Consider the following 62,059-nt stretch of genomic DNA (forward strand, 5'->3'; position numbering starts at 1 on the left):
TGATCAAACACACACAAATTTACATGATTCGGCAACTTGCCTACTCCACGGAGCTACTGGTTTGTATTAAACACTCAAAGGAAACAATACAAACAAAGGAGGAGGAGAAAAAACTCTCTCAACTCAACTCTACTCTACTCTCTCAAGCTCTCTATATTCTTCTCTACAACTCTTCTTCTCTCTGTGTTTTTACACACTACAACTACAGCTCTTCACAGAGCACATGGATATATAAAATGGGAGTAAGGGGGCATAAATCATGACATGATTTATGCCCACCGATTGTGTCCTCCACCATGTGCAAAGTGGGAGATTAGGTATTCCCACTTGCATATGGTGGAACATTGTTTGTCTCCACTAACTAACAATCTCCCACTTGGAGACAAACAATGAAATTATCTTTTATCCTTGAAGGCCAACTGAAGTTTTACACAACTTCAGTTTATCAAGTGTAACTCCTTTGGTTAACATGTCAGATAGATTCTTGCTTCCACAGACCTTTTCTAGCATTAGTTGCTCGTCGTCTAGCAGTTGTCGGATGAAGTGATATTTGATCTGAATATGCTTAGTCCTGGAGTGAAATGCTGGATTCTTGGCAAGGAAAATTGCACTCTGGCTGTCGTTATACAAAGTACCTTTTCCATTCAACTTGCCCAATTCTTTCAGGAAACTCTGCAACCATACTATCTCTTTTACAGATTCTGAGACTGCAGCATATTCAGCTTCTATTGTTGAAAGAGCAACGATCTTTTGCAAGATAGAACTCCAGGAAATAGCAGTGCCTCCTAGAGTGTATACATATCCTGTAGTACTCTTTCTGCTATCAACATCTCCTGCTAGATCAGCATCTACAAAACCTTCAAGTTTTAAACCACCAGCTATGAAACTCAGACAAGTTTTCAATGAACCTTTTAAGTACCTCATGATCCATTTTACCGCCTCCCAATGCTGCTTTCCAGGATTGCTCATATATCGGCTTACAACTCCCATTGCATGGGCAATGTCTGGTCTGGTACAGACCATAGCATACATCAAAGAGCCGATAGCTGAGGCGTATGGAATCTTATCCATGTATCCACATTCTAGCTCAGTTTTTGGTGACTGATCTTTGCTGAGCTTGAAATGATTCCCCAGTGGTGTACTTACTGATTTAGCATTATCCATACTAAACCTGCTGGGAACCTTCTTGACATACTCTGTTTGTGAAAGCTTGAGTATGCCTTTGTCTTTATCTCTTATGATTCTCATGCCAAATATTTGTTTAGCAGCTCCTAGATCCTTTATTTCAAACTGTTTTGACAATTGATGTTTCAGCTTATCAATCTCCCCAATGCTGGATCCTGCAATCAACATATCATCTACATATAATAGTAGAATGATGTAGGAGTTGTCAAAATGTTTGACATAGCAACAATGATCAGCTTGGCATCTTGTGTACCCCGAACTGCATAAGAAGTTGTCAAACTTCTTCTACCACTGTCTTGGAGCTTGCTTCAGACCGTATAGGCTTTTCTTTAGCTTGCAGACTTGATTCTCCTTTCCTTGTATTGTAAACCCCTCTGGTTGTTGCATGTAAATGCCTTCCTCCAAGTTACCATGAAGAAATGCTATTTTTACATCTAATTGTTCAAGATGTAAATTTTCTGCAGCTATTATTGATTAGTACTTAAAAGTGCATGTTTATCAAGGTTTTATATCATCATTTTGCACTTGAAGTATCAATAACTCCTTAACTAAAGTATGTTTTATAATAACAAGTTTGATATTATAAGATACCTTAATTTATGGTAAATGCTCATTTTAAATGCAGGACTATCACATAAATAAAAGGATTGATTGATGAGTTTAAGCATTGAAAGTTAAAGGACAAAGAGATGGCCAAACTTAGAAAAGAGATGTCGGTGCAGTCCAAACCGGAACAGTGCTCGGTAATTGGATCATATCTAGAGCTCTAGATCTCGGATTTAGGTCCATTTTATATGGATGGAAAGGTAAAACATAGGCCTACAACTTTTATTTGGACACCAAGATCTAAGAAGGCCGTTTTCAAGTCCAAAATATAGGAACAACGAAGAAGTCCGAAGCTGTCCTGCAGCCCAGACACTATTTAGTGTTCAGCCCATATCTTGAGTTCTAGAAGTCCAAATGACCTCATCTTTTTTTTGTTGGAAAGCTGAGAAAATTTCCTAGAACATTCCTCAGGATTCTGAGCAAATTATGATGTTAGCAATGACGTCTTGTTCAGACAAGAAGATAAGGATTGTTATCAAGTCAAGATATGGCCACCCACTCATCAATTAGTCAACAAATCAATAGTTCCAAATTTTGGCCTATAAAAGGAGGCACTTACCATGTATTGAGGCATCTTGGTTTCCAGATCAAGATCATGCTCTTGCTTTCTCTCTTTGTATTGCTTATGTCTTGCTTTCATTAATATCAAGTTTATGCACTTCATTTTCCTTTCTTTTACTTAGTTAACTTCTTTCTCATTTATGTTCTTATCTTGTTTTTATTTATGTTTCTTTCTTTCATTATGTTTAGCTAAGTTAATTATGTCAAGGTGAAAAAGGGCACACTAATGGTGTAAGAATAAGTATAATATAAACTTAACATGGACCTTAACGATGGATACTAACATGTTTTTATATTTGTTATCTTGTTCACTTTTAATACTTTGCTTGTTAAATGGTTAATCTAGATTTATGTTGTATAACACTTGGTACAACAAATACTTGGTACTTTCATAGCCCATACTGTATGGTATATAACCGACACTGAGCTATGAAAAGGGACTTGATTTGTTGTTAACATAAGTTATAATCATGAACGCCTGCCAACATTTACAAGTATTAAGCTTTATTCGAATAAGATAACTAATGTAATCATGTTAACAATTTATAATCTGATTGGAACCTCCTTTATGTGTGGTTTCCAATTGAGTAATAAGAGTTTATATTATACTTGTTTGAAGTACCATTAGTGGATCCTCTAACCTTGACATTCGTTTTTATCATTGTTTAATCCTTACATTAATCTTCCAACTCAAAGTTCTCATTAATTTCTTCATCTTCTTCTATTGCTACTACTACTACTATTATTATTTTTATTATTGTTGTTGTTGTTATTTACATTCTGTAATATATCCCTTTGATCTTTTCATAAACTCAGTATATAGGCTGGAAACCTGTGACCCGATCTTTGGATCATTCTCAGGTGTAACAACGCCACGTACTGAGTATTATAATAATAATTATTGTTATTGTTGTTATTGTTGTTGTTGTATTGTTATTTATAATTTATACAATTAACCTCTCTGTGGTTCGACCCCGATCTTACCGGGTTATTTATTACTTCGACACTCCTGCACTTGGGAAAAGACATCAAGCTTTTGGTCGTGTCAACTATCCCCAGAACAACTCTGATTGTTGTGAGCTTCACAACTGGAGAAAATATCTCAGAGTAGTCAATTCCTTTCTTTTGTTGAAACCCTTTTACAACAAGTCCTGCCTTGAACCGTTTGCTTCCGTGATGCTTAGTCTTTACTCTATAAACCCACTTATTTTGCAAGGCCTTCTTTCCTTCAGGTAATGTGGTTAGCTCCCAAGTCTTATTCTTCATCAACGAACTCATCTCATCCTTCATGGCTAACTCCCACTTGTTTGAGTTTCCATCTTGTAAGGATTCTTTATAAGTTAGCGGTTCACCACCATATGTCAGCAAAATATAATTCAGTAGAAGTGTGAACTGTTGTGGGGGCTTTACAGTCCTCGAAGACCTGTGAACAGTTGGTTCAATTGGCTCTGCATCTTCTTGTGTAATAATGGGTACAGATGTGCTTGAATCTTCTTGTAAAGACTCTTGATTGTTGTTCTGCTCAGTAACATTGGGAAGCCCTTCCAATCTTATGAATTCAGATTTTTGTGGACTTGTATCTGAATTAGCCATCTCTGTTTCTACACTTGATCTGTCTTTGTACAAAACTTTCTCATTGAAGATCACGTTCCTGCTTCTGATAATCTTTTTATTCTGATCATCCCAAAACCAAAATCCAAATTCTTCATCTCCATAGCCAATGAAGAAACATTTCTTGGATTTGGCATCTAACTTGTTGCGAGCATTAAAATCTATGTGCACATAGGAAACACATCCAAAGACCTTCAGATGAGAGAGTTGTACCTCTTTTCCTCTCTATACTTCCTCGAGCAGTCTGAATTCCAAAGGAATTGATGGTCCACGGTTGATCAAGTAAACTGTGGTATGAACTGCATCAGCCCAGAATGTTTGAGGTAACCCTGAATGCAACCTCATGCTTCTAGCTCGTTCATTAATGGTCTCGTTCATCCGTTCAGCAATGCCATTCTGTTGCGGTGTGCTTGGAACGGTCTTTTCCATTCTGATACCATTGGCAGCACAATACTCTTTGAAACCTCCATCAATGTATTCTCCTCCATTATCAGATCTTAAGCATTTCAACTTTAGACCTGATTCAGACTCAACCATAGCCTTCCATTTCTTGAATGTTTCAAACACATCAGATTTATTTTTCAGAAAGTAGACCTATACCTTCCTGCTGAAATCATCAGTGAAAGTCACATAATACCGAGAACCTCCAAGAGATGCTACTAGAGACGGTCCCCATAAATCTGTGTATACCAGTTCTAACTTTCTTGGTCTTAAGGTTCTGCCAACCTTTAAAAAATTGAGCTTCTTCTATTTTCCAAGAACACAGCTTTCACAAATGTCTAGATTGACATTTTTTAACTCTGGCAGCTTTCCCTTCGACTGAAGTATCTTCATCCCCTTTTGACTCATATGGCCAAGTCTACAATGCCATAGTTGTGCTTGATTTTCTGCTTCTGTAGAGGCAATGATGTCTGCAAATCTTGTGGTCATATACAGGGTGCCAGTTTTCTTTCCACGAGCTAAAACCATTGCTCCGTTTGATACTTTCCACATACCTCCAGCAAAAAGTATTGAGTGACAACTTTCGTCAAGTTGTCCGACAGAGATCAACTTTTTCTTTAATCCAGGAACATGCCTTATATTTTGCAAGTTCCATATGGTTCCATTCATTATCTTGATTTGCATGTATCCTATACCCACAATATTCATTGGTTGTCCATCGGCCAGGTAGACTACACCGTGATTTCCACCAACATAATTTTGCAACATTTCATGGTGTGGCGTACAGTGGAATGAAGCACCAGAATCAAGAATCCAATCATCAATTTGACTTTGTACAACAAGAATTAAAGCATCTTGTACCTCATCTGTGGTAGCATTTGCAGAATCAGCTTCAAGTTTTTTCGGTTTTGTGCAATTCCTCATGAAATGACCAAGTTTGCCACAATTCCAACATTCAACCTGCTTCCTAGGTCCAAACTTGCTTTTACTTCTGTATCTTGATTTTGATTTGCCTCTGGATAAGTCTCTATCCTATCTCCCCCCTCGAGTGTTGATGTTGAGAGCTAATCCCGAGCTTAAACTTTCACCTGAGTCTTTCCTTCGCACTTCTTCAGCTAAAATCAAGTCTCGGATGTCATCATATTTCAGTTTGGATTTTCCAGCTGAGTTGCTCACGGCTGTCCTCATGCCTTCCCAACTGCTTGGAAGTGAAGATAGCAAGATGAGTGCATGAATCTCATCATCAAACTCAATCTCAATAGATGATAATTGATTTGTGATGGTATTAAAGTTGTTGAGGTGTTGTGTAACAGAAGTGTTTTCGATCATCTTCAAGTTGAACAACTTTTTCATCAGGTGCACTTTATTATTTGCTGATGGCTTCTCATACGTCCCAGACAAGGCTTCCATTAACCTTGCAGTGGATTTTTCCTTCGTAACATTGTGAGCAACTTTTCTTGATAAGGATAGCCGGATAATACCCAGAACTTGTCTATCAAGAAGTAGCCAATCTTCTTCTTGCATATTTCCTGGTTTGCTCCCCAACAAAGGAAGATGAAGTTTCTTCCCATATAGATAATTCTCGATTTGCATTTTCCAGTATCCAAAATCTGTTCCGTCAAATTTTTCAATTCCAACAGCCTTTATTTCATCTGCCATTTTTAATACTTCTCCGATTTGAATTTTCCAAATCTAACCATACATATGTGTTTGAAATGGCCAAAAATGTTGGAAACGACACTGAGATCACCCAAATCAGACTTCGGATGGCTCAGATTTTAGCAATCAAAATTTTGGATTAACGGACAGTGTAGATGCAACCGCGTGTCAGCCAGAGTACCGCTTGCGTCGCACCGGATCAAAACTCAACAGCGGTGCAGATTAAGCCACGTGTCAGCAGATTAGCATCTGCGTCGCACCGGATTAGAACTCAGGATGATGATGTGGCAAGATGACATAGTCGCTGACTGTACGGACAGATGACGTGGCGGGTCAGCCTGACCCGTTTTGCAGGCAGCCTGGCAAAGAAAGAGCGTGAGGCGCGTCGGTGAGCGTGGGCAGTCCTGATGTCAGCGCATTCGGGCATGCAGGACATCGATTCTTCATCGGGTTCTCACCAGTGGATTCGTCCAGTCATCCTCTACACGATGGTATGTTCAAAAACATGTTTTGAGAACTTTGATTTTTGAGTTTGAATCAAACACCCTCTTTTTCAAGAACCACACTTTGATACCAGTTGTTGGGTGATTCCAGTGATCAAACACACATAAATTTACATGGTTCGGCAACTTACCTACTCTACGGAGCTACTGGTTTGTATTAAACACTCAAAGGAAACAATACAAACAAAGGAGGAGGAGAAAAAACTCTCTCAACTCAACTCTACTCTCTCAAGCTCTCTATATTCTTCTCTGTAACTCTTCTTCTCTCTGTGTTTTTACACACTACAACTACAGCTCTTCACAAAGCACATGGATATATAAAATGGGAGTAAGGGGGCATAAATCATGCCATGATTTATGCCCACCGATTGTGTCCTCCACCATGTGCAAAGTGGGAGATTAGGTATTCCTACTTGCATATGGTGGGACATTGTTTGTCTCCACTAACTAACACCAATCCCATGCTTTTTCTTTTTCAAATTCAACATCCCTACTAATCACCATCTTTTCTTCATTTGGGTTGTAAATCTTGTATCATTTGGATTTTTTATCATAACCTATAAAGATTATCCTTTTGCTCTTGTCATCAAATTTGGTATTTCTATATGTATATACCCAATGCTTTTAAATATCTTCTAGTGAGTAGCACTTGACTTTCTTCCATTTTATTCTTATCATGAAGTCATGTTATTTAAACATTTCTAGGACACCTATTTGACAAGTAGACAACACAATCTACAACTTCATCCTTGTTTTGAGCATATTTCTCATTATGCTGAGGATGCTTCTATTCTTTCTCTTCATCACGCTATTTTGTTATGGTGATCTAGGCATTGTTAGGAGTCTTTTTATATAATGATCTTTAAAAAACTCATTAAACTCATTTGAAAAAAATCCACCCATCTTATTTGTCTTAGGTGATTCTATAGAATAACTATTTTTCTTTTCACCTAATACCTTAAACTTCTTAAAACAATTAAATAGATTAGACTTTTCTTTTAAAAACTATACACATGTTCTTATACTATAATCATTAATAAAAAGTTAAAAATATAGATTTTTATAAAATGAGCATGGTTGAATAGGATCACATATGTCTCTATGTATTTCTTGTAGGGGTTGATTTACTCTTAATGTATACTCCTTTGGACAACTCTTGCGAAATCGTTTGCCCACTAAACATCATTCACACAACTGATTTAGATGGTAAACCCTTTAACAACTCCTTCCATGTCATCATTTTCAAGTTATCAAAGTTTACATGTCCAAATATCACATGCCAAAGCCAAGTCTTAGCTTTCACACTTGTTTTTTTGCATTTAGGTACATTTGTCTCTATGTTTGTATTGGCCATGTCAAATAATAAAAAACAAGTTTTGATACCACTTATTGGAAGAAAATTAGTGTGGTAGGAGTTTATGAACAAAAATGTAATAAGAAAAACTAAAGAACAAGAAGAAAGTTTAAAAGGAAGGAATGTTTCATTAAGTGTTTTCTTTTCTGTACATATTTTCTCTCTATTACACTTATGTTCAATGCTTCTGATTACAATGCAATTTATAGGCCTGAAGTCCTCGATAATCAATGAATTGAACTAATCAAAGAAAAACTTATTCTGAACAGGAAAAATGATTCTGCTAACTTAATTGATTGATCATTTATGAATCGATCGACTAATTCATTTGATTTAACCAATCAATGGATTCCTAACCGATAGGCCGATTCCTTTGTTTTTCAAAAAAAAAATCTAATTTACTTCAATAGTGTTTCAAATATCTCTATAACTAGAGGGGTATGACTTGATCTCATATTGCATTAGGTTCATTTGTCATTTCAATTTTCATTTGGTGTTTGATCATACTTCTACTATTCAGTTTCTATTCTTAATTTTTTCAAATGCTCTTCCTCTAACAACTCCATTGAAAGTTGGCTCATAAATAGTGGTTGCATAAACTACATGACCTTTGATTAAAAGCTCTTTAAAAAGCTTGATAAAATTGTTGTTTCTAAAATGAGGAATGGAAATGGAGCAATAATTATAGTAAAGGGCAAAGGAACAATGGCAATTATTTTCCTAAAATTAATTTATGATGTTTTAATTAGTCAAAACTTATTCAGTGTCACTCAGTTGCTTGAAAAAGGCTATAAAAAGTGTTATTTGAAGGAAAAAATATATGATTAAAGATGTGAGAGATAAAAAAGTGTTTAGAGTCTAAATGAAATGAAATGGCTTTGCTTTGGATTTGTAGAAAAAAAAAAAAAAACAAGTTATAGTACATAAAAAAGAAAACAATCTAGTGCTTTAGCATAAGAGAATGGGGGTATTTCCATCATCTTGCTATACACTTCATGAAGAAAAACAAACTGGTTAAAATCTTGCCTAAATTAGAGGAGGAGCTTCCTACATGTGTTGTTTGTCAATACGGTAAACTATCAAGCTTTTCTTTTCAATAAAACAATGCTTATGAAGCTAGACTAAAGCTACAATTAATACACGCAGATGTTGGGGGACCTATGAACACATCATCACTCAATGGCAATAAGTTTTATATTTTTTCATTGATGATTGATTATATAAGAATATGCTAGATTTATTTTATGAAGCTTTAATCTAAGGTTGCTGACATCTCAAGGAAGTTTAAAGCTTGGGTTGAAAGTTAAAATGTATTTAAAATACAGGTAATAGGGTCTAACAATGGAACTGAATACTACTTTGGAAAATTTAACAAGTTTTATGAAGTTCTAGGCATTGAACACCAATTGACTGCACCTTACACTCCTTAGCAAAATGGTGTTGTGGAGAGGAAAAATAGGACAATAATAGAGATGAAAAGGTGTTTGATCCATGATAAAGGGTTGCCAAAGAAATTTTAAGTTGACATAGTAACACTATAATATTTCTATTAAACAGGTTGTCAACGAAAGCATTGCAAAAAAAAAACCCATTTGAAGCATGATTTAACTACAAACCAAAGTTTTTTTAATCTGAAAACATTTACTCATGTGTGTTTCTCTTACATTCCTCATGTTAAGAGTTATACATTGGACAAGAAAGCAGAATCTGAGATCTTTGTAGGCTATAACTCAAATTCAAAAGCCTACAAGATCTACTTGTCATAAATCAACAAAATAATTATCAATAGAGATGTTAAATTCTTAAAGTTAGATAACTGGCGTTGGGAAAATGACATGAAGCTTAAATATTAGGAAAAAAAATGAGGATATGGATGACGAACCTATGAGAGAAACTAGATCACTCTTTGATATTTATTAGAGTTGTAATGAATAATAGAGCCTATATGATATAATAAACTCGTAACAAATGAAAAATTGATAGCTGCAATAAAGGTGGAGCTAAAAATAATTAAAAAGTACCAGATACAGGAATTGGTGGATAGACCTAAACACAAGAAAGCTATAGGAGTCAAGTGGGTTTATAGGACCATTCTAAATCTTGATGATTCCTTAAAAAAAAAAAAAAAAAAAGGCTCGTTGTCAAGAGATATACACAAATATTTGAGGTATATTTTTCAAAAACTTTTGCCTAATTGCTAGTTGGATACCATAAGAAGTTGTTAGCTCTTACTATGCAAAAGGGTTGGGTTGTACATCAATTTTTTTATGCATGAAAGGTTGAACTATCTATTTTTTAGAAAATCATTCATGTAGAAACTGCAAAGGAAGCTTAAGATATCTTAGATAAATCTTACAAATGTCAAGGTAAAGTTACAAACTTTACGGACATAGTTTGAGCTTCTCTTAATGAAAGACAATGAGGCTATTGAAGAGTATTTTTCGTGAACATCAAAATTAGTTAATCAAGCAAAAGCTAATGGAGAAAAGATGAGAGATTTCCTAGTTATGAAGAAAATTCTTCAAAACCGAACACTTCAATTTGATTACGTGGTATTAGCTATTGAAGATTCAAAAGATTTAAATGAGATGTTAATTGATGAATTACAATGCTCATTAGCAGTTCATGAATATCACTTGAATTCAAAGAAGTCTACAGTAGCCATTGAAAATGCATTACAATTTCAATTGAAAATGATGACCAAAACGAAAATCTTAAACAAAGTTGAGTATAATTAACGTGGTTAAAGTAGTAGAGGCAAAGGTGGAAGAAATAAAAAATTTGATAAGTAAAAATGATACAATAAAAACACAAATAATAGAGGCTGGTGAGATTTAAATCAGCATTATAAGTCTCACATCTCAAATTTAATGCTATAAATGTAAAAAATATGGTTATTATAAGAAATATTATAAGTCTCATATTTAATGTCATAACTAGAAAAAATTTGGTCATTATCAGTATGAGTGCTGATTTAAAAACATAAATAATGGAAAGGTGCATGCAAAATTTATAGAGACTAATAAAGATGCTCCAGAGAATTTATTTTTTTGGCAAGCCATGATATTTCTTATAATGATGATGATGCAGTGCATTTTGCCTTATTTGTTGATTGTGATCCTATTTCATACTAAGAAGCCACAACTAATAATTGTTGGGTTTGTGCAATGAATGAAGAAATTCAAGTCATTAAGAAAAGCAACCCTAGGAACTTGTAATTGTTCCTCCAAATAAAAAGACAATTGAAGTCAAGTGGGTGTACAAAACAAAGTACAAGCCCAATGGAATGATGGATCACTTTAAAGCAAGGTTGGTGTCACAAAGACTACAAGCAAAAACCAAGTATTGATTATATTGAGGTTTTTGCTCTTGTTTCTAGACTTAATATTGTTTATATGATTATCTCCTCGTGCAATTTTCGCTCTTGTTTCTAGACTTATTATTGTTCATATGATTATATCCCTTGTGCAAAATCATTGGTGTATATGTCAAATATGTGAAATGTGCTTTTTTTTTTAATGATGTAGGAAGAGGTTTATGCTGAACAACCTCTAGGCTTTATAAAGAGAGGGGAAGAGAATGACATCGCGACATTGTTGGTAGATTTATGGAGACTCCACGTTAATCTCATTTGCAAGTAGCAAAATGTTTTTTGAGATATGTCAAAGATACGCAAAATGATGGCATCTTTTATTTTTGTTGTGGGGTGTGTGCGTGCCGCGATGTCATCTGGCGATAGTGGAGACTCTTGTCCTGCCTCCTATGTGAGGTGTTATATGGTGGGAAGGGTTTTTGGATTTAATCATAAAAATATGATTAATGTTTACGAGTTGCCATCTAGTATTATGGTCACTAGAAACCTATGGTCTGCGAGAGTCTGGGTAAGGGACTGGTTGTGCAAGGGGAAGACGCATCACCCCTAATGCACCCTATCTAAGGTAAGTTGCATTGTTGTTTGGTTTTTTTTTCTAAGTCGGGTTTTTATTCGTTGGTCTTTTCTAAGGTTCAAGGCAGATCTCTCTTCATAAAATAGTTTCTACCTTATTGGGTTAAATCCTAACCATTCTAAACTCTGAATTTTAGCATCGCATTTATTTACACCTTGTATCTTTAATACCTAAAGGTTTACTTTATCGTGTAATTTTACAACCTACAGATATTAAAGTCTACATTTGAATCCTATAAAAAAATATTAGAACAAGGTTTTTGGTATTTTGGCCAAACCTCAATGGATGATCATAAATCAGTTACAATATCTATTTTTGGATTTTTTTTTAAAAAAAAACATGAAAAAAAATGCAATTTTTGTTTTATATGAAATATATGCTTGGAAAAATTTTAGGATTTGGTCATATGCAACAAAAATTATTTTTTTTTTGAAAATGTTTTTAAATTTGTTTTTTGAAAAATTTTAGAGAAAACCAGGTATTTTAATACCAAATTTGTATTTTACAGTGTAAATATAAAACCTGATATTAGCAAAATTGATAGAAAAACATGTGAGAAAATAACAATTTTTTTCAAAGGATTTTTGGAATTTTTTTTTGTTTTTTTTTACATATAATATATAATATATATTATTAAATATGTGGCCTTGAATGCAGAAAATTATGATTGTGTGCATGTTCTTGAATAGTGTAAATTAATCAATAAAGCTTGAGCTGTTCAAATACTTGTGTGTGTGTTTTATTTCAAACAGTTGGCCCTTCAAAATACACACGACAGCTTGGTGCGACACAAGCAGTCCTGAGCTTTATAAGCATCTGCAACAAATAAAAAAAGATCCGCCATAGCTCGGAAAAAAGTGAAGAATCTGCAGCCCCTCCTCCAACAGTTGGCAACCAAGAATATAAATAATGGATCAACAAAAAGTGCCATTATATTCTTGCCGAGAAAAGGAAAATCTTGTTCCATCGCTGAACAATATCACTTCCAGGGGTCAAGTATTCTTTGAGAAAAGGAACACCTTAGACCTTCCAATTTTGGAGTTTTCAATGAGTTTTTTTCTACCACCCATAGTCGCATTTTCTGCTCTTAGCAACGAGGATGAGACGTTGACAGAATATGACTTTTCTAAGCGTATTGGGTCAATTTTCTACCCCACACGGTTTCTTTCATCTTTTCCATCAGAATAAGACCTCCAAGTTAATTGAACCAAATTGGGAATACAAACCCATACACGTTTTACCTTGGAATAAAATTATACTTGTCAAGGAATGAAGTGTTGATTTCAATTGTTATTTCAGCTTCTAGAATATAGAATATTAGTTCTCCAAGTTTAAGACTCTTGCCATTTTAGGTCTTATTTATCGTTGTGGTAGTGAATGTTTTTTAAATTATTTTTTACTTGAAAATGCATTGAAATAATATTTTTTAAAATTTATTTTTAATATCAGTACATTATAGCAATCTAAAATTATAAAAAAATAATTTAAAACAAAAAAAAATTTAAATTTTTACAGATACACTTTTCAACCACACAGACAAACAAGCAGTCACGTATTAGTTTACATATGATCAACAATAAACACCCGCCAAAAATTCGATTATCCCAGTTTGCCTATTTCATGACATTTTCATTCACAGCAACCATTTGAAAAAATAAAAAAATCCTTGCCTTTCACAGCAACCAATTAATGAAAAATCCAAGCTTTGCCACTTTTATCAACACTTGACAATTAAGAAAACTTGCATCACAAGCTTTTCCTTCTTCAACTTCATGAGCAAGAAAGAAGAAAAATCTGAATATATTATTTGTATTGTTTTCTAGAACACTAGCAAACCCATAAAAGCTTTTGTTGTACAGTGATAAATCTGAACTCCTGGGTCTAAAAAGAGAATGCTAGCTGGAGATTGGTGAGTGATAAATTTGGTTCAGTGGTTGGTTTTGTCCAGAAAAACACTTGTTGGCCTGCTTCAAGCAAGAATCCCATAACATTTATTGCAATAACCATGTCCATTATACTCTCATTATTTGAGCAAATTGCCATGGTGTATGTTGCGAAATTTTGAACAGGGGAGAAGAGAGGGATTTTTTTTTTTTTACGGATATTTTCAAGTGTGTTTTTAAAAAACATTTAGAAAAGAATTTAATAGTACAAGATAACCCCAAAATATCTTTAACATAGATTAAAAAAAAATGGCTAGTTTTATAATTGATTTGGATTTATCCAAAACAAATATAGATCTCAAAAGATCTTCATTTGTGGAGCTTATAAAATGTTGGTTGAATCAATTTCAATATAGTTTTTTTTTTTTGGAAAGTAATTTTTTTAGAAAATAAATTCTTGAAAAGTGAATTTTTAAGTGTGTTTTTAAAAATCATTTAGAAAGTGTATTTTTTTAGAAAATACATAAAACATAAGGTGGATGGCAGCTGAAGGAGGTGGATCAATTCTATATGCATAAATCACTAATAATAGTAGCTGGTAACTCATGCAACTTATAGACTTAGTCCATGTAGGTTCTAGCCACAATAGCAGTAATATATGGGTGCATTAAGGCAACAAAGTGTGCATATTTATTGAATCTATCCTCTATTATTAGGATCACTTCCTTCCCTGTAGGTGCTTAAAGCCCTGGAAGTTTTTGAAAAATGACATAGTTAGGATAAAATTTTAGGGGAATGACATTATTTGAAAAGGTACTGGGAACATGACATAATTTAATAAAACAATCATTTATTCAAAATCACAGTCTTGAAATGAATCGTTTTTTTTAATATAAACTACGATTTAGAATGATAGTTTTAATAAAAATAGCTATTCAGAATAGCAGTTACATATATAACCATGATTCTGAATCGTGATTATAATACATATATAATCACCCCTCTATTTTTCATGGTCATTGCTTATTTGAAAGAAAAAAAACTCTGAAAATAAAAAAAAAAATCACCACAAAAATAGCTTCTAATCACCCAAAACAACCTTTAATCCTCTACTAAGACACCGAAATCATCTTCCCCTCCTCTCCACGAATCTTTCTACTATTTTTTTTCTTACAAACCAAATGCCCAAGCTTGTGTTAACAACCTCCTCACTGTGACAACTGGTGCAACCACCACCTAGCCATCAAAAAACTCAAGGAAAAAAAGATGTATTATCTCTTAGTTTTATGGGTTTCATTATTAAATTGAGAAATTTTGAGTTTTGATTTATAATTATGGATATTGTGTTTGATAATTGGGTATTTTGTTGAGGTTGATATAATTTTGGGTTTTGAGTGTTGCAATTATGTGTTTTTAATACAATTGATGTTATTTATGGAATCAATTAGGTTTAAATTAGAGAAATTAGGGTTTAAATTGATTATTGAGATACTTGTTGTATTTAATAATATTGTTTAAGTTGAGATAAAGTTTGTTTTCATTGATGCAATTAGATAGTTTTTCGATCAATTGATGTTATTAATAAAGTTATGGTCAAAATCATACCAACTAGAGTTTGTGTTGGATTTTGGTAAAAATTATCATAATTGGAGATTTTGTTCAATTGAGATCATTTAGGTTTTAATTGATGTAATTCAATATGTTTCCATTGATATTACTAAGGTCAAAGTAATAGCAATTAGAGTTTGCACTCAAATAATTGCATTGTTGTTGTTGAATTTTTTTTATATTGAAAAATATTGAGAAATGATTGTATATCATCTTTTGGTAAATGATGAGAAATAATTGATTGTATTGATTATGGTAAATAATGAGAAGTAATTGCATTGTTGTTGTTGAAAATTTCTTTTATTAAAAAATATTGAAAAATAATTGCATAGGTTGATGTTGATAAATGATGAGAAATAATTGCATTGTTGATGTTAAAAATCTTTTATATTGAAAAATATTAGGAAATAGTTGTATATGTTGATGTTAGTAAATGATGAGAAATAACTATATTGTTGAAGTTTAAAAAACATTTACATTGAAAACAGTTGGGAAATAATTACATAGATTGATGTTAATAAATGATGAGAACTAATTCCATTATTGATGTTGAAATCTTTTGTTATTAGAAAATATTGGGAAGTAATTGCATGGGTTGTTGTTGGTAAATGATGAAAAATAATTGCATTGTTGATGTTTCAATAGATTGTGTGGGATCTTTATTTAGAAGATTATATATTAGCTGCTCCTATTATATGCACATTGCTCATAAACTTATAGATAGATGTTGTCCAACTTATATTTTTTTAACTTGTCGAAATGTATTGCTCATACCGTGTAATGAGATAATTTAACTTTAAGCAACACATCCTATATGACATACATGCTAGTAATTAGTTGCATTCATTAATCGTTCGGGTAAGCAAGTTGATTATAATTGGATGATGCACCATCTTCAATATATATCGATATAGGATGCATGAAGAAATTTTATTTTTAAAAATGTGTATCTTGTAATTTTTGAGAAGTAATACATGGGCTAATACCTAAGTATATTATAACAAATATTATAACATGTTGAATCATTATACCAAACTCATCGCAAATTCCTCTATGCGATGAGATGGGGTCTAAGCCACATGCATCAATTATCTTTATAATTAATAAATAAAATCAATTTTAAAACTAACACATATTAATTTGGGATTATAATTAACAAATAAAAATGATGTTGAAATATTGCACCCTCAGTTATAGGTTTTGATAATTTATGGTTTGGTTTGGACTTGGGTTGTGGTTGTTTCGACTTTGTTTCATGTAAAATTTTGGGTTGTATTTAAGGTAAAATCATGTTGTGATAACACAATTGCTATTCACATTAGTGTTTGTTTATAAAACTACAACTATTGTCATTAGCAGTTGTTTAATACAGATATTAATTATAATAGTGGTTGTTTAATAAAACTGTTATTTTTATTAGTGGTTTATTAATAAAACCGTGATTTTCATTAGTGGTCGAATGAAAATGTATTATTTTCTCAACTTTTTTTTATCATTTTATCTTGTGTCATTCTGAAATCTTTTACCAAACTGTGTTGATTTGGTATATAACCTAACTGGAAGGCAGCATAGGGAGGAAGAGGCATTAAGACTCTTTCTTCTTTTACGGGTCGAGCACCCTTCCTTCTCGGTCAAGCGGCGTTCCTCTTCCTCCAGTTCCAGTCGCATCTTCGGACGTCTTCCTTAAGGTCGAGCCAGTCATTCCTGCTCCTTGGCAAAAGACCCGAAGCCCCGCTGCAAGACTAGTCAACGAAACAAAGCCAAAACCAATGAGAAGAAAGACTCATCAGAAGAAACGAAAAAAATAAAAATGATTATTCAATTTATAACTTTAATATTTACTGATACATTTTTATTCATGGAAAGCCAGGAATAATTTCTCAGCTCAGTCCCGGCGAAGCCTACAGAAACAGTTGTGCTAGAAAGCAAGCTGGAAAAAGGGTGTCAACTTAATTTCGTAGCTTCTTAAATTTTGCAAGATTTTCTTTCCTTCCGATCTTGCTGGTTTGCTATATCCATCTCTCTCGTTGATTGTGTAAGCTTTATCTCTGTGCGTTGTGTGGCGGAATCAGCCGCCCACTTTCTTTTGGTTTTCAAACCCATTCATTTATCCGAGGGAGCTAACCCTTTTAAGGTGTTTTGTGGTGTTTCAATCAGAGTTTTTAAAAATTTTAATTTTTTTTAATATTTTTATATTATTTTAATGTGATAATGTTAAAATAAATTTTAAAAATAAAAAATATTATTTTAATATATTTATAAGCAAAATAACACTTTAAAAATAAATTGTTAGTACTATCTCAAAACACTCCCGAAAACTCATCATGTAAAGCATAAGGCATTTTAAATTGATATTTATAGTTGATAGAGTATATCTTTTTTATTTTTTTAGGATTCTAGTAATGAAAAGAATTTTATAAAACAACATTGTGCAAATGTTTTTAGAAAAATAGTATAATTTAGAGCCGTAAATGACATCTGCAATTCACATGTCACAAGGACTTTTAAAATAAAAAATTGTTGGATACAAGATTCAATAAAAAGAGATGAGAAGGAAAAGAAAGAAAGAAAAAGATGTCGGAGACACAAGAAACTCCTATGAAGACATCATTAGTATCGTTGGAAAGATTTCAATGAGATGAATCCAATGATATCAAGAAAGGTCACCAACGATGATTGGAGTGAGCCACACAAGCAACCCAAAAGCGAGTAAGCCCTAATACATTATAACGACTTTTGTGGCCCACTTCATTCACAGTTTATGATATTTTTGTATCATTATATTCGTCTTGTTGAGATCTTTTTAGTAGTATCAGTGATGTCATCATTAAAGTTTTGATGCGCCTCTAATGTAATTTTCTTTGTTTGTCTCTCTCTTCTTTACTTTGGCATTTTTTTTTTGTTGAATTAAATGTCCAATAAATTTTCAATTTGAGAGTCTCTCTCTCAGCTATAGTCTCTTTTTCCTTTTTATTTTTTTTTTATTGAATTTTATGTCCAATATCATAAATGCAGATTCTCTAAACTATATCATTTTTTAAAATATTTTTTTTACTATTATTTTATCATTTTTTTTTACTATTCTAGAATCCCAAAATACTCAAATCTTTTTTCTTGTCATATAATAGTTACATCTATCAAACAATAAAGTTGGATTAAAATAAATACATGCTGTCATGAAATGAAATTTGGCCTCAAATTGAGGAAAGAACATGAATCTCTGTCATCTTGTAAATTTCAGCTAGTGAATTTTTAGATTATGGATGACTGGTTACGGAGGGAACATGTGGTTGTAAAAGAAAAAAGAAAAACTATCTGCTATACAAGCCTTGCTGTATCATTTGAGTAGCCCTAAACCAACACCTCTTCCCCCTCCTAACATGGATGAGATAATGAAGCAATTCCAGAGACTCCAAACTCATGATGGCCCATGTTTTCCTATTTATCTGTTTCCCTATGGTCAATTTTAGACATCTTCATCTTCGAGAGTATGTGCATTCTTTGACCCTACTGATGCTGTAGCAAGGCCTTGAAGCAACTTGATGACCTCAGGCGTATCATCAAGATAGTATTTAGCCTTGCTTGGCTTATGACCAACAGTGCAGGCAAACACTTCTGCAATGGGTGGTATTGATGGATTGTCAACAAGTCTTGCAATGCTCTCAAACATGTCCTCATCGGACCTATCATCCCCGACGCAGAACAGGAAATCCGGTGACTTGCCCTGACTTCGCATAGTTGAAATAAGGTTTTCTACAACTATACCTTTGCTCACTCCCTGAAATTCACCAAAAAAGATAGGTCAGGAATAAATAACCCTACTTCTCCAGATTTATAGGTGAAGTCAAGAATCATAACCCAACTTCCCATTCTTGAAACAACCAAATCCTACACAACATTAATTAGCAGTGCACATGCCTCTTGAATTACAAAAGGCATGCAAAGATACAAAGACAACCAACAATAACTTCTTTCATTTTGCAATAGACATAGTATCATGTTGTATCGCTGGACAAACTGCAGTTATACCAAAATAACCACAGCCCATATAATTTCACGTTCATAAAGCAAATTTGTTTCCTCATTTGGACTTCAATGTGCGCAATGTAATTCAGAAATTATCTTGATGGACCTTAAACAAATCTTTCCGTCCTTTTTTCAGAACATCAAACCACCAGTGGCTGCACATAACTACCCAGTTGAAAACAGTTCAATATGTTTCATACCTGTGGTTTCACCTCAACAATCTGCTGGCCTCTTCTAACCACCACAGGCTCGTTAGCGAGGACACTCTCCAAGTGATCAAGAAGCTCTTTAGCCTGGCAGCTGCCGAAATCAGGGTCTGCGTCTTGATGGTGCCACACCAGTGCGCTTTCTTTTGGCTCTATGAAAGACCCATCGGTTGTCTCTGTATAACGCTCCATGACAGGTTGTACGATCTTTTTCCAATCACAATCCATTGCCACCAAGCAAGTCTCCCATGGAGAATTCTTCGTCCACCTAAAGCAGGGTAAACAAGATTATCAAGGGCTAAAATAGAAAGCACCAAATCCATGCATCACATAAGCTAATGAAATGTGCAAGACAGTACCTGGTAAAGTAACCATGCTCGGCTGATATACCCAATTTCTCACATGGGGAGAACCACTTGCTTAGAGGATCCCTTCCTCTGCCACTCACAATGAAAACAACGTTTTTGGGATCACTGCATAAGCAATTCAGGATTGAAATAACTTCACTTCTGGGTGTTTTGTCAACAGCACACTGTGGCATCATAGTGCCATCATAGTCTAAAAGGATTAAGCGGCTGTTTGTATTGTTATAGGCAGCAACAACTCTTTCAGTCGTGAGCATCCTGAAATTTGTTCCCACAGCAGCAACTCTGAAATTCAAACCAAACCCGACATTGTAATACCTCTTGAGATAATGCTCTTTGCAAGCCCTCTCAAGGTCCAGATCAAAACTCCTTGCCCAAAAAGCAACATCGTGAGAGCTAATGTACTTATAGTGCTTCTCGTGGCGCAAATGTTTCTCCTCATCCTTCATATGGATACCCACATACATGGCATCGGCCACAGCACCTACGTCCCAAGGATTAACACGATGTGCCCCACTGAGAGACGGTGAGCATCCAATGAATTCTGACACAATTAGGAAACTTCTCCTTGGATACGATTCATCAATCCCCAATGCCTCGTCTAAAACAGGGCTGCTTTGCCTACAAACAGTGTATTTGTATGAAATCAAATTCATCCCATCCCTTAAAGCATTAACCACGCAACATTCAGATATCGCATAGTATGCTGCTTTCTCCAGAGTGCTAACTGGACCATTAATGAAAACGATTGGCTGATAACCTTCGTAACCATACTTTTGATTGATCTGTTGAGCGATAAGAGTAGTCTCTTTTTGGACTTCTTGCACATCCTTACCCTGACTTCTAGCCGGATTAGCAATCTGGACCAACACCACTTTCCCTATCAGTTCCGGACGCATTTCCAAAAGTCTCTCCATCGCTGAGAACTTCAAGCTAATACCTTTAAGCAAATCCAAATCATCCACACCAACCATTACAATTTTCCCTTCAAATTTCTCCTTCAATTGTTTGGCCAAAGTGGCTGTCTGCTCCATATTCAAAACCGACTCAAGCTGTCCCATATGAATTCCCATATGTAAGATCTTGATACTGATAGTCTTACCACAGTAATCCAGGCCAATGTAACCCCTTTTGCACTGATAATCAATACCCAACATCTTACTACAACAAGACAAGAAATGCCTCGCATAATCAAAAGTATGAAACCCAATAAGATCACAATTCAAAAGAGACCTCAAAATCTCCTCCCTGACAGGTATAGTCATGAATATCTCAGATGATGGGAACGGACTATGCAAGAAGAAGCCAAGTTTAACTCTGTTAAACCTCTTCCTCAAGAAAGCAGGCAGCACCATAAGATGATAATCATGCACCCAAACAGAATCCTCATGATGCCTCAAAATCTCAGTAACCTTGTTTGCAAATAACCTATTAGCTACTATATACCCCTCCCAGAGCGACCTGTCAAAACGTACACCACCACGACTAGGAGACAAAGGCAGCATATAATGAAACAAAGGCCATAAATAGTGCTTACAGAAGCCATGATAATACTTGTTCTTCTGATCATCAGTCAAGAAAACAGGAACACATCTAAACATAGAAAACAACAACCGCGCAACCTCTTCCTGATCTTTCGTTTCAACATCAACCTTCAACAACCCCACGTACCAAACTTCTGAATTTGCAGGAAATCCATCCTTTAACTGCAAAACAAGACTCTCTTTATCAAGTTCAAAAGACCAACCTTTTGTTTCTTCATTACGGTGCCCTCTTATCGGTAGCTGATTGGCCACAATGATTCGGCGCGGCTTGGACACGACAGGACTGGTTACGCCTTCATCATCATGCTCACCAACCTCGATTTCCGAGAGAGCTCCCAGCACATTCATGATACGAGGGATTCGGTCCACGACACGAAAATCGTTGACCGAAATCATATCCAAATTGTCCTTGCAAGATTGTGTTATCATAATTCTCAGTTTTTTTAAAAAATCTTAAATCAAGAAACCAAACAAATTAAATCAAAGAAAAGGGACGAGAAGATATACTATTTCTTTTGAAGCTGATTAACAATGAAGAGAAAAGGGAGAAGGGGCATTTATTTAACAAAACATAGAGAGAAGATATACAATGGCTGATTTATTTCCCTTATCGCGAGAGAGAGAGAGAGAGAGCGGAGAGAAAATATATTAGGAAGGAAGGAAGGAAGGGCGGATAAGAACGAAATGGAGGCCGACTTGAAGCAGAAGTAGTATTTATATGTGTGTAATTAATTGATGACTGGATTTGGACGGTCGAGATTGTACTTTGAGGTTGGCATCGGCATTGCGTGGGGTCTACGCACTACTGTTCAGTTACTCTTTGGCTTTGGATGTTACTGGATTGGGCAATAAATATAAAGAGGCCACGTTATATATATTTATAGTTAGGTAAAATCTTGAGATATGATCTTCTTTTTATATGTAATTAATATTTCCAGCATCACCTTGTCTTATTTTCCCTCCTCTGAATCTCCAGAGTCCAGCAGCATTGTATTCTTTTTTTTTTTTAATAAAAAAAAAAAATTTGTTTAAAAAGAGAAATATTTGTCAAAGTAAGGAAATAAAGAGGAAGACACGTGTGTGGTTAAGCTTTAATAATAGGCTTACTCGGTCAGAAACTGTGAACTACTAGGGAGCAGATAGGCGTCCACGGCCTCTACACGGTAGGCACGTGTAGAGATAGCAACTTATAACGCTGACAAATTATCTTGGATAGACATTAACACTGTGTGTGCGTGTGTGTGTAATGATATTTTTTGTAGCAGGGGCTGGTCGTTCCGAACCGTGTCTCTAAAAATTTTAAAAAGAATTTTATTTAATATTAAAATTTTTATATTTTTTAAATTTTTTAATATATTAATAGAAAAAATAAAAAATCATATATTTGGCTGGCCAAATATATTGTTTTTGAGTCTTTAGGAGCTAAAACATAGTTTACTCGATGAAATATCTCTGCAAAGATGAGTTCTCACAAAAGAAACGTGGCGTGTGCGGGTGGTCCAAAGTCCAAGAAAAATCTAATCCAAAAGAGCACCCAAAAGTCACGGATGCTTCCCTTCATCTCCTTAACAGTATCAACGGCTGTTAAGGCTCCCAGGTCGCTCATTGCTCGACACGTCTGCCGTACATCAATAGCTTTGTCTCGTCCAGATTAATATAAAAACATTTGTCTTTTTATTTATTTTTTAAACAATTAGGTATCATATAATATAACCAGTCTTCATACGTGAAGATTATCTATATATCATCTTAATTAGCTGGATGTCGCAATCTTTTTTAATGTTTAGACATTGGATAAAGATATACAAACGCATTAGACCGGTCCTAATTCTACTTGTATAGTTGGGATTTATTGTTGAATAAAGAAAAGAAGACTTTTTTTATTTTATGAAATAGAAGAACACGGTTGATCTTAAGCATTGACATGATCAAATGTAATTTGTATGTGATTGGAATAAATGAATAGGTTGTTGTTGTATGACAAAAAAAAAATAATTAATAATGGATAAGGTCATTGTTGCTTAAAGAAAAAGAAAAAGGATAAGAGATTTGTTATTTATTATTATTTTTTTTTTATTCGGGTATCCTTACACCCTTTTAAATGATAAGACTAGTCTTGTTTCGAGTTCGTAGCTAGCCCTTTCAATAAATATGTTTTCTAGGAATCGAATTTTTTGTTTTTATCCTTGTAAAGATATAACAATGTTTTAACTGCATACCAATATTTTATTGGTAAAAATTTGTTATTTAAGTAGGAGAAATATATAAGATTTCCATTTTGCTTAAAAAGTGTGTGTGTGTGTGTATAAATTTTAATTACACGGCAATTAACCTAAAAAAGAAAGCAGAAGAGGTTGTTAAAGAAAGAAAAAAACACTACTAATATGTCTTTTTAAAAATAAAATAATAATTGTTTTTTTAAAGTATTTTTAAACTTGAAAAATTATTAAAATTATTTTTTATTTTTTATAAATTATTTTTTATTTTTTTATAAAATTATTAAAATAAAAAATATTTTCAAAATAAAAAAATATATTTTTATAAAATACCATTAAAAACACAATTTCGAATAACTACAGGAAATATCAACAGTCAGGCATCCTTTCCTTGCGTTTTACACGCTTTTCTTCCGATAAAACTAATTCTAAAATTTGTACACAAGAATGGTACAAAGCTAGGAAATGGAATCGATGACGTGATTGGGTCTATAATCCTACGTGGCATCTTAGGGGTAGACCCTGACCGTTTGTGTCAGGATCACCACCTTTCCCAAGTCTATCTAAGAATGATGTCTCTCATGGGGGCCCCCCTCCTCAGCCACGTGGGATCATGAATTGTGGGGCCCGCGTTATCTACAAAGACTACAGAGAGAGAGAGAGAGAGAGAGAGAGAGAGAGAGAGAGAGGGCGGGGTTTTTTATTTTATTTTTGTCAAAACGTGAACGTGGGCGGCATCTTGTCTTTGAGGTTTGGTTGTATCTGCGCTTGAGAAAGCACCCACTTCACGATTTCTTTCTTCTTCTTTTTTTCCTTCCCAGAAAAAATATATATATATATATATATATATATATAATTTTGTTGCATAATTTGGTGTTGTGTGCTTTGGATATTATTAGTTTTTTCCAAGGGGTGACACGAAGCCATGTTAATAATTTACTTTTATTTAATCTTTTAATTTCTCAATTAAATAAAATATATTCTTTAATCAAAATTCACTTTTTTTCTCTCTTTCTCAATGATAATATGTATCAGAAGAAAAGTTTAAAAAAACAATTATCATACTTTAAAAAACTTAATAAATAAATCAAAAAAATCATAATGAAAAAAAAATAATAATTAGTTTAAAATTATAATTAAAAAATAAAAATGTATATTTTATTTTAATTCAATATTTATAAACATTTTTTTTTAAACAGTATTCACACTATTATTGAAAAGCAGTAATTTTACTAGATAATATTTTTAAATATAATCTTAATAATTTTATTTCAAGAAAGTTATATTTAAAAAAAACTAATTAAAATAAATAATGGACTTAATAAAATCAAGGCCAAGCTAGTGTGCTTGGCATAAAAGTTAAAAACTCAAACGTGCTTGGCTTTTTTATGCAAGAGGTTTTTTTTAATGCTCAATCTTAAGTTATTGGGCATAATTTTTTACTCAACTTGTGAATCGAGGTAGAATTTTCCTAATAGATTTTATAGGTCATGTTTTTTATAGAATTAAATTTTTGCATCAATTAAAGATTGGGAAAGTCTTCTGTGAATCCCATAAGTTGTTATTCAAATTTTGCTTATTTTTCTTGGTTTACCTATTTGGTTTTAGATTTTTTATTTATTTTTTCAGATTTTATATAATTTTTTTTGTTTAGAATTTGTTTTTTTAGTATAAATAAAGTTGTTTAGCTTGTTTTTAAGAAAACTACTTGAAGATAAAATATATAATAATAAAATTTTGAAATAGAATTTTTATGTAATCTCTATTCAGTATAATTTTGCATTCTTGTTCTTATCTTTTTTTTTTCTATTGTTTTTATTGTATTAATTGCTATCAAAAACCCAACAATTCTAGGTTATTTGTTTGTGATGTGTTGTAAATATTTTTTTTTTTTTTGTGTGTTGTTAATTTTAGGTTATAACTCAATGGTAGAATAATCATGGCTTGAAGAGATCGCAGAGCATAACATATTTTTGAAAAGTGATTTTTTTAAAATTATTTTTAATTATTTTTATATTTATTTATGATTAAAAATTTTAATCAGTGAAAAATATTTTCCAATCAAGTAAAAATCTAGGTTGGTTCTTAAAAAAATATTTTATTTTTATTTTTAGAGGAATATACTTTTCAGAATGTGTAAATAAAAATGAAGTTAAAATTTTAAATTATCATTAAAAGCAAATTTTATTAAATCGGTGTCTAGGGGATTCTTCATCATTTTATCTTTTTTTTTTTTGTGATTATCAAGTAAACTTATGTATAATTAGTATTTTGATAAATATAAATATTTTTTTAAAAAAAAAAAAAGATAATTGGAGTGTGCAAGGTGGGGGGTTTCTGTGTTTATCACCAAAATAAAAGTAGCCGGGGTAGTGTTTTATACATTTATTATTAATTATATAAATAGACTGCATTATCCCTTTATTTATATATATATATATATATATATATATATATATATATATGAAGTAGCTTACTTTCTCTGAATCAAACTTGATTGAGATATTACTTAAAATATCAAATTAATTCATATATATAAATTGAATTTCATAAAATCTCAAGTGGCCAGTTATGTTTCTTAAAACAAATATTTTGAAAACACGAAAAAAAATACTCTTTAACAAGAAAAAAGTTTAGTATGATCAACACTTTTTAAAAAAAAAACTAAATTTGATATTTTTAAAAAGTAGTTTAATTGGTTAGATATTAAGTTTGTTTTCTAATAATCACAAGTTCGAGTTTGCTCATGGTCATTAGAGACTTATATAATCGTTAACTTTAGAACTTGTAGTATTAGTCGAGGTACGTGTAAGCATGTTCAAACACCCATGTTAATAATAATAATAATAATAAACTAAATTTGATGATAGATAATGATAATATAATTGTAAAATTTATATATCGTAATCACAGAAAAAAAGGTTTCTCTACTTTTAGTTATAAAATTTATATATAAACTCCCACACCAGCATTTAATATTATCATATTTCTAATTTAATGTAAATCACAGTTTTTTTAGGCTGGTAGTTTTTGTTCCTTGCTTGCATGGCTTTGGTTCTTTCTAAAGATAAGGATAGTTTGGGAACCACGTTCCATAAAAAGTTGGGTTTTTTTTATTATTAAAAATTAATATTTTTAATATAGTTTGGATTGTTTTGAGGTGATAATTTTAAAAATAATTTTTTTAAAAAATAAAAAATATTATTATAATACATTTTAATACAAAAAATACTTAAAAAAACAATTAATTACACTCTTAAACATGCTTACATATAATGCTCATTCAAATAAAGAAGAGTCTTAACATGGAATTAAGTTTGCTTTCGTCATTAATTACAAGACCCAAGTCCTCGTCCTCGTCCTCGTCCTCGTCGTCCTCAATATTTGATCATCTATGAAAATAAAATTGTAGAAAAATCAGATTCGAGAAAGGCCAGATTCATGGGAAGAGCAGTTCTCCAGGTTTGCAAAAACCTTTTGGAGGCCGTGATGTTTTTTTCTTTTTCAATGCAAGTAATTTGAGGGAAGTTTGCGTGTACGAACCAGTAAAAGAGACAGCTCATTCTAAGTAAGTGGTATAGCTAGCCACGACTGCGTATGGCCAGTCAAATGCATGTGCGTAACGTAAATTCGTTCTCAATCAGCGAAGTCTATCTTATTTATTACAACATCAATTCTGTGGAACCGTATTTATTACATCAGCCTAGTTTTTAAGGGCCTGCTGCCGAGGTAGGTAAGAATCCGACGTATATTTAAAATTCTAATAATGGTTATGGTTTAAAGTATTTTTTATTTAAAAATACATTAAGATGATTTTTTTTTTATTTTTAAAAATTATTTTTAATATTAGTGTATTAAAATGATCTAAAATAATTAAAAAAATTAATTTAAAATAAAAAAATTTAAATTTTTTTAAAAACACAAATTAAACCTTAGTACCAAACATGTTTGAAAAATACTAGAGTTGAATGGGAACTAAAGCCAACTCAGTCCAAGTTGTCTTCCAGCTGATATTTCCATCATAGATCCGTGTGAACAAAAAAAAAAATAAAAAAAAAAAAAAAAACGAGATGTTGAATGTTCTTTGAATCCAAACCACACGCGACAAAAAAAAAAAAAATCAATCCTTTCCTTGATCCTTCACGAATCAACAGAGGATTAGTACAAGAGCTCTTTGGTCAATTTGCAAAGCCAATGGTTAGATGACACATGTGTCGTGACTTTTAGTTAGGCACAGTTGGGTTTTAGTCCTCCATTAAATAAATAATGGAAGTCTTTTTTTGTGTGTGTGGATATTTTAGTTAATAAATATTATAATATAGTTTTAAATGAAATGAAACAATTGATAGGAGCCCCCACCAAGAAAGGATAAGGGTGGGCGCACGCGTCTGCTTTTATAGTTTATTTACTGCTGCGGTCACCGTTTGGATTTACTGCCCCCATCATTTTTTTTTTATTAAACATTAAAAAAAAATTATATATTTTAAATCATTTTAATATACTAATTTTAAAAATAATTTTTTTTAAAACATTTTAGAACTAAAAATATTTTAAAAAATAACTATAACCACATTCCTAAACAGATTATCATTTAAAAATATTTAAAATAAATCATTTAGATTTTTTTTGTTTTTTATATTTGGGCATTAAAATCAATAAAAAATACTAAAAAATCCATTAATTTAATATTTAATCAAGTTAAAAATATTTTTGAAAAGTATTTAAAAGGGAAATTAATCAGGCGTGTCCTTTGATAAATTTGAATGGGAGAAGTTGTGGCCATAAGGTCCAACTTTGACACGAAATTTCTAAGTTGCTAATTCATTCGCATATGATGGTGGTATTTGTTTGTCCATGTCCATATCTTTGTTTTTTCGAGTGTTGAATGTTTGATTGAACAAGAGAGGTTCCTTCCAAGGTAGCTGTTTCCATCGGTGTTCCACAGCTTCAAAACACCCCTTCCCTTTCTTTTTTTTTTTCGTAATAAATAGCCAAATTTGACTTTGATTAAAAGTTCAAATAAAATATTTAAAAAAAAGGGAGAAAAATTAAGTCATTGTAAAATGTTCCCATTCCATAAGATAACAACTCTTTTTCTAGTCTCCAAAAAGGTTTTTTATATCAAAATTAAGGTTTTTTTTTTTTTCAAATTTCATTATAAGATTTTAATGTATTATTATCTATCTGAATCGGGATGATAATTATAATTTAAAATATTTTTTATTTAAAAATATATTAAAATAATTTTTTTAAAAATTATTTTTAATATTGAAAAATCAATTTGAAAATATATAAAAAATAATTTTAAACAAAAATATAATTTTAACCACATTTCCAAATATATATACACATGTGTTTCTTAAGCTTATATTTTGGATGGAGACCTAATCTAGTAAATGTGGCTACTAGAAGCTTAATTTCCTAGAGGGTTGGATGGGCATAGCATCAGACACCACCTAGTTTGGTACCAATCCTATTTATAGACCGGTAGGAGAGTGCTTGAAAGATCAATCTTCAACAAGATCAATGATCTTTTTCTACCATTATTGCCAATATTACCGTATTGCTTGAAAGATCAATCTTCAACAAGATCAATGATCTTTTTCTGCCATTATTGCCAATATTACCGTGTTGCTCCTGTTCTCGGCAATTATGTGCCTCAAGGTTGAGCTAATCCTTTTTTTTTTTTTTTTTTTTATAACTTGTAATGTTTAGGTCAGTTTATACACACTATAACTAATTTTTAAAGTTTATTAAATATTCTGCAAGTCTAGTAAATATATAATGTACCACAAGAATAAAATTTGAACCTATATATAATAAAAGAGAACAAATCTTTTTCACCACTGGACCACAATTAAGTTGAGCCAATCCTTTTTTTCTGCATGAAGAGGAAGTTGGTCTGAATTTACAGGCTACATGATTGGAAATTTCAAGTCTCTTTCTAGCAAAACACACGGCTACCAAATTTGATTTTATAATGTAGGTTACATGTGAGTTTATAATGAACAAGAATTAAATAAATTCTCTCGGTATATTGAAAATATAATTTTGTTTCTTGGCCCCTGATGGAGAGTAAGCGCAGCACGCATTGGATAAGACTTTAGGCTTCGAATCTAGATTGCGTTCCCCGCAATATTCACCCTCTACAGATGCTAAAAACCTATAATAATACAGCTGCTACTAGGATTGCGATTTGCTCGCAATAAATAATAGAAAAAGAGGCTTGACGTTGCTTGAAACCTCAAAATTATCTTATCGTGATCATTTCAGCTTCTGCGCGATCATGTTATTGAATATTTGTCGTCCACTAGCAGGAGTTGGAGCGTCTGATGTCCATGATAAATTAAGCTGCATGGATAGAGGAGATTGAAACTTAGGGTTTGATTCCAGTCTCCTAGATAGGCTTTGCTTGCTAAGCCTGCAAAATCCTGAACGTGCTTTAATACAAGGAAACGTAGAAGAAGGGGCAGTGAAAGCCTAGAAATATACAGCTTTAAGCTTTGCAGACAGAGAGACGAGTGGTTTCATGGGCCATCGATATTAATCCCATTGTCAACCCATAACGATGGAAGATCGCCAGAAAATCACAAACTGTGCATCGTTATTGTTGCTATGTTGGTTCCTGTATCAACAGATTACTTTTGGTGCATGAACTGGTTTTATCCGGGAACATCCCAAGTCCAGAAGAGTGACAGCAAATTGACTAGGAGCAAGCATTCTGCAGAGCAACTTGCCATTTTCCCCAGGGCCTGAAGGCTTTAAAAAGCTCCAAGTTGGAGAGTTTGGGACTGCGTACGCAAACTGTAACGATGCCATTGGTGAGTTGTGGACAGGAACGACGTCGAGAAAACTTTTCACTGAAGCTTCCATTATTGAGACGACAAAAATGATGTTCACAATTGAGGATATCTTTGGGCTGAATTGGAAATACAAGTTTTTAAGAGGAGGCCGGTTTGAGGATATCACGGGCCTCACTAAAATATGTTACGCTGTAATCTGCAAGAAAAATCGACTGTCTAGACAATCTTAAAGACAAAATCCTTTAAATTAATCTGATATATTCAGAGAAACTTCATGAATTTATCTAAATTCTGACTCCATGATTTGAATCCAACAAGTAATATCAGCTTTTTTTCCAAGAAAGGATTAAAAGCTTATCAAGGATGTAGTCATAACCAAATAACCAGTCGAATACTTGGTTACAGGACAGGACCCCTCAAGAAGGAAAATAAAAGAATGTTGCCGCACATTACCAGGTCATTTTAAACTGAGGAAGTCCGTACGAACTAAATGGTACAGCATTTGTCACTTGAAGCAACAATTTTCATATAATTTTACAAAGTTAAATTCGAAAGAATATTTAGGTGAAGAATCTCCATGTTTTCACCGTTCCTCGATCATGTTACCGCACAAAAAAATGGACAATGGCAAACCAGTATCCAGCCAACTGAGAAAAAAAAGAGGTCATTTAATCAAAACTAATAGTAATAGGCAATAACATTCAGTCACTGAAAGGATAAATGTCCATATACTTAACGAAATGACCACTACACAGACCTTCTGAATTGAATGCAATCAATGGGAGCAGACTTTACCTGTTCCAGTATGCTTTTACCAGTGTGACCTTCAATGACCAAGCCTGCCGTGAGGCCAATCATTGCCCATGCTCCGTTAATTGCTTCAATTTGGCGTCGTCTCTGCAGTAGCAGCATTATTAGCATCAAAATTGTAACTTGCCAAGATTGAAGATAGACATTAAGGTTGGTTTGATCAATGCAAAATTAAAACTAATGAGATGAGACGCCCCTTTGGAAAGATGAGCATCAGAAATTTCAGGATACGCTAGCAAGGAAAGCTTGGACATCCATGCAAACCCAAATACTGGCCCAAGTGGTTTGGTATAAAGAATATCATCTACGTATTTTTACAGGAAAGGAAAGCATATCAGCTTCCTCAGTATTTTATTACTAATTTTAACAGTAATGGGTGCCTATGCTGGAAGAGATGAGCACTGGCAACATTGTAGCTCAAACCTAAGAACAGAGAGATGTGATACATGAAACTTGCTCTTAATTGGGCAAACATAATTCCCCTTCGGAAAAATAACCACACATGCAACCCTAAAACCTAAATCGGAAAGCCAAGAAAGTTTTAAGAGATCCAGGGAGATTTTTAGACTAGTTCCAGTTTTAAATGAAAATGTCATCACTTAATTGTCTGTCATCAATATCCTGTCATAACATGGATTTTTTTAGACAAGTGGATATGAAATCTTAAAAGCACATGAAATGTCTTTCACCTTGAATCTCTCTCTTCTTTGAATTTCTTTCATTTGTATGGCTGCTAATCGTTTGGCTTCCAGAGGATCAACCATGATGACCTCCTTCATTGGGTTGCTGTTCCCTGACACCTGGATCATTGGGTAAAAGAGAAAATAAAGAATTATTCAGTTTAGCATGATCAAAGATAAAACATGTCAAGCAAGAATAAATTAAATAGCAAGGTAATCAAACAATAATAAAGAAAATAAAAAAGAACTGCAATTTGCAACTCCATTAAATAGGAATGATGGAAGGGAATTAAAAAAAAGAAAGGGGGGGAAATTAACGAAAAAAACTTAACAGGTAAACATTTTAAGCACTGACTTCATGGTTAAGCTGGGAATTTTCTTTCCTAAGAAGAGAGATCATCGTCCTTTCTCCATGTATTTAATACCCGGAAATGAGCAATGCTTGAATAACTGAGATTAGGAGATGAACAGACATTATTGCAATTGACAGCATCCAAAACTCAAGGCTGTCACTAACTCATAACATCATAGTTTAGTTTCCCTGACAGTTTAGCTCTTGAATTGCTGGGGCGACTCTAAATGTTCCTATACTTACCTCAGTATTCCCAGCAAACGAATAGAGGGGAGATTTGCATCATCTTGCAACTTATTTGGCAAAGCAATTCCATGAGATTTCAAGCACAGGTAGGCCACAGCTACAGCATTGTAGACTCCAATTTAAACAAGTCATTTCCAGGCTTCTAACAAATTTAGAAATGAACAGGTTGAACAGAGAAAATTTATGCAACCAGACACATCCCTTGAATGCTTTCTATCAACCAACTCACAATCAATCTTAAAACTTTAATGTCTAAATGAAAACGCCTAGATGACATCTTGACTGTAAGATGTCACTATAGCTTTGCTTTAAGGTCAATTCCTACATCATTACTAGATAAATAGTCAACCCCTTATGAAACCTTCACTATGTCAAGTGCAATACTTTAATAGATGCCAACTTCCCTGAAATTCAACTAAATGGAATCACGTTAAACAATCATGGCATGAGCAATTTTCTATGAATAAAAAAGCCTGTTGTCTACAAATCATAATAGAAAACCCAAGAAATCACATTCATTGACATTAAATAAAAATCCTATTAACCTTTGTTACAAAATTATGGTTGGAAAACATGGATTGGGCTACAAATATATCAACAAGATAAAATTATTTATCACATCCTCCATAGATGTGGATTTCCTGTGTTTCATAACACACAAGAGCAAAATTCCCCCTTGTGCAAAGCAGCTAAGAAAATAATGCATATAAATCAAATGCTTGCCATAAAAGCGGAAGAAATCTACATGAACGTACTCCAATAATATTAGGAATGCTATTGGCAGTAAAATTAGGAAACTGAATAAGTTCCGAGCTACAGTTAGGAAAGCAAATTACAGAAATTTTGCTCAGTATTAAAATAGATTTCCAGAAGCATCCATTACATCATAGACAGAGAGGGTGGCAAGGGCTCCAGGATAATGGATTATGGCCTGAATAAGTTCTTGGTACTAAAACCTCAGAGTCACAGATAATCAATCAAGTACTCATTGGAGGTGGTCTTGAAGGCATGCTTTTGGGAAAAACAAAAACATGCGGGAAAGTTTTCTTCTCCAAGTTTTAGAAAGGGTTGGAATGCGGTTCTCCCATGAAACCATGAACCCTCTATGTGAATGGCTGCTGAGAAGATTTTTGAACAGGCTATAAGATATGGCTAAAGGGACTTGACTGCATTAAGCTTTAGGGTTCTTTTTCGGAAGCTTTGCCACATATGGAAAATTATGTTATGGACATGTATTATTCATTTCTATATAGGTGGCCAAGAATTCCATGTTCTGGATACACAGATTAGTTGTGTTATTCTTTACAGGTTAGAATGGTGAGAGTCAAGAGGAATAATTTTTAGGATGCTTTCACTATGTGATATGCTCCTAAACTATTCCTCATGAAGAAGGAAAAACAAATCTTTGTTCTCAAATGTCTCAAGTGAACATTTGAAGTAATGTGTTCATTCATTTCAATGCTTTTTAATTCCATTATGCACAGTGAACTTCAACAGTAAACAAGAGAGCTAAGCTAAAAAAAAGCATATCGACCACAATAAGAGATCTAGAGTCATCGTCAATTTTTTTCCCAGGATTATTGAAATCAAGCAATCAATTCGATGCTTTGTTTTCATCTTAGCAGACGTGTTTTTATTTTTGTTCTTAATTTGATAGCAATCCAACTATATCAAATGATACAAACCCCAAAACACCAAAATTTTCACTACCAAGAGTCATTTAGCATAAAATCACCAATCACATACCTAAGAAAACGTTTGATAATATTCAAACCAAATTTATTGGCATTACTCAAGAGGAAGCCTTGGTCAATTCATACATTAGGATTTGCCAAGATTCGAAATGCTTGGCTCTTGATTCGCTTCGTAACTGAGCTTCCATCCTGATCCATCCTAAATCCCCATCTGAAAATGATCATTTTTTATGAACATAAAATTAACAACAGAATATATATATATATATATATATATATAAACAAATAGAGAGCAACTCAACCAGCTACTGAATAGAAAAACAAAGTTCATTCGCTGTTAGCATGATTATTACAATCATCTGGTGTTAAAATCTCTACTCTCCCCAGCATGAAAACAAAAGCCCAGATATACAATAACCATAATTTATAGAAGGACATGGAAAAGAAGAGGGCTTTCTTTGTTTTAAAGTTTAAACATCCTGTTTAACATAGAGTGTTTCCTACTTATTTCAAGATTAACATGGCAATTCATATTTAACATTCAAAGAACATAGAGAATGAATATAAAAAAAAAAAAGAAGAAGAAAAATGATCACAGAAATGAAAGAAGAGAGGGAGATTGGGTTGTGTGAGTTTTAACTTACTTGACAAGTGTGGGCGGGCGAGACGGGTATTGAGAAGAAAGAAGGAAGTTTCCATTGATGGATAGCAGACAGGAAGACATGTACACCATCTCCATAGCTTTTGCTGTGTGTGGGTGTATGTATCTGTTTTTTTTTTGCTACTTTATCTGTATTCTCAAAATTCTTTCATTTTCAGTGTTTTTATTTAATTATTTATACTTCTATGCCCACGCGCCTAGCACCTAAGATACAAATTAATAATAAGTAAAGTTGAGGTATGCGCAAGTTTATCCGTAAACTAAAAAAATAATAATAAGTAATTATCAAATTGTTTTTTTTTTAAACAATATATTATTACTGCTACTAATGCACTGAAACAGGATGACGTTCACTGTTCATTGACGGCTGAGCATCGGAAGGCCTTGATGTTGCATCCCTTTCTTTAACTTTTTCATTACTTGGTCCCTATTGTTTCATTGGAAGTTCATTTTAGCCTTATAATTTTTCATTATTTTTGTAATTGATCCCTGTATTTTCTGTATACTTACGTTTCAGTAATTCAACAGAACGGCCTTTCACAAAATGGTTGTTAAACTGTTCATTGAAAAGTTGAGGGACATTTTGGTCCTTTAATTTTTATTCCTTTTCATATTTGGTCCATGTTGTTTCATTAAGAGTTTATTTTAGTCTTTTAGTTTTTTGTATTTGGTCCCAATAGTTCTGTGTATTTATGTTTCAGCAATGACCATTCATTGTTCATTGAATAGTTGAAGGCCATTTTGGTACCTTAGTTTTTTTTATTTTTCCATATGTGGTCCCTATTATTCCATTGAAGATTTATTTTGATCTGTTATTTTTTTATATTGTTTTATTCTATCCTTCTAGTTTGTGTATTTATGCTTCAGTGATATACTAGAACAACATGGCCTCTTACTATTCATTGAACAGTTGAAGGCCATTTTGGTCCCTCAATCTTTTTTATCTTTTATATTTGGTCCATATTGTTCCATTCAAAGTTCATTTTGGTTTTTTTGGATTTTTTTTTTTATATTTTATATTTGGTCTTTATAGTTTTGTGTATTCTAAATCTTACTTTCCTCATGTTTCATTCCCTTAGTTTTTTAACTTTTCCATTTTATTTGGTCCTTGTGGTTTCATTGAAAGTTCATTTTGATCCTTAATCTTTTATATTTTAGCTAGCTATTGTCAGGAATGATTCACGTCAAGGGATTCGTGTGGTACCAATGTCTTTCAAAGTCCTAGTTTAAATAATAAATAATTTAAACACCAAGAAGAAGCGTGCTTAACAGTTTTTTTTTTTATTTGTACACTTATTACAGTCAATTTTTTTTTTTTTTGAAGAAATGGAGTAATATTAGTAATATTAAATTGATACAAAATAAATTATTTCTTTATATATATATATATATATATATATATATATATATATATGTTATATTAGAGAATAATATAAATTATATTTTAGAACCTTATTTGATAGTTTAAACTTTTTGAGTTGAGATTGTTCTTTAACATGATATCAAAACTTTGACAACTAAGTAGTCACGAGTTTAAATTTCACCATTTTTATTTATTTGATAAAAAATTAAGTATAAGGTCACGTGAACTTATGTAAATTTCAAGTTTAAATGACTTTTTATTTGATAGTGTGTTAGAAAATAATATAAATTATATTTAAAACTTGATCTAACAACTTAAATTTTTAGATTGATATGATTTTTTGATAACGTCGAAGAAAAAATAAATATAATAAAATCCTTGGTGAGTTATGGTTTTTTCATAGATGGCAAATAGATTTCTTTGAACTTTCCTTACTGTAGTTTCTTAAAACACTTCTCTTCATCAAACAATATCAATGGAAGATTTCAATTTAATCCCTATCAAATAATATTTAAAAATATAAAAATTTTATTTAAAGAGAATTATATATCTACTAATCAGATCTGAAAAAATCAAGCTTTAATAGTAAGATATAAATAAAATTATTAGAGAAATCTCATTCATAAAAAGAAAAAAAAAATATTTGTTTATCATGGCTATGCTTAATTTATATTTTAGGATTAATTAAATAAGAGGTCTTGATACAATATTTATTACAATGTCAATTGAACTCTGTTACCTGTCTCGTACAAAAGAATTTTATTACTTTTTACACACATTAAGAAAATGTTTTACATATTGTATCATATTATTACATTGTTTTTTTTAAATTAAATATAGTTAAAAAAATGTGAATTTAATTTTTAAAGAGGGATAAAGTGGTAGGTTTTAATACTTAATTTTTTAACATTTCATAAATTTTTATGTTTCTAAAATTTAAACAAATAGTATTAATTTACAATTATGTAACAAATTTAAAATTTATGAATGGGATAAAATTGTAAATCTTATATTAATTTTTAATTTTATCCTTTAACTATTACTTTATTATCAGTTAAGTTTCAAATATTTTGATTTGATCTCATTTACTCTAAATATAATCAACATTATACAATATCACATCTCCATTAATTCAATTTCACGATGGATTATCATAGCGTAAACCTTGGTGATGGATCCAAACTTAATGCCCAACCCCCTAAAAAAGAGCTTAAAAAATATATATATATAAACATACTCAATAAATATAGGCTCGGGTATAGTAGTCTGAGCCTAACTTTTAAAAAACATGGTGTGACATGCCGAGCCTTGGTTGGTATGACGTGCTCAACTGGTGTTAGGCATGCACCCCAACATCTTTTGGGCTCGGGCGTGACCCTACTTTGACCCAAACATGTTGGGCTTGAGATGCGCACCCAGTTCAAAAATGATGGTCTCAGGGAAATGTCTAAGCCTAGTATGCCCAGGTTGGGGCAAGTATCTCAAGCCTAACATGCTTGGGTCCAAGTAGTTTGTTTGAACTCATTTTCCACCTCTAATAGGTTTAGATGCTTTGTCTGAGCCCGACACTTCTTTGAGATTTTTTCCAAGACTCCACACAAGTCTCTCAGTATTCTTCATTGTTCTTACACGTATTATTTTTGAGTAAAATATAACTCAAAATATCACAAGGATGAAATTACATTTCAGCCCCTTCTCTTTATAAAAGGACAAAACTCATGAGCTATAAACACATTGTAAATCTTTAAATTTAGGGTTTATAGTCCCTTTATTTTTATCATTTTCAGCATACATATTTTCAAAATCTATCTCTCTAAATTATCATTGCATTTTCTCTTTTTTTATAAGGTTACTAACTTTACTATCGTAGAGTCTCTATGTCTATCAAATGGGTTTTTTTTACAGGTATCGACTACCAATAACATCAGCTTAATCAACACCACCTGATACTACCACAATTATTAGTCACATCGGCTTACCAAATATCAATTGAAACTATCAATTATTTGAGCTTTTTATATTAAGTACTTAGATATATTGGTTAAAAAAAATAAATTAAATTGTTTGAATCAAAAAATTAACTGGTAATGCAAAATATTAGCTTATTCCTAAACATCTTACATTATTAGAGTCATCACTTGGTTTGTCGTAATAAACAGTTTTAAAATCACTAACAAAGCAGGGGCGAGGGTGACATTGTCTAGTATTGATAACATTTGAAACAAAATTGATAAAAATTAAAAGATTTGTAACTCAATTGATAAGGGCTAATATGTTAGGGGCTAAATTGAGGTTTCTCTATTTCTAAAATCGTAAAGTAGTTTTTAGAGAAACGGTGACCACGTGCCTGTTTGGTAACGTGGCTGCGGGTGAGGTTCACCCGCAGCCACGCAAAATACCGTTTGGTTAACAAAAGGAAACAGATTTTTGATGGTGGGACCCGTCCAATTTTCAGCCGCGCCTCAGGTTTGGGAGAAGCAGCAAAATGCTGCTTCTCGTAGGGTAGAAAAGTTGCAACAGTGCGAGTGAATTAATTCACTCGCACGGTTACAGTTTTAGTTTTTTTTTTTTTTTTGAAAAACATTGCAAGAATTTATTTTTTTAAAAAAATTAGTGCAATTAATTGATTTTACTCGCATTGTTCACGTGAACATGAACAATATTATTTTTTAAAAAAATTAGTTTAAGGTGAATTAAATTTACTCGTATTGTAATCTTAATTTTATTCCTGATAATATTTTACTTAATTTTATTGCACACTCAAAAAATTATTTTTTCTATAGTTCTTGTCGAATGAATTTTGTACATAATAAAATTGTAAATTTTTTTTAAAAAATATGTTTTACTTGAAAAACTAGTATTTAATATTATTTAATAACACTACATAAAAAAAAATTCAGTTTTTATTTTTATTTTAATTGTGTTTTATTCAAAAACTTAAAAGGAGATCGCTTAATGACGTAATAAAAAATTCAGTTTTTGTTGTTCGCGCTTAAGAAACCATGAAAAATATAGTCCTTGTCGGATAGATTTTGTATGTAATGACATTGTACATAGTTTAATGGAAGAATAAAAAATATTTGATATCAATATTATTTATTTCATGATATAATAACAGTGATTAAATCTAAAATATTTAAATTAAAAATCATTAATATATATATATATATATATATATATATATATATTTTAATTATTTTATAACCTCAATTTGAAAATCATTTTTTTACCAAACACATTAAACTACTTTTTGTTCAACCTCAATTTCAACCACAGTTTTAACCAACATATATTTTTTCAAACCAATCTCAACTAAAAGTACTTTTTATAAAACAACTTTTTTAAAACTACAACCACAACAGCAACCTCAATACCAAACAGACCCCACATCTCTTTAAATTCCGTGTCTCGGAACTTGTGGCTCACATCTCTTTAAATATTGACCACGTCTCTTAAATTCCACTGCCAACGCAACCTTTATCATTCATAGTAACGTGTTTTTTGTTTTTTTTTTTTAAAAAAAGTTAAATTGTTTTTACAGTTTTAAATTATTTTAATATACTAATATAAAAAATTAATTTAAAAAATAAAAAAATATTTTAATATATTTTAAAATAAAAAATATTTTAAAAAATAATATACAACGTAGTTTGTAATTATATCGGGCTAATATTAATTACTTTTAGTGTTTTTTTATCTATACAACGTAGTTTGTAATTATGTCGGGCTAATATTAATTACTTTTAGTGTTTTTTATCCCTTAAAATTAATTAAATTTTAAAAAATCAAAAATATTTTGATGAAAATTAACTTTTGATTTAAATAAAAAACTGTCATATAAAATATATTTTAATGAAGAGTTAAGATTTTTATTTTTTAAACTTATTAATTCTAGCTTATATTACTTAATTTTTTTTTATTAATCTTACTTCTTACTTGGTTTATTTTCAGCATAAGTTATTGATAAAAAAATAAATTTTAAATTATGATAATAAAATAAAATAAAAATTTCTTTCGCAAATAAAAACAAATAGACTTTAATAGTTGCTTCCCTAACAACTCCTTACATTCCATATTAGTTTGACTTCCATTGTTATGACTTGAGATTCAGGATGGATTATTTTTTTTTTTTAACACAAAAACTTATACTGGTGTTGTTAAACTTTTTTTACCATCAAGAAAGCTTTTATTACAAACCGACTCTTAAATAATTAAAAAAATAAAAATAAAAAAAGAAAAAGATTAGGGTTTTATTGATACTTCATGATCTTATTACAATAATTTAAAGGAATAGGTTTAACCTAAATACAAAGAGATTATATATAGGCTAAACTTAAAAAAAATAAAAATATTATTCTACCCTTAATAAATAAAACAAAATAACTCTATATTTTTTAACATCTCCCCTCAAACTCACGATACAACAATTACAAGTATCGAAAGTTTGCCAACTAGCAAATGAAAATGAGAAATAAAATGTAATTTGATAAAGAAATCTGCAATCTATAAAAAAGAAGAAACAAAAGACAAAGTAATGTTGTCATGCTTGAGATGATGATGAGTAAGATGACAACCAATCTCAATGTGCTTAGTTTGTTCATGAAAAATTAAGTTGTGAGCAATCTGAATAGAATTATAATTATCATAATAGATAAGAGTGGGATGAGAAAGGGAAACTCTCATATCTACAAGTAACCAACGTAATCAAACAATCTCTTTGGTAGTAAATGTTATAGCATGATATTCTGCTTCGGTTGAAAAATTTGAAACAATATATTTTTTTTTACTCTTCTAAGAAATAAAAGAATCACCTAAAAAGATATAGAAACTAATAATAGATTTGCGATATATGGGATCATTGTCATAATCAACATTAGAGTATGCATGCATTTTTAAGGAAGAAATGGATGAAAGTAAAAGAATTTGAAAGACTGTATCCCGAAGATATCGCAAAATACGAATAATAGTTGCCCAATGAACATTGGTAGGAGAAACAATAAACTAATTAACAAGATGAACATCATATGTAATATATGGATGAGTAATAGTGAAATATATCAAGCTCTCAATAATAGTATAGTATAAAATATGATCTGACAAAGGTAAACCATCAGAAGAAGAATACTTTGCGTTAACCTCAATGAGAGTATTTACAGTCTTATTATTAGTACATCTAGGCTACCTCTGTAAAACCCCGGATAATATTATTGATATTAAAAAAAAGTTAGGATTATAAAAAAATAAGGAAAATGGATAAATTAAATTATAAGAATGATGATATATTTGAGAATTTGAATTAAAATGTTTTGTTCAAGTGTTAATATATATAAATAAATAAATATACAGGAAAATGTCAATGAGATTTTTTTTTTTAGAAATGAATTTCATGAAACTAAAAGTACCAACGAGTAACTTAGTGAAATTCAATATAACCCGAGCAAGATTTGGTATAAACAGGTATCAGGATTCAGGAAATTTTACCAAAATCTTAAAATTTACTGTTGAGGGATATAGAAGGTATTAAAAAAAAAGTGAAAGAAATAATATGGGCTAAAGTATGTGCACGGAAGGAAAGAAAAAAAAAAATTAGGGACATGGATGGTATATTTAAATAGTTATATATATAAGTGCAAGTGTGTGCTGGAAGGAGAAAGAAAAATAAAACCAAACTTACCTTTCAAAGAGGAAGAAGAAGCATTCGGCCAGGAGAGGCGTAAAATAATTCAAGCAAGGAAAAGTTTAATACAAAAGTGTTAAAGCTTTGGCTATTATTTGGTAAAGTGCCTTTACACTTTTAAATAAGATTTTTGATGGATAAATACTTTAAATTGATTGAACTTTGTGAAATGAGGAATTAGGGTTCATGATAAATTTTGGGGGAAATTATAATTGATTGTGAAATTGTGTTAAGATTGTTGAAGTGAGTAGAGAAAGTAGGAAATTATGGAAATTGAAGCAAAATTTTAGGTGTTCTTGAAGAAGAGATTGTTTTGGAAAAATAATAATAAGAAGAATAAAATTTAGGAATTTGAATAAGATGATGAGATTGTGTAGGAAAGAGATGATATTAATGTTAAAGAGAGAATGGATCATGAATTTTTTTTTTATGTTTACCTTTAATTTAAATTTTGGTAAAATAAATTTAAATAAATACATTTAAAGAATATAATATATTGTTTTGAATGATGAAATGTTATGTGTTACAATGCGGAAATTTAAGAATATGAAGGAATTTCTTCATGTTTCTCTCTAAAGTTTATTTTGGCAAATGAAAGGATAATTGGAAGTATTTTATTTATTGAGTGTTTCGATATGGAAAGTAGATTAATGATGTGATATACATGTCAATTCAGGAGAGGCTGCCAGGCCGACACCACAACAGGGAACTACGGCTCGAGCTCAGTCGTCAGGTAATTACACGATACCTGAATTTAACATTAGACAATATGTATATTTTTTTATCGGATTGATTGTGGTTGATATATTAGAAATTATTATGTTGTTTACTTGAGAAAATAAGATATGCGATATTATGAATTAAATTCCTGAATGAATGGGATTAGTGCCCTGGTGAATGGACGTTGTAAGAAATTGAGTCCCTGGTTAATGGGATTAATACCCTGGTGAATGGGTAAGTTGTTGAACTAATTCATGATTTAATGGAATTAGTGCCCTGGCAAATGGGCGAGATGAATAATTAATTCCCTGGTTAATGGGATTTGTACCCTGATGAATGGGTGAAATGTTGAACTAGTTTTGGACTGATGACAACCATGCTTGTTGAATGGACTAGTAGATTATTCTGAAATTTAATTGATATATAATAATACTAGATGAGCAAGTTAATTTAATGATCTTTTGACTAAATTAAAAAAAAAAAGGGAAGAAAGAAAGAAAGTAGAAATAATTTTATAAATGTCTTTTTATTTTTATTTGTCTAATTGATTTATTGTATTAAATCTATTTTCAGGTACATCCCCCTACAGGACTGAACAATAGATTTAGTTCCTTATATTTTGCTGAATATCATGTTGTAATGAATGAATTTATCCTTTTTTTATGTAATATAATGCGTCTACAATTTATCAAACGCTTTTCGTGTAGTATAATCTATATTATGAATTTCCTCTTTAATTATGAACTTATTTCGATTACAATTTCATTAACGATCCTTATTTATAAATCTTTGAATTATGTAATGCGCTCCAGTTACCGTTTTTAGAATAATTCTTTAGATTGCATCCATGTAAGTATGGGATATTGAATTGTTTAGACATATGTGAATTTAATTATTGAGAAGTTGTGATGTAATGAGAGGATGATGTCCTGGATGATAGGACAGGTAAGAGATTTGTTAATTGGGGATTGTGGAAGAAGAGTCGATAACTTGGTACCTAATAATATAGAGGAAACTCTGCCGAAATTTTTATTGATTACAGAAAAAATAAAATAAAAATCCCTTATCTTAATTGAATTATCATGTCTTTACTATCTATTTTGAATACAAATTTTGGGGTTGTTACAACGTCAATGCCTAAGAAATATTGTAGAGAACTCAAATCCTTTATTTTAAATTGTATAGCTAACTTTGCCTTCAAAACTGAAATATCATTAATGTCATCACCAATAACAATCATGTCATCAATATATAAAAACAGAATGATATGACCTGTATCAGTACACTTAACAAAAAAAAAAAAAAAACAGAATCATGACTATTAAAATCAAATTCAAGAGAAGAGATTAAAATAGAAAAATTTCTCAAACTAAGCACGAGGTGCTTGTTTGAGATCATATAATGCTTTTTTTTTTTAGATTGTAAACATATCCAAAGTCATATGAAACATTAGTAGGGGGTGCCATATAAACTTTTTTTTAAAAATCTCCATTCAAGAAGGCACTTTTAACATCAGGTTGAGAGATATTCCAATAACGAACCGAAACAACTACAATAAGAGTACGAATAATAGTTATTTTTGCAACAAGAGCAAATATCTCTTTATAATCCATACCATATTGTTAAGAGTATTCTTTGGCAACCATCTTAGCTTTGTATTGCTTAATAAATTCATCATAATTAGTCTTAATCTTATACACCCAATGATAACCAACAACAATCTTACTAATAGGTAGAGAAACCAAATCTCAAGTATTTATCTTATGTAAAGCAGAAAGTTTCTTATCCATAGCCTGCTGTTAAATAAGATTAAAAAATTACCTCTTTATAGAAAGAGGGCTCAAAGAGACAATAAATAAAAGCTAAAAAAGAAGTAAAAGATGAAAAATAACAAGAATAGGCAAAATCTAGTAACTTTGTGGACTTACGAATACACATGGATTGACGTAGAGATGGATCCATAATCTTAAACAGAGCTTGATGGACTATGAAAAAAAAAAAAAGGAGCTTCAGGTATACCAGAGAGTAAAGTATTAGTACTTACATAATGATTAGCATGAATTAGTCGAACATAAGAAGAGGTATTTAAAGTAATAGGAACCTGAGATGATAAACTATTGGAATCCTAAAGAAAAAAGATCTATACGAATAAGATCAAATGATAAACAATATGAGTAGTGGATGGAATAATAAAAGGTATATGCTCGAGAAAGATAATATGACGAGACACATAATGTTTCTGAGCTATTGGATTAAAACAATGATACCTCTTTTTATCTTCACCACAACCAAGAAAGACACAAATAGTAGATCGATAGGACATCTTACTACGTTCCACATGAGGACAAAGAATGAAACAACTATAACAAAATACTCTAAAAAAGACTTTTTAAAAGGAGAAAAACCTAAAATATGAGAAAATAAAATTGTATTAATCAAACCTACAACAATAAGAACAATTTATTCAAAAAACACACCAGGAACATAAAAAGATAACACGAGAGAATGAGTAGTTTCAACAATATGCCTATATTTTCTTTTAGCAACATCATTTTGCTTAGGAGTATTTGTACATGAATTTTTGTGAATGGTTCCATCTAAGGCAAACAATTTATAAAATTTATTAGAGGTGTATTCTCCAGTTAAATCACACTTAAAACATTTGACAACAGCAAAAATCGAGTTTTGACAAGATTTCGAAATGATGTATATATCTCAAAATATTTAAAACAATGTTTCATTAAATAAATCCAATAATAATGAGTATGATCATCAATAAAACAAACATAATATCGAGACCCTTATTTTATAGAAATAAAAAAAGATCCCTGTACATTAAAATGAATCAAATCAAATAGAGAAGAAGAAATAGAAATACTTTGATTAAAAGGTAAAGAGAAAAATTTTGTTAGTTTACATCAGAAATGTCATAAGTTTGCAAATTTTTTAAAGCTCATGTGGATGTCAAAAATCTCAAACAAAAAGACAAAACATGACATAGATGAGAATGCCATAAATAAAAACTAGAAGAAGAAGGACTCCAATGAAAAGAACATAAATCAATACTAGTAGCAGCAGTAACAACAACAACAATAGTAGTAACTAACACTTTTAACTCATCCTAAATATATAGTCCTGTCTTCCTATGACATGTCTCAATCAGCTTTTGAGATTGCAGATCCTATACACAACAAAAAAAGAGAGGAAAAAAAATGACTAAATAATAAGTAGAATCACATAATTGACCAATATAAGTAAGGTTCAATATGAGTTTCAGAATAAGATAAACATTAAGGAGAGAAAAATGAGGTGTGATAACAGAACCAACACTTGCTAAGGGTATGAGTGTGATAACAGAGCCAACACTTGCTAAGGGTATGAGAGTGTCATCAGCAGTTATGACAAGAATAGAAGGTAAATGGGTCATATAAGAAAAATATAAAGAATCTAAAGACATATGATGTGAAGCACCAAAATCCAAGACATATTCAGAATATGACATACCTGAAGAACTATAAGGCAACTGACTTACGGAAGAAGAAACTGATATAGCTTATGGTTGTAAAGAGAGAAACTTTTAAAATTGCTCATCCAGAGTACTAGGATCGGTGAAAGGATCTGATAAAACTATTGTTGCAGTATTGTCATATAATGGTTTTTAGCCCTGAGTGGTTTATAAGCGATAAATTATGATTGGTTGTTAGGCTTTCAAGTTTTATTCTGTTGTCTCAACTTGGGACACTAAGCTTTCCAATGAATTTTTTACTTATAGAAACTACACTTATTAAAGGTAGTCTTTGTGTAAGGTTTATTCTGATTATTAGAGAATGACTTAAAAGGTACTAATAGCATATAAGGATTAGAAGTAGAAGAATTCCCCTTTTATAATAAGACTATTTCTTCAACCAATAACTAACTAACAATTAAGTCAATAGAAGACAGTAGAGAACGATGCAGAATTGAACCTCTAAGTCCTTTAAAATTACGGTAAAATGCCATTAAAAACTACTTTAATCATTGTTGCTCTCTACGAGCAATATAGGCATCACATGCCTTTAATTCTGTCTATTTTGTAAGAGCCATTTGATCTTAAAGATCTATCATAGTAGAATAAAAGTCTTGAATAGTCATATTTTTCTGGTGAAGAGCTTATATTTCATTCTCCAATTGATACTATTTTGCAAAATTAGATTGCGTGAATAACCTTTGCAGATAATCCCAAACCTCCTTTGTTGTCTCATACTTCACCAACTGTGTTCCAATGAAATGCTCAACAAAATTGTTAATCTAAGTAATAATTTTTGTATTGTTTGTTTCACAGGTATCTATCAAAGCAACATGACCCTCATCAATATTTCTAGGTATCACAGAAGTTCCATTAACATATCCCTACATCTTTTTACCCTTAAGAAAATTTCTCATCACATAAATCTAATAAGAATAATTCTTTTCATCAAACCTCACACTTACAGATTGAAGCAGACCATCTTTTTCAGTAGCCATAATCAACATACAAAGAAAACCAAAACGCAAAAGAAAGGAAAACAAAATACTAGATTGTAGAAATTGAACAAATATCTTCTCGAAGTTGGATATGTGAAAGTTTTATTTAAAATTAAACCTCGTTTCATAATACCATGCTTTGATACCATGCTAAACAATCCAAAGAAATAAAAGACAAATACAAAAATAAGAGAGAAGGAGGCTAGGGTTTCATTAATACTTCATGATGTGATCACAATAATATATAGGAATAGGTTTAACCTAAATACAAAGATATTATTTATATGATAAACTGAAATGAAAATAAAATACTATTCTACTCTTAATAAATAAAATTAAATAAAATAACCCTATATTTCTTTACACTGACAACATATATATTGATTATAATCAAAGATTAAATAAAAAAGGTAAGATAAAAATGTTATTTTTTATGAAAAAAAAAGTGGATGAATATTTTTTATAGTTTGAAATTGGGCCCTAAAAGTTTAAATTGGTTTGAATAAATAAATTAGATTTTATTTTGCCAAATTGAGCATTAACTCAACGTCAAAACTTATTCTTAACATTGTGAGAGTCTTATATATATAAAGCCAAAAAAAACAAAACAAAAAACACAATCCCAAGTAAACTTAATGTGAAATGATTAAATTGGTAGTGAAAAAAAGTCAAGTGATAAAAAAATTAAAAAGAATGAATAAATAAATATTGTGGATAACTATTGTAACTCTTAGTGGGTTGTGCCTTTTTCCTATGTTGTATTTCTATTTTTTAAAAATATTTCTTCAATCTTGCATTGTCTCACATGTTCATGATTCCAAACATCATTTTATGATTTATAGAGTATCGATTTTGCGAAACTACACTATAATTGTTAAATGGAAAGTAAAAGGATTTAATAAAAAAAATTTATGAAAAAAGGGTTGAGATTTGTTAAATGGGAAGTAAAAGAAACAAATTAAAAAAAAATTAATTGAAAGAAAAAAAATAAAGTTGAGGTGGAAAAAAAAGGTTGAGGTTTGTTAAATGGGAAGCAAAAGTACCTAGTTTTTTTTTTTTAAAGAACTTTAATGTGAAAAAAGAACCCTATAAAAAAAGACTTGAATGAAAAATATAGAGTTGAGGTAATTGATATGAATTGTGTTTTTCACCTCAAATTAATTGTATTGATAATATTAGAAATTACAAATATGAACAAGTAATATTTTATCAAAGAAAAAGATATATAAATATGGAATGTAGATACAATACCAATATAATATCTAAATACGAGGCTTTTATCCAATGATCACAGTGGTGGCTGAAATCTGGGTTGGAAAACATACATCATCTGTTTAATTTTATTTTTTTAAATTGTTGTCTATCCATTTAAAAAATAAGAAATAATAATTAAACAAGCCCATATATGCTTTCCTGGGCTTGAAGGCCCACCCATGTGTCCAGGCTTTTCCTTGCAATGGCCCAGATACACTGCCAAATATATATGTTAAGTATAAATTTAAAAGAAAAAAAGTATTTAACCTAGTTAAGTTCATAGCCCGAATTACAAGTTTGATAAGTTAAGCCACAACCCTTGGACTATTATTTGTTTTTTTTTTAATTGATATTGTTTTTAATATGTCTTATTTTAAATAATTTTAAATGTATATTTCATTTAATATTGCTCATTGTGATTTTTTTTCTTATTTAACCTTTTTTGGATATAGATTTTTTAAAAAAATTATTTTGTGAAAATTTAATTTTTAAAGATATGTTTCTAATTCATATTTAATTATTTTTTTAATCTTTTGTACATATGAACTTTATTTTTAAAAATAAGAAGATATTTATTTTCAGATAATATATTTAATATGTGTAGCCTTGCATAATAGTTTTTTTTTTATTGAATCAATTTAATGTGTGTATCTATTTTTTTTTTATTGTTTGATTGAATACAAAAATTATTTTAATAAATAAATTTAGCAAATACAACCTGATAAATATTTCATCTTGCCATATAAAATATGTTGATCTATATTTATCTCTTAATTTTTTTTAATTTTATTTTTAGTTATCATTAATGATTTTATTTATTTATTTATGAACATACATAGTTCTCGATTTATTTAATTGCATGTTTGTATAAATATTTTTATTCATACTTAAGATTTTTTTTAATTAAAAAAACACGTCAGAAAAACTTGTATAAACACTACAGAACACGAGACAATTAGATAATAAATTACTAAAATTATAAGGACTAAAATGTACTTGGTGTATAATAAAACATTCATGTCTAGTATTAAAAATAATAACTAATGTGAGTTATATCCACTTAACAATTTTTTTGTTGTTTAACATAAAGTAACGAAAATGATTCTGATATCAAATTATTTCATTTTAAATGTCCTTTAAATTGTTTAAAAATTTAGTTTAATATATTAGTTAAATTTTTATTTATTTACACTTTTATTGTTTTTAATCAAGCCATTTCTAAGAGTATCAAATCACATTATAGAATTTGTAGTAATTTAATGTGTGCATGTATGCGTGTTTTGAAATACTTTATATTTATTTATAATGATCTTTTTTTTTTTTCCAATTCAATTTGAGTTGATAAAAAAAACAATATAAATAGTCCAGAAGTTAGAATGTTAATTGCATTGAGATGCAATAAATCATTTTTCATTGGTGTTGGACACAATATAGTTTTCTCTATACACACCAAGAACAAATTAAATTTATAAACAAATGGGTGATTGAAATCATGTCATATCAAAATGTGAATGCAGACAATTTGGTCTTTAATAATAATTTCTATTAGTTGTGTCAAGTCATTATAATGACATTTAGAATGTTAATTGCATTGAGATGCAATAAATCATTTTTCATTGGTGTTGGACACAATATAGTTTTCTCTATACACACCAAGAGCAACATAAATAAAGTTAATTACATTAATTATAGCATTATAAATGTTTTGTTCTAAAATATTATTATAATCAAATTAAATTTATAAACAAATGGGTGATTGAAATCATGTCATATCAAAATGTGAACGCAGACAATTAGGTCTTTAATAATAATTTCTTTTAGTTGTGTCAATTAAGTCATTATAATGACATTTAGAATGTTAATTGCATTGAGATGCAATAAATCATTTTTCATTGGTGTTGGACACAATATAGTTTTCTCTATACACACCAAGAACAACATAAATAAAGTTAATTACATTAATTATTACCATTATAAATGTTTTGTTCTAAAATATTATTATAATCAAATTAAATTTATAAACAAACGGGTGATTGAAATCATGTCATATCAAAATGTGAATGCAGACAATTAGGTCTTTAATAATAATTTCTTTTAGTTGTGTCAAGTCATTATAATGACATTAAAAATCATTTTCTTGTGAATGATTTGAACATGTGAGCATCCTCGGCCGCAGGCCACAAGTAGAAATTAATAACATCACCATGCCTGCTTGTAGCCGAAGGCTCTCATCGACTTACTCCCATGGATTTCACTAAAACTTTTGGCTTTTGCGTCAGTTAATGTTAACAATTCTTTCTTATATGTAGCAGCCTCAAGGACTTGTTCATCCTTAGTTTTCTAATTATGTCTGCAAATTACACTAAGATTAAGATTGTTTTTAGTATTGCGGTAACTGTCATGGTTATAATTTGAAAAAAATTATTTTATATAAAATAATTTTAATTGAGATTGGTTTGAAAAAATAGATATTTAGTTAAAACTTTAATTGAAATTAAGGTTGAAGAAAAAAGTAGTTTAATGTGTTTGGTTAAGAATGCTTTAAAAATTGAGATTATAAAATAATTTTAAAAAATATATATTAATATTGATAATTTTTAATTTAAATATTGTGGATTTAACTATTGCTATTATATTTATGAAATAAATCATACTTTATATAAAATATTTTTTTATTATTATTCCATGAAACCATCTACAATTCCATTATGTACGAAATACATCCGACAAGAATTATAGTTTTCATAATTTTTTGAGCATGTAATAAAATTAGATAAAATATTATCAGGTATAAAATTGATATTACAATGCGGGTGAATTTAATTCACTCTGAACTTTTTTTCTTTTAATGTTAAAAAAAACTAACACACTAAAAAAATAAAAAAAAAGGTTCATGCAGTGCAATTCATTCGTGAACAGTGCAAATAAATTACACTGTTTATTATTTTTTAAGTGAACAGTGCAATTCTCTTTCACTGTTCACTTAAACAGTGTATCAATGTACATTATTCATGTTAATTGCACTGTTCATCGAACAATGCAATTAACATAAACAGTGTAAAAAAAAATAAAATTCCTTGCTTTTCTTTACCTGTGTTTCCAACGCAAAAAAACATGTGGGATTTATAAACAACAAATCACTTTTTTTTTTTTTTATTACTAAACGGCTGCAAACTACGTTGTAATTAAAATACAGCCGCAGCCGCCATATGTGGTCAATGTCAAGCACCACAAGCCTGTTCTACCGAGCTCTGTGCTTTTCTTCTTGACAATGGCTTCCCCAACTCAAAGTGTGACACTTCCTTGTTTATTCAACATGCATTTCCTAAGAGACTTTATCTCCTTGTCTGTGTAGATGAAATCATTGCATGAACAATGATCATTCTAATCAGGTGTTTTGTAGAGAAACTTGTACATCGATTCTTCTTAAGGGATTTCTCTTCATTATTTTTTTGGAATTGAATCCTGTCAAACTACAAATAACCTCTTTCTATCGTAAGCTTTCTCAGTGCATGCATAAACCATCTACATCTATCTACATCTCCCCGTGCCTTTACAGATGTAGATTGGGCTGGTAATGTTGATGATAAACGTCAACCTCTACTTATGTCATCTTTCTTGGTGCCAATCCGTTTAGCTGGAGTTGAAAGAAACAACCTGCCATTGCTTAGTCTGCAATGGAAGCTGGATATCATGTCATTGCATCTGTTACTACCAAAGTTACTCATCTAACCCGACTTGTTAGAGAATTTGGTGATACATTATCCTCAACCCCAACAGTATACTGTGACAACGTTGGGGCTACGTATCTCTATCCTAATTTAGTTTTCCACTCTCGTATGAAAAACTTTGCTACTTTATTCATGATCCAGTTCCTAAATGTCTTATACGAGTTTCTCATGTTTACTTGGTTGATCAGTTGACAGACTCTCTTACAAGACCCCTTTCCAAGAAACTGTTTCAAATCCATCGTTCCAAGCGTAGCGTTCTGCCGAATTGCTTGCGCTTCCGGGGCATGGTAGAATGGATGAAGGAGTGATTGATGTATCTAGAACAACGGAACCACTTTGGAAACCAGAATCCGCCCTCGGTCACCTGAAAATTGAAACAAACACCCATCACTCTGGCATAAATATGAAATTATATTTTAATATCTTATAAATAATAGGATACAATTCCAAGAATAGGCTTCAGGCTTGAACGGTTCCTTAATTCGACCTAATTTTTTGTCTAGGTTTTATACTCGAGTACCTCTCATAAATGATCCTATTTAACCAGATTTCTCTTTAATGACAACCTCAAAAGAAAACAAACTGCGTCAGCTAGTAATCAATACGCTAAGCAAACAAGACAAATGAAACATCATTGAGAGGATTGTTCCCTTCATCATTGAGAGTTAAATGATGATTCTTATAATTTAGCTCTCATCGTAAGGCGCAGAACTTGACCTTGATGTGAACATTGACACATACGATGTAATCCCGACTCATAAAACTGATTGTCAATTAGGTTGGCTAGAGTTGACAATTCCTTGTCATGATTTCTTGCAGATTATCAAGTGGAAATCCCCACAATAAGCAGATAGTTAGTGCTTAGAACTTGACAGAATTCATACTGCTGATAGGTTCTTGAGATCATTGTTGAAACAAAATTTTGTATATAGAGCACAATGGGAGTTCATCTCTTGGCACTGTCCATGAGTGCAGGGCAACAACTAAATACACAGCTTGTCATGGAAGAAGAGGATGTAAATTGAAAAAGGTTTGAAGGTGATGTGCTAAACTGACGATAGAAAGAGAATTTGAGACGAGAATGGAAGAGGGAGGCACCAGAAGATGAACCTGAATTCTGTTATGCTAGTGAGACACTGCAGGAAGGACTTAGTCTTTTAATTTATCAGTAAAACTGATAAAAGTCAATGGATACTTATCAGAAAATCAGAATAGTCCGCTCAAACCAACCCCGCCAGCCTTCCAAAAGTAACATTTTTTTATCAAATTTAATTTCACAGCAAATCTTTTAGCTATCGGGCCACATCACCAGTCATGATTCGAAATCCATGCAAATTATAGGTGGATATAATGACTGCAGATATTCTGAAAAATCCTCGATATGCAATCAGATTATAGAGGTTCATGTAACCAAGAAACATTCTTGTCCGATCCAAAAGGGTCCAAAACAACTCAACATAATGTCTGAATAAAAATTTAAGAACTAGAACACCACATTGCCTGTCAATAACGGGAGGAGAGCAAATGAAACTATCAGTCAATGGATAAATTTCAGAATAGTCAGCTTAGTTCAACCACCAGCGTACCCTGTTCTTTCTGAAAATCCAGCTTCATCTTAGCAAGAATCACATTTTAACATTAAACTACATTCTGTCCTGTAGATGAAAAATCAAGTATGATGTCCAATGGTTCAAGAATCAAATTCCAAAGTCTTTATTTTAACAAATCATGTTGCATACTGGGAAAAACTAAACCTAGTAAACATCTTCCTTAAGAGCTGTAATAGAAGCTCATGAGTTCATATGAAGTGAATCTGTGTTTGGGAATTCAAGAAAGGTGCAGTTTCCTGACAGGATCATAGTTGTTTCTTATTTTGGCAAGTATAATTGTTGAAAAAGCATGAAAAAATCTCTATCCAATGAAGTAGCATGCCAAGCACCAAAGTTCTAAGATTTTAATTTCACTATAGGGAGAAGGAACCACAAAGGTTCGTTGCTTAAGAACCAAGAAAATATATATCCAAGTTATGCAATGACAAAAAAAGGAAGGATTCAACATTCCAATAATTAACTCTGGTATACATTCTTAGAACTGAAATGCATGATTAACAGTCACAAGAACATGCATAACAAAGCAAGGAGAATCATTCCCGTAGCACCAATACATTAAAGCCTAAAAACTAAAAATAACATACTGCAGCATGTGTTTTCCCTACCCAGCCACAGCATTGAATTGTACCCACTTCCCAACAATCATTTTCCCTGCTGGCCGAAACATTAGATCATGACCAAAAAAACAAGAATACAATAAGTGGCAACAATGATAAGATTAAGATTTTGTTGAAACTTTAGATAGGATATGAATTAAAAATACACTGGGAAAAAACATTTAGCTTATCCATATCAATTTGCAAAATGCCTTTCAATCAGCCAGTAAGTTCTTTTTAATTCATTTGATACATAAACCCATATATAAAAAAAAAAAATCCTTTATAATGAAGTCTGATCAGCAAATTCAGAATGGATCAACATTTCTGTGGGTACCACGCACCACAGACAATTTAAAGTAGTCGCATTTAAACTATATTATTAGGAGCTAAATCAAGAATCCAACAACCAAAATCAGATTTCATAATCAACAAAGCATATGTAATGAAGAGAATTATAGGCCAAAACAAGAATGCTGCAAGTCATATCAAATGGATGTCAAACCATTCGTTCATTTATTACCCAAAAATCTAATAACGTACATACAAAAGAAAAAAATAGACTCAAAATTTAGCAAGAACTTACAATTAGAAAAGGATGAGGAAAAATCTACCAAACCCTCAATTCATTTGTCTAATCAAAGTCCCATAATGGACTATCTTTTACTCCATGAACCAATTCAACTTGTGTCCTGCAAATAGGGCACGCAGAAACCTTGACAAGCCAAGCATCCACACATTTCCTGTGAAACACATGACCACACCCAACAAGGTTTCTACACCACTGTCCTTGCCTTATCTCTTCAAGACAAACCACACATGAAGTTTGATTAGCACCCGTTTCAGGTCTTGTCTGAGTCGAAAATCTGAATATCGGGAGCTTCTTTAAATCTTTGAGAGACAACCCATTTGAGGAATTGGAGGATGGAGTCGAGTGGCGGTGGAGTGCGGCGGTGGCAATGAGGAGGAGGATGGCAGCAATACCAAGGAATAGGAAAAAAAAGGTGGTTATTGCAGTCATTATTATGGTTTTGAGGATTAAGGAAAGAAGCTTTTGGTTTGGTTTGGGTGGTGTTGCACCACCGTGTGTACGGTGGTGATCATGGTGGCGGTGATGAGGAGGCATGGTTACAGATGGAAGTGAATGAATATGGGCAAAGGATTTGTCAAATGGAGAAGTTTTTTCTTAACTAAAAGTAGCGCTTGCTTGCTGTTACAAGATAAAGGACCGGAAACAAGACAGTCATAGATGCATTTATTATGCGGAGAAAAAAAAAAGTTGCTAAAAATAATTTTTTTTATTACAAAACTATATATTTAGAAACATGGAATATCCTTCATAATAAATAAATAAAAATAATAGACATTAAATGAACAAAAATATCATTTTTTATTTTATAAAATCTTGTAAATATAATTATATTTTAATATTATCTTAACAATGCTCATATTTATAGTATAATGCACATTAATATTTATAAGCCCAAAATTTTTAAAAAGATATAGAGTTCAAATATAGAAGATGAAAATAAAAAGGTGGAAAAAGACAAATAAACATTTGTTTATAATGTATGATTTCATAATACTCTTCCTTGGATATCTTTTGTACAACTTTATGTATTGAAAAATGTCTCATTAAAAACCTTAATAAGAGACAACTCAATGGGAAAAACAAACTTGGTTAAAGAAAAAAGAGTACAGTGTGTATTAACTCTTCCTCATGAAAGTATCATTTTAAATTTTTAGGGTGTTGTATTCCAATATTACATCATAATTTTTCAAACATTGTAGTTGGTAATATTTTAATGAACAAATCTACTAGATTATCTTCCGATCGAATTTGTTGAACATCAATATCACCACACTTATCAAGTTCATGTATGAAAAAGAATTTCTATAATATGTAAGTTTTCCTATCTCTTTTAATTTATCCTCTGTAATTAAAATATGCATGCAATATTGTCTTCATATAGTATGGTTGGAGTTCCTCTACTAGAGAATAAACAACATGTTCTATAAATATATTGAGTCATTGATCTAAATCACACACATTCTCAACTGGCTTTATAGATTGCAAGTATTTCATCATGATTAGATGAAGTGACAATTAATGTTTGCCTTGTAGATCTCTAAAATATAACAATATTACCACATGCAAAGAGGTAACCTGTTTAAGATTGACCTTTATGTGGATCGAATAATATCTTACATCAACATACCCAACTAATTCATGATTCGCATTATTTGAATAAAATAAACCTATATAGTAATTCCTCGTAGGTAACTAAAAATATGTTGAACTCCATCCCAATATCTTTAGGTAGGAGAGGAACAATATATCGGTAGTAGATTCATAGAGAATGTTATATAAGTTTGTGTATTATTAGCAAGATACATTAGCGCACCAATTGCACTGAGGTGTAATTCTTCATTATCATTTTGAGGTCTAAAAGGGTTCTTTTTCACAACAAGTGATCAAATAACTATTTGTGTACTCAATGAATATGCTTTATCCATATAAATTCTTTTAAGGACATTCTATGTGTAAGTTCATTGATGAATGAGAATTTCATTTACTAAATGCTCGATTTGTTGGCTAAGAAATTTTTTTGTTTTTTCCCAAATCTTTAATCTCAAACTCTTTTTTTTATAATAATTTATTGTCTTTGGTATTGTTTTAGGAGTTTCAATAATATTTAAATCATCATCATACACATAAATAATAGCAAAATTAGATTCTGGTTTCTTTATAAACACATATGCATATAGGATCATTATTATACCTTTATTTCAATAAATATTCACTAAGATAATTATATCACATGTGTTGTGATTACTTTAATCTATATGAAAACCTTTGCAACTTGATTGAGTAAATTTTTTAAGGATTTAAATTATATGTTAAGTATTTTAAATCCTTAAGGTATTTTCATATTATTATTATTATTATTATTATTATTAGTTGTAGTAGTAGTAGTAGTATGACCACCATCACCATTACGGTTACCATTATAATTACAATTACTATTATTATTATTATTATTATCATTGTTGTTATTGTTACTACTACTACTTATTATTATTATTATTATTATTATTAGTAGTAGTAGTAGTATGATCACCATTACTATTACAATTATCATTACTATTATCATTGTTGTTATTATTATTGTTGTTGTTGTTGTCAATACTATTACATATACAAATATTATCATCATTTTTATTATTGTTACCATTATCATAACTATTATTACTATTATCACTACTACTACTACTATAACAAACTATTATAACTAATATAATTATCATTAGTAGTTTTTTTTTATCATCATCATCATCATTATTAAGAGATTTGTGTAGAAATATGTTGATTAGATAAATTAAATATGTAAAAGGTGAGAAATTGAAAGAGAAAGAGGTCACCCGATTAAGAACTTGATTTCGAAAAAAAGAGAGTAACAAATGAATCAATGGATTTAAATTGTTAAACTTAGATAGAGTTAAGCCAAATGAATTCAAAATGAAAGAAGATGTATTAATTGTGAGAAGAGAATATTAAAAAGATATACACATATATTATGAAATGAAGTTTTATTTTTAGAAAAAGATACAATGTAAAGAATTGAATTAATTCAAAAAAGAAATCATTATGGATGTGTTAATTAAGGAATTTGGAGTAGAGAGTATATAGATGGGAATAATTTAAATTGAAAAGGAAAGAAGAAGAAAAAATTTCCTAGAAGAAGAGATTTCATGAATCTAAAACATACAAAAGCTTGACACAACACCGACGGATTGTGGCCTGTCGGTATTTTACCGAGAGTTGCAAAAACATTACAGCATTTTGCCATAATCATCGACGGATAGACTAATGAACTATGACCCGTTGATATTTTACCGAGATTTGCAAAAATATTACAGCATTTTGCTATAATCACCGATGGAATATGTCTCGTCGGTATTTTATTGAGAATTGCAAAAAAATTACAACCCCTACTATAATTACCGATGGTTTTACCGATTAAATCACCGACGGATAACACATATTCCAATGTGTATGACTATCAGTTTGCCTGGTCGATCGGCACAGTTATCGAAGGACGCGACAAATCCAATACACGTATGCTCTACCACCTTTTTGCCGATGAATTCGCCGATGGACTTTGGAAAATCTAGAGGGATTTTTAAAATTTTAGTGCGAATGTCAAAAAATACCAACGGAAATTACTAACGGAATTTAATGCGATTTCCCAAAAATATATTATTTTATTTTCTTTCGGTAAAACTGCAGTATAAAACCAACCCCACCCTTCGTGGTTTATTTTTTTGTGACACCTCTAATTTCTTCTCTTCTCCTCTTAGTATAAATCATTTGCATTTTTCATTGTATTTTTATTGTTTTGATTGTAGTTTTCAACATATTAAAAGGTATGATTCTCCTTTCTTTATCTTTGTATTTGTTTTATATTTTAATTATGATTATTTTTGTGGTGTTCTTTGTTTTGTGTATTGTTTGTAGATAAAATCTTGAAATCAACACACTATTAAGGTAAACATTTTTCATTCCTAAAGTGTTTAGTTTTTTTATTTTTATTTGTTCAATTTATTTTATTGTTTGTATTACCACAATAATTGAAAATTTTGTTAAATATGAATTGTTATTGTTGAATTTACCTTTAAAATGTTAATTGAAATATATAATTAAATTTAATTATTTTATCTTAATTTTATTATATTATTGCTTATTATGTTTTTTTATTATTTTAATTATTATTTATGAATTTGTATAGAAGTTAGTTGAAAATATATAGATGTTAAATTTCTATAGATGTTAGGTTGTATAGAGTTGATTTTGCAATATTTGTGTAATCATCAATATTTGTAGGTATAAAAATTATGGGTAGTCTCTAATATAGGAGAGGTGTTGGCGAATTGTTTTTTAAATAATTGAATTTAATTATTTAATTATTCGTATAAATTTGTGTAAATGTGTTGAATGAAAATTTAATTATTTTATTGTCTGTATTGTAATAATTATTTGATAATTTGTTCTTCTAATTGTTATTGTTGAATTTTCCATGGAAATGGAAATTGGAAATGAAGAATTAAATTTCATTGTTTTATCTCAATTTTATTCTATTATTGATTGTTATGTTTTTTTTATTATTTCCATTAATTTTAATTGTTATTTATGCATTTCTATAGATGTTATTTGAAAATATATAGATGTTGAATTTTTATAGATGTTAGGTTGTTTATAATATTTTCCAACGGAGTCAATTGGTTTGTGGTTATTGTAAAGATTTGCAGGTTTGAAAACTATGGGTAGTCTCTAGTATAGGGAAGATGTTGCCAAATTTTATTTAAATAATCGAAGTTAATTATGTAATTATTTGCATAAATTTGTGTAGATGTGTATAATGAAATCTACAGCACCTTATTAACAGACAGTTGCAGTAGTTCTTTTAGCAGCGAGGAGGACTTATCCTTAGGTGCTGATCACGGCGAGGCATCTGTGCTAACTTGTGATGTTGCTTCTTCTAGCGCGGTTGCACAATGCAGAGGCAGTGTGCCTTCATAGCTGGGTCAATTAACCCGTAAGTACCAGGCACAATGGAAGGATGACCTTTCAATGTCAGTTTGTTTAGGTTTTAGTGTTTTTTTTTTATATACTTATAACATAATTTATGAACAACTAATTAATATTTTATTAATTTTATTTAATTTCATATTCACAAATATTGAGGCTGTCCGAACAATAAACATCGGCATTTAAATTGTCGATGGAGATGCCATTGTTTCAATGGAGTCGGGTTTCCAGACAACCTGAGTAGAGACCTAATATCAATGCATGGTTTCGACAATTTCAGGTAGGTGTTAACTTTTAATTTCAAGCTTATTTTTAATAAATTATTTTTATAATTTTATATCTTGAACTATTTTTATTTTAAATGAATTACTTATATACAAAGTATAAATTTGAGTGGGATAGCGCGGACAACAATGTTGTGAGGAAGGTATAGGATAATCACGCGGCAACTAGGTAACATCGAAAATAATATTTATTTTTGTTTTTATAATTTCATGCTCTAAATTCTAATTTGTTACCATGGAAGTAGGTTGCGTAATTTTTGGTATGACATAAAAAAAGCAAAAAGATATGTGAGAGATAATGGTCTTGAAGGATGGAATGAGGTGGCGGTTTAGCGGGAATTCAAACCGCCATTCATCTCGGGGGATATATGGACGACATATATTGAGTGGTTCGCACGACGCTTGCAGTTCAGTGCCGATAACTGGAACTTGCAAATTCATGGTTCAGTGACCATGCACACCGGCGGCTCCGTCCCGTTCAATACACATACGAAGTGGATGGTAAGTTAATTTAAATTAAATATATCATTAATTAATTTTTTTGTTGCTTATAAATATATTTAACTTTGCAACCTTTTTTTTCCTTACAAGCTAAGTCTCTTGAATGTGAGCCGAGCCTAATGTAGCTGTTTGTAAATACATACGCGCGGAGTCAAGACCGCTGAAAGGGGGTGCAATAGTTCATGGACAATTGTGCTCAACACTTCGTGGTATGTTCATTCAATCATTTAATTTCAAAAGTTATTATTTTTTTGAATTGAATATGATGATTTTTTTTAAAAATAATTTCATGAGACCTATAATAACCGGTTAAAGGAGAGATATGGAGACGATCTTTCAACCCATCCGGATTTCAATCCGTATTTATGGATGGAGGTAGGATTGTTTGGTGGCTCCAATAAAAATCGGCTTTACGGGCTTTCCAACACTACGACTGAAAACTTGCGGTCGGCCCGTAGTGTCTCAACCATTGGGAGCTCTCCATCAGTATCGAGCACCCAGTCTTAGAAGTTCATGGCCTTGAAACAATAATATGAACAACTCTTGACGGATTATGATCAGCTCTATCAAATGGTCATAGAGATTAGATCATACATGTGCAGCCCTTTTTTGGCTGCGTGGTTCCGAGAACAACCAGCCTCCTCCTCTTCCTCCTCCTCCTCCAGCTCCGCCATTGTTCTAGTTTAATTTTGTTTTTGAAACACATTAAATTTGTAATGAATATTTGGATGAATATTATTTAACATTATTTTTATATTTTTAATGTTTAATACAATTTTATTTGGTCAATTAGTTTTTTTACTATTAATAAATAATTTTTTTTATATTTTAAATAAATATCGAAGGCCTTACCGATGAAACCAGGTCGTTGATATTTTACCGAGAGTTGCAAAAAAATTACCACCCATGCCACAATCATCGATAGTTATATTTTGTCGGTGTTTACTGTTACTATTACTAACGAAAACTATCCGTCGGTATGTTACAGAGAATTCTAAAATATTTACTGCCCATGCCACAATTATCGATGATCATTCTGTCGGTGATTACCGTTGAAAATACGGACAGAATTATTCCATTGGTAAAGTTCTCACGGGAACTTTTTTTTAGCGTGCTTTGTTGTCTGTAAGACTGTCAGTGTTTCGTCGGTGTTTGATTTTATTTTTTTATTTCCGATAGAATTAGCGACAGAATGTGGAATTACCGACGATCAATATTCTGACGGACGGATTTCATCGGTAAAATTTTTACCAACAAATTGTGTGCCTT

General features: G+C 31.2%; 3 protein-coding genes across 4 annotated transcripts; all 3 read right to left on the reverse strand.

Moving 5' to 3' along the window:
* Nucleotides 1-18,493: 18,493 nt before the first annotated feature.
* LOC118058236 (probable alpha,alpha-trehalose-phosphate synthase [UDP-forming] 11) lies at nt 18,494-22,259 on the reverse strand. 2 transcript variants are annotated; one of them, XM_035070944.2, is made up of 4 exons: nt 22,007-22,259; nt 19,950-21,907; nt 19,585-19,858; nt 18,494-19,136 (listed from the first exon to the last, which is right to left on the reverse strand). In XM_035070944.2, exons 2-4 carry the CDS (start codon nt 21,893-21,895, stop codon nt 18,825-18,827), a joined length of 2,532 nt encoding a protein of 843 aa, XP_034926835.1. In that variant the 5' UTR covers nt 21,896-21,907; nt 22,007-22,259; the 3' UTR covers nt 18,494-18,824. The 2 variants fall into 2 exon arrangements, with proteins under 2 accessions (XP_034926835.1, XP_034926834.1); XM_035070943.2 differs by having other exon boundaries at nt 19,950-22,258.
* Nucleotides 22,260-30,821: 8,562 nt separating this feature from the next.
* On the reverse strand, nt 30,822-35,105 carry LOC118058235 (uncharacterized). Its single transcript, XM_035070941.2, has 5 exons — nt 34,945-35,105; nt 34,427-34,511; nt 32,018-32,128; nt 31,314-31,415; nt 30,822-31,165 (listed from the first exon to the last, which is right to left on the reverse strand). The coding sequence occupies exons 1-5, from the start codon at nt 35,037-35,039 to the stop codon at nt 31,121-31,123; spliced, it is 438 nt and encodes a 145-aa protein (XP_034926832.1). The 5' UTR covers nt 35,040-35,105; the 3' UTR covers nt 30,822-31,120.
* Nucleotides 35,106-51,744: 16,639 nt separating this feature from the next.
* LOC118058234 (RING-H2 finger protein ATL56) lies at nt 51,745-55,650 on the reverse strand. Its single transcript, XM_035070940.2, has 2 exons — nt 55,002-55,650; nt 51,745-52,573 (listed from the first exon to the last, which is right to left on the reverse strand). Exon 1 carries the CDS (start codon nt 55,539-55,541, stop codon nt 55,050-55,052), a length of 492 nt encoding a protein of 163 aa, XP_034926831.1. The 5' UTR covers nt 55,542-55,650; the 3' UTR covers nt 51,745-52,573; nt 55,002-55,049.
* Between the last annotated feature and the right edge of the window lie 6,409 nt (nt 55,651-62,059).

The sequence above is a fragment of the Populus alba genome, chromosome 6 (genome assembly GCF_005239225.2).
Source record: "Populus alba chromosome 6, ASM523922v2, whole genome shotgun sequence".
NCBI classification, from domain to species: domain Eukaryota; kingdom Viridiplantae; phylum Streptophyta; class Magnoliopsida; order Malpighiales; family Salicaceae; genus Populus; species Populus alba.

What these genes read in the sequence shown, in the direction of transcription:
- LOC118058236 (XM_035070943.2), bottom strand. Translation starts at nt 21,928, where the DNA reads ATGATAACACAATCTTGCAAGGACAATTTGGATATGATTTCGGTCAAC. An exon ending in GAGCATGGTTACTTTACCAG is followed by an intron (nt 19,859 to 19,949) that starts GTACTGTCTTGC and finishes ACCCTGCTTTAG; the next exon opens with GTGGACGAAGAATTCTCCAT. An exon ending in TTGTTGAGGTGAAACCACAG is followed by an intron (nt 19,137 to 19,584) that starts GTATGAAACATA and finishes GGTGAATTTCAG; the next exon opens with GGAGTGAGCAAAGGTATAGT.
- LOC118058235 (XM_035070941.2), bottom strand. Translation starts at nt 35,039, where the DNA reads ATGGAGATGGTGTACATGTCTTCCTGTCTGCTATCCATCAATGGAAAC. An exon ending in GAATCTTGGCAAATCCTAAT is followed by an intron (nt 32,129 to 34,426) that starts GTATGAATTGAC and finishes CCAATGATCCAG; the next exon opens with GTGTCAGGGAACAGCAACCC. An exon ending in GTAAAAGCATACTGGAACAG is followed by an intron (nt 31,166 to 31,313) that starts GTAAAGTCTGCT and finishes TTTTTTTCTCAG; the next exon opens with TTGGCTGGATACTGGTTTGC.
- LOC118058234 (XM_035070940.2), bottom strand. Translation starts at nt 55,541, where the DNA reads ATGCCTCCTCATCACCGCCACCATGATCACCACCGTACACACGGTGGT.